The 62,240-nt window shown below is 34.3% G+C and overlaps 2 protein-coding genes, 1 long non-coding RNA gene and 1 pseudogene across 4 annotated transcripts; all 4 read right to left on the minus strand.

Annotated features, from left to right (window-relative positions):
- Positions 1 to 12,912: 12,912 nt before the first annotated feature.
- LOC112696074 (DExH-box ATP-dependent RNA helicase DExH12-like) lies at positions 12,913 to 21,965 on the minus strand. The gene is made up of 4 exons (XM_025748668.2): positions 18,936 to 21,965; positions 17,680 to 18,069; positions 14,012 to 17,193; positions 12,913 to 13,340 (listed from the first exon to the last, which is right to left on the minus strand). The coding sequence occupies exons 1-3, from the start codon at positions 21,903 to 21,905 to the stop codon at positions 14,032 to 14,034; spliced, it is 6,522 nt and encodes a 2,173-aa protein (XP_025604453.1). The 5' UTR covers positions 21,906 to 21,965; the 3' UTR covers positions 12,913 to 13,340; positions 14,012 to 14,031.
- Positions 21,966 to 23,823: 1,858 nt separating this feature from the next.
- Positions 23,824 to 25,556, minus strand: LOC140173334 (uncharacterized). The gene is made up of 5 exons (XR_011861950.1): positions 25,433 to 25,556; positions 25,234 to 25,342; positions 24,526 to 24,787; positions 24,276 to 24,344; positions 23,824 to 24,172 (listed from the first exon to the last, which is right to left on the minus strand). It is a non-coding gene; the product is annotated as an uncharacterized lncRNA (long non-coding RNA).
- Positions 25,557 to 25,769: 213 nt separating this feature from the next.
- LOC140173599 (nicotinamidase 1-like) lies at positions 25,770 to 26,878 on the minus strand (annotated as a pseudogene).
- Positions 26,879 to 40,687: 13,809 nt separating this feature from the next.
- Positions 40,688 to 44,358, minus strand: LOC112696075 (vacuolar-sorting protein BRO1-like). 2 transcript variants are annotated; one of them, XM_029287448.2, is made up of 5 exons: positions 44,109 to 44,358; positions 43,828 to 43,999; positions 42,334 to 43,726; positions 41,227 to 42,252; positions 40,688 to 41,129 (listed from the first exon to the last, which is right to left on the minus strand). In XM_029287448.2, the coding sequence occupies exons 4-5, from the start codon at positions 41,893 to 41,895 to the stop codon at positions 40,791 to 40,793; spliced, it is 1,008 nt and encodes a 335-aa protein (XP_029143281.1). In that variant the 5' UTR covers positions 41,896 to 42,252; positions 42,334 to 43,726; positions 43,828 to 43,999; positions 44,109 to 44,358; the 3' UTR covers positions 40,688 to 40,790. Both variants share the same exon structure in this region, with proteins under 2 accessions (XP_029143281.1, XP_029143282.1).
- Positions 44,359 to 62,240: the final 17,882 nt, after the last annotated feature.

Raw genomic sequence — 62,240 nt, forward strand, 5'->3', positions numbered from 1 at the left:
TATATGTATTAATAACCAATTTAATATTAATAACAATAATTATCGTTATTATTCAATAATAATAATAATAATAATAATAATAATAATAATAATAATAATAATAATAATCTTTTCTTTTATTAAAACACTCATCTAATTGAATTAATATAAATATTTAAAGAAAATAAAGGATGGATTTTTTGGTAAATTTATTAGTTGCTCAACCGATTCATCTTATTTATTGCGATTGAGATTGATATATAATCATAAAGATTTATATTCTCCATTAATTTTAGTAAAGAAATCTATGACGTAAAATAAAATAAAATAAAGTCAGTATCTACTTTTTTCTCAATATTTTTTATATTTACGGTAAATATTAAATGTAAAAAAAATAATATTAATTATTATCACTTTTATTTATTTACATTCATAATTAAATTTAATATAATTATAGTAAGTCTCTATAATTATAACAATTTATATCTGTTACATATATAGCAATTATATTATATATAATTATATATCTCCTCTTTTATATATACTTAGCAAGTATTTCTATTTATATAATCTACTTAATATATTAAAATTAGATTTTTTTCAACTAATGAGTGAGGTGTGAATTCCTCATGAATTCATTTTCCCTCCAAAATGAATGCATTTAATGAATAATGCATAATTATATAAAATTCATATTTAATATATTATTAAACTACTTATCAATTATCAATCGAAAATATAATAATAATAATAATAATAATAATAATAATAATAATAATAATAATAATAATAATAATAATAATAATAATAATAATAATATGCTTCTACTTAATATACTAAAATTGTATTTTTTTCTAACTAATTGAAGTGAGGTGTCAATTTTTCATAAATTCATTTTTCTTCTAAAATGAAAGCACTATTCTCTCTTCTAAATTTATTTTACAAAAATATCTTTATTATATTTATATTACAATTAACATTTAATGAGTAATGTATGATTATACTAATTTAGGAAAATATATTTATTATAATTATATAAAATTAATATTTAATGCATTATCAACTAATGAAAGCGAGGTGTCAATTCTTTATGAATTTATTTTGTCTCCAAAATGAAAGTACTATTCTCTTTTCTAAATTTATTTTAGAAAAATTAAAATTCCATGCTGAATATAGGTGGCAAGTAAAAAAAAATAAGCAAGTTCATGAAATCAAATCATATTTCTATAACATATATAAGAATGTATATTTTTATTATATAAAAATTGAATTTCTGCACTTCATGATGGGCGTGACATACTTCTTAGCGTGTTTCTTAATTTATTTTTTATAACTCATTGAATACAATTTATTATAGCAAATTAATTATATCAACTAATTGATTTGATTATATATTTAAATATCACACGATTTATTATAATTTATATCAATCAAATAATTGTAATTTATTATATCAATTATTTTAATTCATTAATTTATACAGTACATAATAACATAGATGATTTATTACTTATAATGATTAAATACAATAAATACATATTAATTTAGTTAAAAAAACATTGTCTCCTATATTTTCCTATTTATTTTTTCTAATTCATTAAATCCAATCAATTATAATAAATTAATTATATCAACTAATTAATTCAATCAATTATTTTTTAATTTATTTTTTGAATTCAATAAATCAAATAAAATTAATTATACTAATTATTTGTATTGACTAATTGATTTGATTAATTCTTAAAAATATTTTTGTTTAACTTATTTTATTTATTTAAATATAACTAATTAGTTATTTAATTTTATTAGGATAAATATCAAATTCTATTTCTAATATAAAAATACAAAATTTCATTTATTTTATTTTTATTTTACCACTATAAAAAATCATATATGTTAGAAGAAAACATCATTCATTTACCAATTACTCTTTCATTGGATAGCTTTTACAACAATTCTTTTTCTTCCTATGAGGTGTCGTCACAAGAAGGTAACCATCATGGATACAAATCAGCACACACTCTTCAACTCCCATGCTCATCATTCAGAGCAATATATGATATGTTATCCATTAAGCATTTATAGACCATAGTGTTATCATGTTTGCATAAATAAATAAAAAATTCGTAATTAAGTTTAAGTCATTTACCTATTTGTGTGGTATATTGTAGTGTGAAATTACTTTTAATTTGTGTTGTACAATGATATTATGGTTTAATTTAAGCTTTTATTTTAAAATTGTGTTATGATTTTATCTCATTATTTTTCTTAGATATTAAGTTAATGTATTTTTATTTATTATTATTGAAGCGGATGTAATATAAAATTTGTAAAAAGAAAAAAAAATTCATTCAATTTATTTTATTATAGTCTTCTATTCTTCTATTTCTTTTTATTTTTTTATTCATTTTATTTTCTTTTTAAATATCATATAATTTATTATAATTTATACCAATTAATTAATTATAATTCATTATATCAGTTAGTTTAATTCATTAATTCATAATATACATAATAAAATATATCATTTGTTACTTATACGTTTATTTTTTAAAAATCTAAATCTGAATAATTATATTTTCATTTTTTGTTATGAACAAAATATTATTAATAATGAATAATAATTAACCACTCATACTTTTAATCAAAGTGTTTGGATGATTTTTATATTTATTAATATTAATTATTGATTATTTTTTCATAAATAAATTATATTATAATTTGATGTTATTTCATAATTGATTAATGTTCATGAAACTATGTTACTCTAAATTTTATATTTTATAAATATTATATTTAAATATAATTTTTTACCATAAAAATGTATTATTTTTAATAATATCATAATTTTATTTATTTAGTTATTCTAATCGAATATTTTATCAAATACTAATTAAAGTCATTCTTCCATTTGCTTTTACTAATCTATTTTCTAACTATTATATAAAATTAAAATCGTATTAATGAGTTTAATATTAAAGTTAATTTGGCTTTTTATTATTTAGAGTATTTTTTAATCAATAATTTTATACTCTTTACTTTTTTTTTCAGTTTCATTTTGAATTTTAATTTAGTACTTAAAGGTAGTGAAATTTCATTAATACTGAAATAAAGTTACAAAAGGGTCCATAGGGTAGAATAAGTAAAATAATGTGATACCCACATTGCAATATCCAAATGAAACAACTTAGGATTTAAAATTTTTATCTTTCTCTTTCTCGCCGTTTATTATATTATCTATTCTATCTATTCTATTATATAAAAATCGAATTTTTATCTTTAAAGATAGAATCAACGTAGCATGCTTCTGCTTTATTTTGTTTAACTCATTAAAGTCAATTCATTATGATAAATTAATTATATCAACTAATTGATTTGAATAGATATTTAAGTATCACACAATTTAAAATTATGTATATTAATTATTTGAAGAAAATTTTTATTATATATAAATTTAAGGAATAAATTAAAATAAGATAATTTATTACTTATTTAAATTGAATACAACAAATATAAATTAATTTAGTTAAAAATTTAATATTTTCTAATCTTCTATACATAAAAATGACAAAACAAAATTATAAAAATAATCTTTTTATCACTTTTGCTATTTTAATTTTATTTTCTTTGCTTTTTTTATGTATAATTTTATTTTATATTAACTTTGTTTATTTAATAATAAAATATACTCATATTAATTCTATCATATAATAGAAGTTTAACCCAAGTTCAAAATGCTAAAACAAAAAGAAAACAGTGGATATATGATTAGAGAAAAATGTATAATAATGACAAAATATTCTAAAACTGGATTTTTTCTCCAACTAATAAAAGTGAGGTGTTAATTCCTCATGAATTCATTTTTTCTCTAAAATAAAATCACTATTTTCTTTTCTAAATTTATTTTAGAAAAATATATTTATTATAATTATATTACAATTAACATTTAACGAATAATGCATGATTATACTAATTTAGAGAAATATTTTTATTATAATTATATAAAATCAATATTTGATACATTATCAACTAATAAAAGTGAAGTGTCAATTTCTCATGAATTTATTTTTCCTCCAAAATGAAAGTACTATTCTCTCTTCTAAATTTATTTTAGAAAAATATATTTATTATAATTATATTACAATATTACAATTAGCATTTAATGAATAATGCATAATTATAATAATTTAGAAAAGTAAAATAAAGTCCAGTAATTTATCTTCTGACTGCACACGTGTATAGAATAACTTTTAAGAATGAGTCATGTATAGTAAATACGGTCGATAATTGTAAAAATGTATACTAACATTGATATAATATTATTTCACGTATATGTTTTGCAGACATCAAAGAAAAGTGTTGAGTTGTTTTTTAGTAGATTTAGATTATTTATTGTTTATTAGAGAATTTTATGCATTAGAATTCTCTAATAATTTCTTATTTATTTTGAGCTAATTTTAATATGTTCTTATTTGACAGTAAAACAACATATAAAACTTTGTTGGTGGGTCTAAATATTATTAAGTTATTTATGGTCACATTGAGTATATATGTTTGATTTATTGAAGAAAATAGATTACTAAAACCAATTAATAACTATTTTAGAGTTAATATATTTAACACTAGTTTAAGAAAAAACAAATAATACATAATATGTATATTTTTATTAATCAAATTATTATAATTTAAATTAATTTTAACAAAATAATTTAAAATTATAATTTCAATTTTATCACGTGCATGACACGGGTGATTAAACTTGTTAATAAGAATAAGAACCACGTGAACTTCTAATTGAGACAATAATTAGTAGATCTCATTATCAATTTCAACATTCTTCTTATATCATATATCAGCAATTACTGATTTTTTTTTTACCCAAAAAAATGCTTAGTTTAAGAAAACACAGAAAATAAATTTAAAAGAAAAATGGATAACAATAAACTTGGTAAGAAATTCTGACGGATAACAGACAATTTAGAATTTACAAAGAAGTTTGCTTGTAACAAAATTAGATTCCACTTTCCCAGTAAGCAAATCAAAATTATAAGAAAGAAAGAAAGAACATGAAGAAATTTGATGTAATGATTGAGGCGCTTGAGTTCTACAAGAATCCTATGCTTACCCGTGAATTATAGAACCATTTCTGACAACATTTTAAGTTGCAACTCATTTGAAGATGTCTGAAACCCTAAACTGCAAAACAAAAACAAAACAAAAAAAATGAATACTTGAAAAATTCAGCAAAAGAAAAGAACTCAAATATTAAAACCTGAAGACCAATAGTATTAATCCCACTTTGGAATAAATAACTAAAAGTAGAAATAGTATGCATTTGGAGGAAGAAGAAGTATGCAAGAATCTTTTCATGCTTTCAAGCGCGTGACGTGCAGGCAGGGGTGGAAACAGGCCAGGCCAGGCCAGGCTTTGCTCTTAACAGGTCTGGTTTGTCATACAGTTGATTGGTCTGAGCCTGGCCTGCAGCCTGTTATAGGCTCTTTATAAAGTACTAGGCCTGGCCTGTTATTCAGCCTGGCCTGGTCTGAAACATGTTAAAAGGCCTGATGATTTTTTTTTTTACAAAAATAAAAATATTATTTAAAAAATTATCTTTTAATAAAAATAGATATATGTAATATGTCATATATTTAATATTTATAAAAAGTTTTAAACTTTTAACATATTTAAAATATACACAAATATTTATAATAAAATATAATAAATTTAAAATATCTCATAATTTTATTAATAATAAATAATTATTTATATATTTAATTATATTTTAACAGGTTCAGGCAGGCCTGACAGGCCTATAAGGCTAATTAGTGAGCTTGGGCCTGGCCTATTAATGTATTAAGGCTTTTAAAAGAGTCTAGGTCTGTACCTATTTTATAACAGGCCAGGTCAGGCCAGGCTGCAGGCCCCTGGCAGGCCGCCTGGCGTTTTTCCACTCCTACGTGCAGCAGATTCCAACGCTATTCCACTCTTCCGATAGCCACTTCTCCAATCTTTGTGTATTGCTGCGGTGGCACGTTCTTGAATATCATTGTTCTTCTCCATCATGCTTCCTCCATCTCTGGGTCGCCCCTACTTCTCTGGACTTCGAAATCTCCCTTCCTATTTAGTCTGACATTTAAGATAAATTTCAAATCTTCAACTACAATCTCAACCCTGCTGGTTGCTGGGATACCCTCCGCTGCTCTCTTCACCTTGTGCTCATAGTCTCTGTTGCTAAACCTTCTTCTTCATCTAGGTTCACTCAGTTCTTTTTCCTTTGACACACGGCTTTCTCTTGCTGCCATAGACGAAGACATTTGCAACTTCCAGCTCTATTTTGATGAACGGAACTGTTGGTGGGTCCCCAACCAAGTGGGGCCCATAACTTTTAAAACAAAAAAAATAAACTAAAGAATGAAAGAAAGTGGCATATAAGCCATGGAGGGAGAGAGAACGAGAGGCTTGCTCTCTCATCTACAAACAAAAGAAAAAAAGGAACAGTGCGGCGTCGAAGAGAAGAGAAAATTGGGAAAAAAGAGCAACGCTATTTTGATCCGATTAAACCGGTAAACTTGCTCCATTTCTTATGAAATTTTAGTATGTTATTCCTGGTGTAGAGATGAACATTAGGATATAACTTGCTAATTGTATTGCCTTCTCTTTTGCCTGATTTGAGATACCCACTTTTGTGGAGAGTTTATGTTGATTCCATCTGTTTTGATGATGTATTTTGTTGATTGTTGAGATACCCTAGTGTCACTAGGAAGACTGTTTGTGTACCCATTATTCTGATAGTGGAAAATTTTTTCTGGACTAGGTCCCGTGGATTTTTTGTCCCTCTTTTGGGGGGTTTTTCCACGTTAAAATTCTGGTGTCTGATTATTTAATTTCTGTCATTATATTTGCTGCTTGGAGTATCTTTGGTATTACCTATTTAATCGCATAGGTTGTGGGAAAATTATTTTTGGTACTTCCACTGTTAGATAGGTTCTTGTTTAAACATGTGTTGAGTTTTTCCAACAAAGTGGTATCTAGAGCTTTGGTTGTTTATCTCTGTGCTGATTAAATGGAGGAAAATACCCATGGACTGAATATGGTCAAATTGAATTCCCAAAATTATTCAATTTGGAAGACCCTCATGGAAGATATGTTGTATAGCAAGGACTTGTATGATCTTGTGGAGGGGGATAAATCCAAAGGGACTAAATCCGATGTTGAATGGAAGAAGCTGAATCGGAAGGCAGTTGCTTTGATTAGGCAATGGCTTGATCTTAGCGTGTATCCACATGTTGACACTGAAACGAATGTCGAGAAGATGTGGAAGAAATTGAAGGAGTTATATGAGAGGAAGAATGTGCAAAACAAAGCATTCTTGATTAGGAAGCTTGTCAATATAAAGTATGTTGAAGGTAAATCAATGCCGGAGCACTTGAGCATTTTTCAGGAGACGGTGAACCAACTGACAAATAATGAAATCACTTTGAATGATGAGTTGCAAGCCTTATTGTTGTTGAGCTCTTTACCTGATAGTTGGAAAGTTCTGGTTGTGACACTGACTAACTCAGCTCCAAAAGGAAAGTTGACGTTAGTAATGGTTAAAGGGAGCATGTTGAATGAAGAAGTCTGAAGAAGAGAGCGAGGTTTGACTAATGCCTCCTCCCGGTTAGAAGCACTTGTTTTAGAGTCACAGGGGAGAAGTCAAAGTAGAAAACCTCACAGTTCTGACAGGTTAGAGAGTCGAAGCAAGTCAAGAGGAAAGTACAAGCCAAGAAAAAAGTTCATTTGTCACCATTGTGGCAAGCCGGAGCATATCAAGAGGTATTGTAGATTCTTGAAAAGAGAACAATCAAGGGAAAGAAACGAAGACAAAGGTAAAGATAGTGATAAAGAAACTGCTGCTATTGTTTATGAAGATGTTCTTATCACATATGATGAAAATTATGTGAATCTTGTCTGTGATGATTCCACTTGGATTATGGACTCTGGTGCCTCATGTTATGTCACTCCAAGGCGTGAATTTTTCACTTCCTATACTGCTGGAAATTTTGGCAAGATCAAATTGGGAGATAAAGGAGCGTGTGATATCATTGGTATGGGTAATATGTGGCTTGAAACCAATATGGGATGCAAGTTGCAGTTGAAGAATGTTAGGCATGCGCCAAATATACAGTTCAATCTTATTTCAGTGATGGCATTGGATCAAGAGGGGTATTGCACTTTCTTTGGTAATGGAAAATGCAAGATTACCAAAGGGGCTCTCATTGTTGCTAGAGAAGACAATAGTCTCACTACTCTCTACCGGTTGCAAGCAAGTTGTGCAAAGAAGATGTGAATGTAGCTGATGATTCCTCTTCTGATTTGTGGCACATATGTCTTGGTCACTTGAGCGAGAAAGGACTAAGCGTCTTAGCCAAGAAGCACTCACTTCCCGTGAAAGGTGCAACTTTAAATACTTACACTCATTGTTTTGTTGAAAAACATGCTAGAATATCATTTCACAATTCTGGACCTGATAGGAGATCACATGTTCTAGATTTAGTTCACACTGATGTTTGCACTATGGATTCTAGGACACTAGGTGGTGCATCATATTTTGTTACTTTTATTGATGGTTATTCTCGAAATGTGTGGGATTTTGTTTTGAAATCTAAAGACCGGGTGCTTGAAATCTTCAAACACTTTCATGCAAGTGTTGAAAGAGAAACAGGAAGGAAATTGAAATGTGTTCGAGCAGATAATGGTGGTGAATACAGGGATTCATTTGAAGAGTATTGTAAAGGACATGGGATCAAGCTTGAAAAGACCGTTCCTAAGACTCCTCAACATAATGGAGTTGCTGAGAGAATGAATCGCACTATCAATGATAGAGTCAGGTGTATGCTCTCTCATGCAAAGTTGCCTAAATCCTTTTGGGGTGAAGCGATGAGGACTGTAGTAGATTTGATCAACCTTTCTCCTTCAGTTCCACTTAATGGTGATGTTCCAGAGAAAGTTTGGAGAGGGAAAGATGTCTTCTATAGTCACTTGCGAGTGTTTGGCTGCAGGGCTTTTGTTCACATTCCAAGAGATGAAAGGTCCAAACTTGATGGAAAGTCAAAGCAGTGTATCTTCATGGGTTATGGTCACGAAGACTTTGGTTACAGATTATGGGATCCGGTGAGCAAGAAGATAATTAGAAGCTGAGATGTAATTTTTCTTGAAGACCAAACTATTGAAGATCTTGAGAAGATAGATAAGCCAACAGTAACTGTTAGACGTTCTGCTGATGATGAACCTGGTCCTTCCACTAGACCTCCTGTTGATGGGAGAGATGTACAAGTTGATAATGATGGTGATAATTTGCATGATGAACCTATACCTCAACCTGAGGTGCCAGATGTTGAAATTTAACCTAAACCACCAGTTGAGCCTGAATTGAGAAGATCTATTAGAGAGCGTCATCCTTCTCAGAAATACTCTCCTCATGAGTATGTGATGAACACTGAGACTGGGGAGCCAGAAAGCTACCAGGAAGCTATGTCTGATGAGCATAAGGAAGATTGGTTGAAGGCCATGCAAGAAGAAATGAAATCCTTGCATGAGAATAATACTTTTGAATTGGTGAAGTTGCCGAAGGGTAAGAGAGCATTCAAGAATAAATGGGTGTTCAAGTTGAAAGCAGATGAAAATGTCTCACGACCAAGGTACAAAACTTGATTGGTTGTGAAAGGTTTTGAACAAAAGAAAGGTATTGATTTTGAGGAGATTTTCTCTCCAGTTGTGAAGATGTCCTCTATTCGAGTTGTGCTTGGATTGGCAGCTAGTTTGAATTTAGAGGTTGAGCAGCTTGATGTGATGACTGCATTCCTTCATGGTGACATAGATAAAGAAACTTATATGGAGCAACCAGAGGGTTTCGAGGTTAAAGGAAAGGAGCATCTTGTATGCAAGTTGAAGAAGAGCTTATATGGGTTGAAGCAAGCGCCAAGGCAGTGGTACACGAAGTTTGATTCCTTCATGGAAGGTCATGGGTATAGTGAAACCTCTTCTGATCATTCTGTGTATGTTAAGAAATTTTCTGATAGTGATTTTATAATTCTTTTGCTTTATGTTGATGACATGTTGATTGTTGGTCATGACACTAAGAAGATTGGAAGTCTTAAGAAAGACTTAAACAGATCATTTGCTATGAAGGATTTGGGTCCTGCAAAGAAAATCCTTGGCATGAGTATCACTCATGACAGGAAGAATGAAAAACTGTGGTTGTTGCAACAGAAGTACATTGAGAAGGTTTTAGAGAGGTTTAGTATGAGTAATTCTAAACCTGTTAGTACTCCATTTGCTAGTTATTTCAAGCTGAGTTTGCAGCAATGTCCTACAAGTGAGAAAGAGAAAGCAAAAATGAAGAAGATTCCATATGCATCTGCAGTTGGCAGTTTGATGTATGCTATGGTTTGCACCAGGCTGGATATTGCTCATGCAGTTGGAGTTGTTAGTCGGTTTCTCTCTAATCCTGGCAAGGAACATTGGCAAGCAGTGAAGTGGATTCTCAGATACCTTAATGGTACTTCCAGAGTTTGTTTGTGCTTTGGAAGTGGCCAACCTGTGTTGGATGGTTACACAGATGCGGATATGGCTGGGGATATTGATTCAAGAAATTCTACTTCTGCTTATATGATGACTTTTACAGGGAGAGCTGTGTCGTGACAATCTCAACTTCAGAAATGTGTTGCTTTGTCTACTGCAGAGGCAGAATACATTGCTGTTGTTGAAGCTTCTAAGGAACTCTTGTGGATGAAGAAATTTCTACAAGAGTTAGGCATAAATCAAGAGAAGTTTGTGTTATTCTGTGACAGTCATAGTGCTATCCATCTCAGCAAGAATCCGATGTTTCATTTCAAATCGAAGCACATAGAGGTGAGGTATCATTGGATACGTCAAGCGCTTTAGATGAAATCATGCACTTGAGAAGATCCATACTGATGATAATGGTTCAGATATGATGACTAAAAGTTTACCTATAGTAAAGTTTGATTCCTGCAAAGAGAAGGCGGACTTGGTGGAGCAGCCTATCCCCACTTAAGTTGGTGAGAGGGAGATTTGTTGGTGGGTCCCCAACCAAGTGGGGCCCACAACTTTAAAACAAAAAAAAATAAACTAAAGAATGAAAGAAAGTGGCGTATAAGCCACGGAGGGAGAGAGAGCGAGAGGCTTGCTCTCTCATTTACAAACAAAAGGAAAAAAGGAACAGTGCGGTGTTGAAGAGAAGAGAAAATTGGGGGAAAAGAGCAAAGCTATTTTGATCCAATTGAACCTGTAAACTTGCTCAATTTCTTATGAAATTTTAGTATGTTATTCTTGGTGTAGAGATGAACATTAGGATATAACTTGCTAGTTGTATTGCCTTTTCTTTTGCCTGATTTGAGATACCCACTTTTGTGGAGGGTTTATATTGATTCCATCAGTTTTGATTATGTATTTTGTTGATTGTTGAGATGCCCTAGTGTCACTAGGAAGACTGTTTGTGTATCCATTATTCTTATAGTAGAAAATTTTTCTGGACTAGGTCCCGTGATTTTTTGTCCCTCTTTTAGGGGTTTTTCCACGTTAAAATTCTTGTATCTGATTATTTAATTTCTATCATTATATTTGCTGTTTGGAGTATCTTTGGTATTACTTATTTAATTGCATAGGTTGTGGTGAAAGACTCTTATGGTTATAACTTATTGTTTAACCAATTGTCTATTCTCAATATTGAAGCTCTTATGGTTTGAAAAGACTCTTCAATCGGTTGAGTATTAGTGGTTATAGCCTATAGAGTTCTTGGGAATTGGCTGCTATAGGTTGTGATATAAATGAAGAGATCAGAGACGTATTTATATATTACTAAATAGAATTGGTTTTTATATAAACAAAAGCGTCAAAGTACTAATTTATAATCTTGGATTAGTAGTAAAAAACTTTTTACATTGAGAAATCCTTGGATCATTTTCTAGCTGTGACATGTTTTATATAACATAACATATACATATACAGGCATAGGGTACGACTTGGTTGAATACAATTGAAATTCAACTTGCACAAATACGAATTGGATTGGCAACTATACCCAATCGAGTTAGATCGGATTGAATACCTACGAATATAGTATAATGTTGCCACCTCTGCATGTGCAATATAAAACTTAAGTCATCACTCATCAAATTACAAACAGATTTTGTCTTTAACTTTTTCTTCAAGAATTACCTTCTCAAAATACATGAAAAAATAAATTTAAAAGAGATATTAATATCATCATAAAAAATTTCCTAGATACAAAATTGCACATTTTAAATTATAAAAAATATAAGAGAGAATTAATCGTATTTTTTCTCTAAAATTCTACAGAAAAAAAATTAATTATGTCATAATTCATCCTAAAAAGCTCATTTTTTTAGAGATAGATAAATATAGTGTATTACCCACTAATATAAATAGATTAAATATTTTTTATTAATGTGAAGATTAAAAATCTGAAGATCAAATTTTATGATAAAATTTAAGCATGCAAATTTGACCTTTAAATTTTTTATTTTAAAAATATTCTTTTAATTATCCACAATTTTATAATACACCGTTGATCTTCATAATACAGCAAAACACACTCTTATCTAATATTAAAAATAAAAAACGTCATTAAAACCCCAATCAATAAAATTATTTTTTATTCACTTTTTTTTAACAATACTGAAAACAGAAAATAATGACAACAAAAAAAAATAAATAAATCAAACTAATTATACCCTAATTTTCTTTAACCCCAATGTTGGATAAGCTGGTCTGCAAACATTATCATTGATAGACCATACCTGGCGTCAATCTATATATTATGTAGACAAATAAAAGCAAAATAAGAAATTTATTTGGCCACAAAAACAAGTAAAATAAAAGTGAACTCTCCAGTTAAAATTTCGTTGAGTAAGAACAATCATTGATATTCAAATGGCAACACATCTGTACAAACTAGAGTTAAAACATGGAAGATTAACTGACACTAGCAGTTCTCCGAAACGACATGCATGTACAAAAATATAAGAGTTCACCTGCATTATAAAGATGGGGTAAAAATGGTCAAAAATGGAAATTCAGGTCTATCATTCTTTGGATGCAATAGCCCATAATTGACACCTTTCATCCCAAAGTTCAAAAATAATACTAAATAATCAATAAAGGGCTCAGGCGTCCAAATTTTAGCATCCTATCCAAACTTCATTTCCTAGTGTTGCAACTTGTTATGGCCTGCAAAATTGTGTTCCAATAAGCAAGGCTACATCTACTTCACTTCCTACTCCTGAGTCCTGAGAATGATAGTTACTCCTTTGCCAACCATTGTTTTATGCGTGTTCCTTAATCCAAAAAAAAAAAAAAAGTGAGCTTTCACTATTACTACAAATTCCCACCAAACCAACAAGTAAAGATTAATTAAAAAAAAAAAAAAAAGTGTCACTATTACTACCAAAGCAGGGAAGCATTGTCATTCAAATTTGCAGCTTCACAAAACTGTTAAGGATATACAGATTTCACAAGGTTCAGAGCAAGCACGCAAAAGAATATTCAAATAAAAGGGTTCATTGCCTATAAAATATGCCATGACCCAATAACCAAATACTCCCCTTCATTGTCAGGAAACATTGATCTTCTAAATTACCGCTCCAAATCGACAGTATTTTGACACGGTGGTAGTAATATTTTGTACATTCTCAAATAGACAGTTTAATTGCGAAAGAGAGAGAGAAGCAGTTAATACTACTACTTGTAAAACACACGCATGGCATTAGATTATCGTAGAATTTCAACACTATGTGACACATCATGACTGCCACCAAAATTTAATTTAAATAATCCAAGTGACATCCACAAACCTAATTAATCAGAACCTATCAACAAAACAAAACAACACAGACATCGACTCCTGACATCTAGCAAGATATTGTTGAGAAGTGTTCTATAAAATAAGATGATCACATCAAACATTCAATTAGAAGTTTAACGTACGGCAAAGGGAAAAGAAATCTACCCCTTCATTCTCTGCTGCTATCAATCAGCAGCCCCTGCTTCTTTGACATCAATGGCAAAAGCATACTCCTGATCACAGCCCATGAATGAATCACACATGAAGTAAAGGGTATAGGATTTCTTTCCAGCATCAGCAGGAGCAGCAAACTCCAGTTTGGCTTTTAGCTTCCGCTGAAGCGAAACCCGTTTAATGGCAAGTAACAAGTTGTGTTTGGTGTCACCAACAACAAGCCACCATCCCTCCTCCTTGGATTTTGGATACCTGGGAGCATCAACAGGTCCTACTTCTGCCTGATCCCGTTCGAGAGTGACTTGTATTGTGACATCTTCCCCAGCCCGCACGTCACTGTCTATCACCTCATATGACAAATCAATATTGGGGAAACGATTACAAAATCTGGCAATATCAAACAACTGGGAATCTGGCATGCCCAACAACTCCCGCCTTTCATCATCGTCCATCTCTAATAAATCAAACACAGTTTCTATACTCTTCCCTGGGTTCTCCTGGCATTTCTTAGCCAGATCCTTAGTAAAGTGAGGAAGTTGTAATAGCATGGAGTCACGTTCCCACATTCCTTGAGTAACCATTTGACTAACTTCCATGGCAAGAAGAGCCAAGCTTAGCCAACCATTACTTGATATTACATCTACTATTGCCTGAAGCAATCTATTTGCAGAAAGAAGAACCTCCCTCTGGTCCTGTGCAAGATTTCCCCCGACAAATTGCCTAGAGAAGTGGGCCTGCAGCAAAGGATTAGCTTTAATATGTGGGTCTGTGACTCGGGGCTTTTCAAATGAAAACCTTTGGTGATTGATTAATCTGCGAACCACCTCTTCCTCCCCAGGTCGTATTGGAAGCTGAGCATACTCAGAAGCTGAAGATAGAACCTCCAAAAGACCCTTCATTTTTGTCTTTGAAGTCAAAGATGATGAAAACCGCTCAATTGTTGTGTAACTGATGTAATAATATGAAGCAATCATACCAAGATTGAGTGGAGAAAGATCCATGTCATCCTCGATCAGAATACACTTGCTCGCTTCCAAATCACTCAATGTATTTTCCACAAGCTCTGAAAGGTGATCAGAAAGATGTCTGTGACTAACTCCTTGTAGATTGTAATAGTTGGGATTTTGTGTGAGCCGCCTGTACATGAATGTCCATGTGAGATAATCTACAGCATCTTGCTTATTCTCAATAACCCCAGCAACAATTTCAGCATTCAAGTTATCATGCAAGAAGTGATGAAGGTGGCTCTCAACAGGGAGAGCTTCATATAAAAATTTCTTGTAGTATTCTTTACGGGGTGCATGGCACAAGATGACACATTTCCCAGAATTATCTACCAAAGGCCGGCTGGCATGACCCATCATCTGCAGAAGATCAGTAACAGGGTAATCTGACTGTGCATTTTCACGCCCATCGTAATACTGTGTGCCCATCACAACTACCAAGTGAGCTGACAATGTCACTCCCCAACACATAGAACTACTCAAAACACACACCTGAATCCAGCCAGCTTCAAACAGTTGGGTCACGATATCATAATCCAGATTGTTTAAGCCCTCATGCAAGTATCCCACTCCTTTTGGTAAAGTGACTCTCAAAATATCATCACTAATATTGACAAGAAAAGGTGTAAGCTCTTCTGGGGACCGCAATAAGAATGGCTTCTCTGCGCTGTCTGCACCCGAGTATGTAATCAGATCCACAGCTGTCGTGTGCACATGCTTCCTTGTAGGCACAAATACAAGAGCAGGTTTAGCATTCTTGGCATGCTGAACAATTGCAGCGGAAGTTGGTTTCGTCATTGCTTGCATCCTTGCCTCAAAATTGGCAATGTCTACACCTTGAATGTGTATTTCCAAAGGTACAGGACGAACGCCGGGGGGGAAGTTGAAAAGACCATGGGAAGTAGCTCCAATCCATTCTCCTAGATCCTTGGCATTTGCAAGAGAGGTAGACAAAGCCACAATACGAATCTTGTTTTCAACCTGACTAGCAATATATCTCATCCTCGAAACAATGACTTCCAAAACAGGACCACCTTGACCTCCAATTAAGTGGAGTTCATCAATGATGAAAAGACTAACCTGCTGCACATGTTTCCTCTGTTTCCAGCGGCGGGATAAAGCATCCCACTTCTCTGGGGTGCTAATGATAATCTGACCTTTCTCAAGTACCTTCAAGTCAGTTGCAGTTTCTCCAGTCAATTGAACCACCTTCAATTCAAGACCATCTTTACCAAATTTCTTCTCCCAATCATGATACCGTTCCTTGGCAAGAGCTTCAATAGGTGCAATATAAACAACACGCATGACACTATCAGGCCCTTTCTGATGATTCCTCAAAATAGCGAATTCTGCACAGATGGTCTTACCACTTCCTGTTGGTGCAGCAACTAATACATTGTCATCAGAATTATACAGAACTGTGAATACTTGGGTCTGAATAGGATTGAAATGCTTGAAATCCTGATAAAGTGCTTCATACTTTGGATTTCTCAATGCAGTCACAGGCAGTGGTTGCAGGTCCAAGAGTTCAGTTGGGGGAGGGTACTTTTCAGGTAAGATAAGGTGTCTGAAGGAAACAGGTAGAACAGTCTGTGACCCAAGCCATCTATCTGAAACAACATGGATGAAGTATTGAGGAGGAAGAGGTTCGTAGATTGGAACTGTGAAATTCAGCGTATGATCCTCATCAATAAACTGCTTTTTCAGCATAAAATTCTCATGATGAAGGATATATTCACCATCATTGTCCTCAACAATCACCCAAAAGGGCTCAACATAACCATGAATTCTGTCATCCCATGCAAAATCTGGAGTTATTGTGAGTTCAACCCTCAGAACTGTCCGAGTAATAGGCTGCACATGAGCTGCAAGGTTCAGTTTTGGAAATTGATGGATATATTTATGAAGCATCCTTCCCATCTTCGGAGCACGAATGAGTTCACCTATCTCTTGTGATGATAGGTCATAATACCTCTCCCAAGCCAAATCTTTCTTCTCCAACTTCATTAATACATCACCAGGGATAACATTGAACTGACGAAGAGGTGTTTGCACACTCCACATCCTCTTCGTCACCATCTTGCACAAGTTCAGAGCCTTTTCAGCCAACTGTGCCCATCCACGTTTCAGTACAATCTCAAAAAGAGCCCGCAAAAGGCGTCCAGCATTCTGAAAGAACAAATAATAAAAATCAGTACACTACTAGCAAATTACAAAAGTCAACAAGACTGTACCAAGTTATAAAATACAGGCATATTGGGAAAATTAAACATATTCTAATATCACAATTTCAATTTATTTTGAAGTTCATATAAAATATTTTTTAGTTCATAATTTTTGAAAACAATGACACGTAATATGATGCATAATAAAATTAAGTTCCTTTTTTATTTACTTAAAGATATTTCACGTTTAAATTATTTTTAAATTGATATTTACTTATTCTAAAAGTTTTAACAATTTGAAAATTGGCAAATCAAACGGATTTTCAATGTTTTCAAGCTTTTGAAGACAGAAAATATAGTCAAACCAAACATGTTTCCTAGAACTTGAAAATATGAAAATAAAATCTGTTTCAGAAAATGAAAACATGTTTTCTTATTTCTTTAACCAAATTGACCATTAATATCTCAATAGAATAGAACACAGTCTAACCTGAGTTATGAAAACCATATCAGATGTTAGTGAAAGCCCTTCAAGTTTTAACTTTGAAATGTGTGTTTGAAGCAAAACATTGATTTTCACACTTGGCTCTTCCAAACTCTCCTTGATGGGAATGGGAACACGGTCTAAAAGCTTTGCTAGCTCCATCTTCTCATCCTGCCTTACCATCACATACTTGAATTCTTCACTCAGTGAGAACAATCGGCATAGCTCTATGTCTCCCATTGTAGGCTTCAAATGCTCGTTATATGTGGAGATGGTTCCATGTGTTATGTAGTAGTAACTCGCAATGCGACCCAAGTCAGTGACCTGAAAATACCCACTCTTCCTGTCATACTTCACCAAATTATTTCTATCCAAGATGGCTGCAGCTGTATGAATCTGCAAGATTTCAATCAGAGAGATTAAGATTAGCCATTAAACCAGTAAAAGACAGGAATGGGCAATACAAGAATACACATCCAAAACATCTGCATTAACATCACTCAAATTCGTCCACCATATTATCGAAAGAGAAAATCCCAATTCCAGGTAAAGGAAACCAGGTAATTTTTGGTGGTGAAAACAACAAATTTTTCCTCAAGTGAAAAATAGAATGGAAACCATGTGGCGTCTTTGTAATTAATTCTGGACGCACGAAATAAAAATACAAAGCATTTTCTGAGACTAAACAAACCTTAAGTTTCTCAGCTATAATGAACTAGTAACCACTTTAAACAATTCTGCACAAACCATGACTTGACAAGCATAAACATGACTAGAGAGACATTCCATACATTCACACACAAAAAACAGATAAACAGTTAATGGAAAGAAAAAGAAAACCCATAATAAATAAACCAGTGTTGAGTTAAAAGATAAAAATAACTAAATAAAACAAACCAAATAAAGGCAAAGAAATCAGTTTGGTTCAGGTAAATGATGCATAACGACACAATGAAAGCATATATTGCAGTGCAACATCAAGTTTTTCTTGGCCGATGAAGATCTAGTACCCTTTAAATAATTCTACAGAAACCATGACACTGACAAGCATAAACATGACTACAAAGCCGATCCATATATATGTTGCGCGCGCACACAAACAAATGAAAAGGGAAGGGGGAAAAGGTTCTTAATGAATAAACAGAAAAAGAAAGTGTCAAGTAAAAACTTATAAAAAAAAACCAACTAATGACAGACATCTTTTTGGTTCATGTAATAATGCATTATGATACAATTAAAACTTATATTGCAGTGATACTTACCAAATCAGCTCTTCTTTCCTCCAATCTTATATCTCTTGTCAGCACATCAGGTTCTAAACCATAAAGTGAAGGATTACGCCTCATGCGGACATACAAGTAAGTATTGACAAGCCAATCACAGGCTTCTCTAGCATTTTGGACAGTACCAAGAACAATTTCTGCATTCAGCTGATCAGCCAACTTGGACACAAACTGGCTCTCAATAGGAAGTTGCTGATTCATAAGTGAGAGGTAATACTGCAACTCACTATGGCCAGTAACAATTATTCCTTCACCATAAGAGTCGTACTGGGGCCTTCCAGCACGACCCAGCATCTGCATCACATCAAGAGGGCTCAGTTCAGTCCATGCTCCCTTCTCCGGACTGTAAATCTGTGTTCCCTTAATTATCACCGTGTGAGCTGGAAGATTCACACCCCAGGCAAGGGTTGCCGTGGATACCAAAACTTGCACATGCCCATCAGCAAAGAGATCCTCAACAAGCTGACGATCTGTCCTGTTCAAACCGGCATGATGAATTGCAAAACCATATGGCAGAAGATCCTTAAGATCATTGCTCTTCACAAGGTCAGTATGAGTATGAAGAATCTCCCGACTTGCACTATCTTCTTTAAGGAATCTACCAAGAGTATCTTTTGCAAGAGCAGTATCTCTGATGCCTTTAGCTGTTTTAGCAGTTTCTGTCCTTGAATGTACAAATATAAGAACTTGATGTTTTCCTGCCACAGCCATAACTTTCTCATAGCAAATATCATTCATCAACTGGAACCTCTGAAGTGGCTTCTTTACTGTGATTCCAACATACTGTTGAGAAAGGGGAACAGGCCTATAACTATTATCAAAATAGAACAACCCCTTCTCCAGAGGAACTTGTAAAAATTTTGCCACATCTTCATAATTAGGGAGAGTAGCAGACAAACCCACCAACCGAATATGCTCTCCTGTGGTTGCAATCTGCCTTAGTGTTCTAGCAACAATGCTTTCAAGAACAGGACCTCTATTATCATGAAGAAGATGGATCTCATCAATGATAACTAGTTTCACAAGCTGTGTGTAAGTACGATCTCCTGACTTCCGAGTGATAATATCCCACTTCTCAGGTGTTGTCACAATAATTTGAGTCTCCTCTATCTGTTGTCGGGTTAACGATTGATCTCCACTGAGCTCCCTAACTTTAACATCATAACTCTGCAGCCGATTGGATAAATTCCCAACAACCTCAGCTACAAGGGCTTTCATAGGTGCAACATAAACAATTTTGTATGCACTATGATCAGTTGAACCATTATCTGGATTTCTAGGCAGGGCAATCTGGTGGAGAATTGTGAGGACCGCCACATTAGTTTTACCAGCCCCAGTTGGAGCACAAAGAAGAAGATTGTCAGGCGTGAAAAGAGCAGTCTCGTAAACCTGGCTCTGAACCCTATTCAACTGTGTCATTCCTTTAAAGGCTGGTTGTGCCCAGTCCGGCATAGAAGATATCTTAACAAGCTTCTCATTCTCCTTAAGTGGTTTAGCCTTCAAAGCCGGCACATGAATTTCTTCATAACCCTTGCTGAGATGCCTATAGGACCCATCTGGAAGGTCACACTTCTTTTTTGCCATAAACAAACCACCTTGTGCAAAAGCAAGGTTATCTAGATCAAGCATCTGACGCTGACCTTTCAACCATCCACTCTCTGCATCTCTATCAGCAAGCCCCCTCCTGCTCCTCTCCCTGTCCCTGTCCCCATCACGGCCGGTATCGTCCCTCAACCGACGTGCCTCTTCCCTTATACTCTTCTCCAAGTTCTTCTGCCTCTCCTTCGCAGAGGCCCTTGTTGCATGCAACTGCTCCAAAATAGGCTGCAAATCTGTCCCCTTCATTTCCTCCTCAATCTTCTCTCTTTCCTCGTGGTCCTGTGCCCTTGCCAACTTGGTACACCACACTATCTTCAACCTGTTCCTTAAAAGGAACTTAATGAGACTGAACTTATCAAACTCAAGATGGATCAACAGCTTGTTCTCAACTTCTCTGTCGTCACCTTCAGCCAGAATCTTTAGAACCTCTTCGGCGAGTTTCTGGCACTGCTGTGGATCAATCTGCTGCTCAAACGCCTGTGAAATCTTCCTCTGCAGCCAATAAGCATCTATATCCTGTACATTGAGACTCATTCCCTCATTTGCATCCTCCATATCTTCATCGTCAATACCACCACCCATTTGCATACCACCTGTTCCATTAGGTTCGGCAACATCATCCTCGTCCTCTTCCTCCTCCTGCACCTGATCGAGATCACTCTCATCATCATCATCCTCGTTCTCCTCAAATTCCACTGCCACACCAACATCATCATCAAGGCCATCATCTCCATCCATAGCCGAGGTACCATTAACAGCATCAGACCCCTCCTGAAAGTCTGTAATAAGCTTCCCAATAGAAACCAGCTGGTCAAACACTTGATTAGGAATAGGATTCAAAAGCTTCTCAATTTCCTTCTTCTTGTCCGGATTCTTAACAGCATCATTCTTGAGCACTGCAAGAATCTCATCAGCCGCGCCGCTAACAATGCTGAGAGGCTGCCCGCCAAGCTGCTGTTGAATGACACTCAGCATGGCCTCATAGGCAGCCCTAGTCTCTTTGGTCTTGGGCTGATACACGCCTTCCTCAGTGGCAGTGAGGACACTCTCTTCCAGGAGGCGCCGGCGCTTGCCCTGTCGAGACAGGGGCTCGGTCAAAGGGTCACGCTCCTTCTTCTTCTTCTGGTTAGCCTTCTGAAGTTTCTCATCCAGCTCAGCGGGCCTGCCACGGTAGGCCCGGTCGCCAAAGCTCCTTGGGTCGATCTTCCCCCACAGTGACTCGGGTTCACCAGTGGGCTCGTGGGTTTCGCGGGGACGTGAGTCGGTGGTGAGGACCAAGCTCGAGTTGGCACGGTACTCGTACTGCTTGAACCGTGCGTGTGCCTCAGCACCACCACCAAGGTGCGACATTTTTCTCTACTCTCTTCAAATCCAAGTTAAAAGAAGGACAAAACCCCTAACCCTGCAAAATCAAAACTGAAAGCAAAAATGGATCAGAAAAGTATTGGATACAACCAATTGAAACAAAACCAGCAACATAAGAAAGACAATAAGATTGAAGCAATCGAAAGAAGAAAAAGTAATAATAAATGTGTCCGACCATGGAAACGGTAGCCTTGTTGGAGAGACGAAATAGGAGCAATGCTGGAGAAAGAATGGCCGCCGTTCGGATGTTCCTGAGAGAGAGACTGAGGGGACTTTGGAAGATTTAGAGATTTGGAGTAGGGTATTGGCAGGTAAGTGAACTGAGAATGGGTGGTGCGGTAGAACAATCACGAAGAAGATGGAGGTTTATTTAATGGCACGATGCATGGTATGTTGAAACTTGGAACCCACGACAAGTAAGTAAAAAAATCTTCTAAAGTGTGAGAAAAAAAGATTAGACTAATTAAGAATTTTTCGATACTATCTTTTATTTTTTAATAAATTTTAATTACTAAATTAATTTTTAAAATTTTATTTTGTTAGATAAATTAGTCTCACATATCATATTGTTTAATTATAAAAAAATTGGTCTAAAAATTTTAAAAATTGATATATTTCTATTAAATAATAACAGAAACTAATTTACTTTTACATTGAAAAATATTTTATTTATTATGTGTAAAACAAAATTATATTATTAAATATAAATGCAATAGTAAAAGTTTTTGTATTATATAAATTTAATCCATTCCAATTAAAAAAATATATCTACTCAAGTAAAAACACAAATCTTTATTTTTATCTTTATCTTTATTTTTATCTTTATCTTTGTCTTTTCTTTATAGTAATACAAATGGGAAGCTCATATACTGACGTGGCGCTCATACGTTAAGTTTGAAAATTTATTTGCTTAGTGTCGCCACTAGAAATTTTTAGAATTATATTTGTTATGGTTGCAAAAGATATTTTATATTTAAATTTCATTAACTTATCACCATTTAATTTAAGTATAATTTAAATTTAAAAAACAAATTTAAATTTGACTATATAAAAAACAAACAAACTCAGTGAATTTTTAAATTTAAAAAAATTAATAAATAAGATGAATAAATAAAAATGATCTATGTAAAACAAATTGAAATTATCTTTTTTTTTTAATTTTTTCAGTTAAGGATATCATCTGAAAGTAATTAATTGTACTAAATAATAGAGATGTTGTATTATGTATATCTAATTCGTACTTTTATTGTTGACTCATAGCTAGAGTTTTCTAAAACCTAATTGAGTTTGTTTGAATTTGACTTAAATTTATAGATAAAATAAATAAATTTAAATTATAAATTCTAATAACTAACTAATTTAACTAGTTTTTTCGAAAATCAAAGAGAGTAAAACGGAATATTAGGAAACTACAATAATTACGTGAGCTTATTTATTGCTATTAGTTATTAAGTAAACTTAATTTTTTTTAATTAATAATTTATTAGCTTTTTCTTTAAATAAAAGAGTAATATTATTATAATTAAAGTGAAATTTTTAAGCAAATAATTTATAAATAATTTTTTAAATTATCTCAACAATATTAAAACTAATTATCTAACAACTTAAGAAAGTGTATTTAAAAATTCAAAACACAGTCAAATAATTCTTTACAATTCAGAGACACCCCATCCAGATCGGTAATACAGCCCAAGAACAAAAGTATTTGATTCAAACATTCATGATTATATATACATATCATGGAAATTAAACATGAAAATTGCTCCAGTTGTATCAATTATCAAATGAGAGATTTCAAAGAGAATCAATAACCTCTCATTCATCAAGCAGCAAGAAATACGATGTTCCAAGTATAAGGTACAAAATGGAAAATCAAGTACTTTACAAGCCTTCAATTGTGTATTCATTGAAAATTTTGATTTTCTATATGCATACCGTGTGGCCACCTAATGCCGCTACCCAGGCCACTTTCTAAGAAAATAGGGAAGAGGAACGTGGCTGGGAAGGGTGAAAAACAACCATCAATTCTCATGAGTGATTAACTGCTTCTTTATATTAATCTGTCTTCTGTGTCCAATGATGCAGGTTGCAAAATATTCACAATTGTAGTATAATTAAAAATGCTTTAGTGATATAATACCTCTAAAACTTGCAAAGGGTCCAATGATTCTCCATGATTGTGGAGAAGGCGAACAGCAGCATTAAACATGGGCTCCTTACCATCTTGTGGATCCAAATACATTTCAAGCAACCTGAGGCCATCATCACATTTAAGAATGCAAAATTCCATTACAATGTGCAAAAGAACTTCTAAATAGATAAATAAAGTATTGAAAGGGTTCAAGGGAGACATACTGCATGTAAGCATCAGGTCTGCCAATTTTAGCACAATACTCCTCAGCAGCCTCACTGTCTTCCAACTTCCTGTGAGCCAACAGACATAATAATATTTTAAGACATAAATAAAATCAGTGTATATACATACATATAAGCTCAATAAATAAAATTAGTGTATGATAATGATCACAGACAAAGAACTATGTATAATAACCAAAGTCAGATAAATAGAGTTTAAGATAACACAATTAAAAGACTTAAAATTTACCTTTTCTAACCATAACTCTGACCCTTCAATCAAGTCAAGAACTTCTTCTGGATCATACAAGTCAGAGGATTGCAAAAATACCTGCAGTCTTTTTCTTACACTAGTCTGAAAGATTGATATCCCAGAGGTACTCTCAGTATTACCACTATCAAGATTTTCAGACTCAAATGCTTCAATAGCTGATTTAGCAAGTGATACGGCATACAACGTGTGCAACTGAGTGTCATTACAGTCTTGCTCTTCAATCAACCACTGGAGAAACCTACAATGAAAAGCAATCAGGTCAACTGCATATATAGACACAGCATGTATACCAACGAAAAGCAAGGAACTTGAAAACAAGCATTGCATTACAATTTTAGGAAGTTTAACAATACACAAGAGGATTAGGAGCCAATTTTTAGATGTCAATGTGATCTGTGGCAGAAGTCCACTCATGTATATCTGAATCAAAATAATAAGTAAATTTAAGGCAAATATAAAATGATATAAACCCACCAGCAAGGGCAAATTGAATCTCTTTATGAATCTGACACATTCATCATGACCAGTAAAGAAGCATCAAAAGTTTATGTTTTAATCAAGCCAATCCATCAAATAATTGAAAAGGATACTAGCATTTGTACAGATGACCCAACACACAACCCAGCAATAACATAGAACAATGACACTTTCAATAGAAAAGAAAATTTACTGGGAGATATGCACCATCAATAGAGAGATTGAAGCAACCCAGGCAATATCCAACAAGTGAATCAGTTCCACACTGGAGAACTGTTGCACCAGGTTGATATGTTTCCACTACTTTAGAGATGATCTATAGCATAAAAATTTTCAAAGTTTCAGATTAAACGCAATCAAGTAAGAAATAATGCAGAGAGACAAAGTGAGAGGGAGTTGGACTTACAGTCTTGAAAAGTCGAGTAAAGCTAGGGTCATCTATTCCATCCTTGAATGGGACATCTATAGCATAATATAATGCCTTCTTTTTCTCCTATTTCCTTCAATACAGCACGCAGCTTCTTATTCCTTCTCTTAGAAACAAAAAGCATGGCGTAGTTAAGAAGTTTCCTTATAGAAATAATAAAATAATGGATTAATTGATATCATATTTTATGCAATAAATATAACAAAACTTCTTAAGCTTAAATACAATACTTAATAAGGAAATCAAATTAAGGACTTTTTTATTACCCGGTCAGGATTTTCAGTATTCAGAATAAACGGGAATGTCAATTTTGCCTTTAAACCTCTTCAGTGAGTAGAAGCCATGCATATGAAAAGGAAATAGTGAAAATAAGGTAAACCTGAGGATGAGCTAGAGTTCCTTTGGTGTCGTAGGCTACTTCAAGTGGGATATCAAAGGTTGCGCAGCCACGCGAATACACCACCACGCTCTCTAGAGGCTCCAGAAAGCCGCGGTTTTTAGCAGACATGCTTGAGCACACGAAATCCAGCACGCAGATATCTGTGCATACGCCTACAACCACCAGCTTCCCAATCCAAGCAACAAAAGAAAATGCATTACATCAGTGGTTATAACTTTTAATGATATGATATAAAAAATCAGCAGTTTACTTTGCTAGAAACAATCACAAATTACTCACTGTTTTGATCTTATTCTTCTTCACCCAATCTACAAAAACAGTGAGGAGGATAAGGGTCCTCTGACTTGTTAGGGTGGTGAGAATCCAGGAAAGCCATGACTGGCAATTTCTTCTCACAGAACAATCTTGCTAGCCTTTCTGATTTATTGATCATCCTTGATATCTGTCTGTTGGCTTCTCTTGGAGCCTAAAAAGCAAGTAAATTAATCACAAACACACATGCAGGGTCTCAAATCTGATTACTAGTAAATGAAGAGTACCAGATTTCCAAAACCAACAGTACAGAATCCATTTATGATGTCCACAAGAACAAGACCATTGACAGTGGCTTCGGTTAATACCACTGACTCCTGCTCCAGAGGAATCTCATTCTTGAGGAGCTCAACTGTTTGTGACACCATACTCCCTTTCCCGCACTAGTAAGTAATCTGAATTCTTAGTTAAAATCGGTGAGTAACTATTACATGCTCACTTCATAATTCGAAGTGTACCTACATTCACTGAGGCAAATTCACAAACATGTTCTACTCATGGTTCACAATATCTCAAACAAATTATACTGAATTCGAAGACCAATCCTTTTTTTCTCACTTGACCAAAATTAACTACAAAGAATTGCATACTAAATTTCCCACTCTGTGTATTATATGCCAATTTTTCTTCAAATAAGATTCAATACTTTACTCAACAAAATTTATAATTTAATTTACTGTTAGGAAGAACATAACCATATCTTCCATATACATAAATGAATAAATTAATAAACGGTCTGCTACACATACAAGTTTACAAGCTTACAAGTTGGCCCAGCCCAAATAGAACTCACGCGCATGAAAAGACATAACATGGCGCGTCAAAATCACGCGCTCAACACTCAAACGGTTACGTATGGCAGACTCTTCCACTTCTTCCACTTCTTCCACTTCTCAAAGCACTTTGAAAACAAGGAAACCCTCCCATTTTCGAGCGAAAATCAAAGTTCAAAATATACAAATCGCTGTTCGAAACCTCCATCAAAACACCATCAAACTCTCCGTGAAGAATCTGAAGAGAAAACAAAGCAACAATACTCAACGTAAGTTCATTAAGATTCCTGTATATTTTACTTTTCTTCTACGTCGTTCTTCTAGGGTTTACTATTATTCTTGCTTCTTTGTTACACTGTTCTAAGTTCTACATCGTTCTTCTAAGTTCTACGTCGTTCTACGTTGTTGTTCTAACTTCTCCTGCTATTGTTGTTGATTATTGGGGGTTTATTCCGTAGATTGGGGGTGTATACTGCTTAACCTTGTAATGTGGCTTGATATTGAAGCATGGTTGAGTGATATCTGACTAATATCTATATGGATGTATCTGAATAATATCTATGGGTGTATCTCACTGTTATCAATGGGTGTATCTTGCTGATATCTTTGGGTGTATCTGACTCATATATACGGGTGTATCTTACTGTTATCAATGGGTGTATCTTATTGTTATTGATGTGTGTATCTGACTCATATATATGGGTGTATCTTACTGATATCTTTGGGTATATTTTTTGTTTCAGAGAAAATGGCAGCAAGAAACCAAACAAAAGACCTTAAGTGTGCCACACATCTCCTGAGTGATAAGTTCAGAAACATGACTGAGGAGAAGAAGGCGATTGTGAGGGATCTCGGATTCGGTGGGTTGATGCACATCCCACCACTAAGGGTGGATCACCAACTCTTAAGGGAGCTGGCAAACAACTTCAAACTTGGGGAGAACAGACTGAAGACAGGATATGGTTCTTTCCAAATAACACCAAAAAAAATAGGTCATGCGCTTGGCATCAATGCAACAGGTAACTAGCTTAAAATTATAGGTGTATATTAAGTTGATGCTTGGGTGTATTTGAACCGACTTGGATACTTTGTTGTCTTCCTTTTTGTAGGAGATCTATTTTCTGAGAAAGTTGAGTATAAGAAACTTTCTGATGATGACAAAATAATTTATAGAAGATTCCAGGGTAAGACCCTCAAAAGTCTTACCGATGAAATGATGGAAATCGGCATTGGCAACGAAGAGGAACGCCTGATGTTCAAGAGGATATTCATCCTCTACATATAGATGGCGTTCCTTTTGCCAACGACGATAAACAAAATATCGCCCGTGCACCTGGTCCCAATTTTTAAGATGGACGGCATATCGGAGAGAAACTAGGGGGGCATATTTTGACCTTCATGGTCAAGGGCATCACAGACTACCAGGAGAAGAAGAAGAAGGCAATTAATGGCTGCCTCTTCGCCCTGATGATAATCTACTTTCATCTTTCAAAAAACAAAGGCAAGAACAGGACTGAAAGACCACCAAAGCCCTGGATTGCCAACTGGACTAAGGAGCAGTTGGTGGAAAGAATGACTGCAGAAAGAGAGGAAATTTTGGTAAGTAAACATAATAAGTTGGGTGTATTTTATTTACCTGAATGCTGCTAACTAAAATATCTCATGTTTCAGGGGATTGTGAAGATGGCAGAAACAAGAGAAAAAATGAAAAAAAAAAGAAAAAAAAGAAAAAAAACAAGAAATCAAAAAAACAAAAAAAAGGAAGGCGAGTCCAACATCGTCTTCGGAGACAGAAACTACTGACAGTGACACTTCTACCTCTGAGTCTGAGGCTCAAGAAGACTCAGAGGATTCAGAAAGAAAACACCCCAGCAAAAAGGGAAAAAAGTAAGTACCATACTTGGGTGTAATTTCTTTTTCGAGTTGGGTGTATTTTGTTTGATCACGTTGGGTGTATGTAGTTTATTAAGCAGGGTGTGTTTCGTTTGCTGCGTTGGGTGTATATTGTATATTCAGTTGGGTGTATTTTGTGAATTCATTTGGGTGTATTTTTAGTATGTTCTAAATGATGATTGTTTGCCTTCCAGAATGGACTCCAGAAAAAGAAAGCAGAGGCAAGAGGAGTCAGATTCTGATTCAGAATCTGAATTTGAACCAAGTGATGAGTAATGTCCTGAAATTATTACTCCTTTCTTTTGGCTTCATTATAAAGATTTCGTGTATTAACTGAAGTGTCTATTATTAACTTATAGGAGCGAAGAATCATCACCTGCGGAGAAGGAGAAGAAAAAGAAAAAAACAAAAACAACACCAAAAAAGTAAGCACTTCTTTGGATAATATTCTGTGATAAAATTAATTTTTTATTTCTGATTGGTACTCTTTTTTTTTCCACCCAGAACACAACAAAAAAAGAAAAAAGTTGTTGTGGAGGATTCACCTCCTGAAGAAGATCAATACTTTGACGGGTACAGTACCTCGTAAGCTATATTACAGTCTATCATCGTAATTATTTTTGTTAACATCTTATTTTGTGAATGTAGTGAGAGATATGAAATTTCAAGTGACGAACTCGATGAATGGCTAAGGGAAAACGTTGATAAATCTGCTGCAGAGGGGTATGTCTTGCTGGGTTGTGTATTTGAGATTTTGGTGTGTTTTGTTTGCTAATAATTGTATCTTGTTTCGCAGGGAGAACCAAGCTGACCTGCGATCGACAGAAGGTCGCTATGTGTCCTCTGAAACGTAAGAAGCTTTATTATTTAATAAAATCTTGTTATTATTTGAGATTTGGATGTATTTTGTGAACCATTTGGGTGTATTTTGTGGATCAAGTTGGGTGTATGTTGTTTACTAAGTTGGTATATTTCGTTTGTTTTGTTGGGTGTATATTGTCTATTCGGTTGGTTGTATCTCGTGCATTCATTTGGGTGTATTTTATACCTGTATCTTATTTTGTCTGAATAACATGAAATCTGTTTAGATTACCGGCTGTGAACTTGGGAAGTGATGATCCTTCCTCTCAAGGACGCACAGAACAGAGTAGTGTAAACCAGCCGTCACAGAGCATGTAATTTCTCTTTCAAATAACCATTACTTTTGTTCTTCTATTACCTTCTACTTCTAATTCTGTATATATTTTTTTTAGAAAAAAAAGCCCTTTATTATTTTATTCAAGAAAAAAAAGGCAGCAAAAAAAAAAGCAAAAACTGCAAGTATGTAAGTTCTCAAAAAACAAAGTCCGTCTTCTTTTTGAATTGTTCGGGTGTATTTTTTGACCTTCTTTAGGTGTATTTTAGGTTGATTCCGACTGATTCGAATATGATGGTTGTGAGGGAACAAACACCGTCAGAAGCACTTGCAGTGTGAGTTTTCCAAGAATATTTCAACCTTATAACCTTATTATTTTCAAATACGTTGTTAACCTTTCATTTTTCTTCTTGTTTAGAGTCCCGATCCAGGTTTTTGTGCCGGCATCCCAAACAACCACTGACACAGATTTCGAACCAACCCCTATGCTACGGATTGAAGGGACTACAGAAACGTAAGAAATAGTATTGGGTGTATATTTGTTTAGAGTTTGGGTGTATATTTGCTAACAGTTTGGGTGTATATTGTTCCTGATCAATTTTTTTTTACGCCATGATTAATTTTGTGTAACTGCGCAGCACTCCTGAACCCCCCAAACAACTTCAAGAAACCACACCCACGCTTCCCCCAGCTCCAACTAAAATGTAAGTTCATCAGACTAAAATCAATCTTTGCTTATCATCCGTATATTCTTATTCTTACTCTTATTCTTATACATCATGATGCAGTCATCCAGCTGCAGAAGACGCTGCTGCCCTGTTGATGATGGCACGGACAGTAACCTATGTTCCTAAAACAGATCCAGGGATGCCATCATTCAGCCTTGGATTGACTGATTCAAGCCAGGAGGGGGCGTCAACGTAGGAGACAGAAAGGGAAAAATCTCCAGAAACTGCAAGTATGCTAGAACAATTAGACAGTTTGGTCCAAAAATTAGCAAGCAGTGCGGCGAAGGGAAAAGACGAAAGTCCACAAATTCAGAGGGAGACTGGGGGAGAAATTTCTGCAAAGTTTGAAACTCCTGGGGGAATAAATCGAATTCCAGATGATATGAAACAAAAGTGCTACATCTGGGGGACGAGACTGAAGGAAGACGCAGATGGCAATACTAACGAGTATGAGGAGATGTGCATTCTGATTGGCCAAGGAGAATACATTTTGATAAGAATGCACCTTGCATCCCTCCAGGCAAAAAGTGATATAGAATCTCAGGTAATATTAGACTAACATTAATGTTTTTACACCAAAGTCAACTGCAATGTTTATTAATATAAAATTGATTTCGGCATATATTTCTAGATTGTATCTGCCATCTGCCTCATCCTAAACCAGAAAAATGAAAAGAGGTTTCAGGAACAAATATACTGTCTCCCCCCCCCCCCGATATTGTGGTAAGTGTTACTTCTACGAACTTTGGGTGTATTTTCTGTGTTGATTTGGGTGTATTGTTTAGGTTCGATTGGGTGTAAGCTGTGTATTTTCAGTATTTCATTTCTTGTTTCGCAATTCTTGCAGAGCATGGCACTTTCGGATCACCCAAAGGGGGAATTCATATCACCGAAAACGAAAAAGGAATTCAGGGTGGAAGCCTACCCAAGTTTCATTCCCTTCATAGATAGAAAAAAATTAACTTCGCATCCATATGTAAGTTTTCGTTTGCTAAATTTGTTAGTTCGCTTATTTACTTATATGCCAAATAAAATAACACACTGTTGAAATGTGGCAATCCTTCAGATTTTTGCTCCTGTTTGCCACTCGGGGCATTGGTGGTTATGGCTGATAAATAGAACAAAGCGAAAATGTCAAATACTTGACCCGCTACACAAAAAAGCTCCAAGCGATGAGAGAAAGGACATTAATAAATTCACTGTAAGTTGCCTCTGTCTTCTTTACTTTAATAGATAGGTCTATTTCGTTAGTTATGTTGGTTGTATATTGTGCATTCAGTTGGGTGTATCTTGTCCATTCATTCGGGTGTATTACTGATTTGTTTTGGTATTTAAGGGATATGTATTTTCAAGATTGATAACATATGCCGGCGGGGAACCTCTGGAGAAAGGGAAGAACGAGAAGAAAATTAAAGCATCATATGTTAAAATATCAGGCCAAAAAACAAGGTATAAATTTATGACTCTGAACATTAAACTTTCCTAAATGAGATTTGTAATTTATTTTCTTCGTTTTCAGCTATGACTGCGCTATCTACGTAATGAAGTGGCTTGAGTTAATTGAGCCGGAAAACATTAAAAAGGGGAAGTATGAATGGGATAATTGGCCACAGGTAACTGTCTTTAGAACTATATAACTCTATATTACTTTACTGAATTAATATTTCTGTTTAAACATAACATACTTTTTAATTGTAGGAGGAGGTGGACCACTATAGAGTGGAGTATGCTTCCCGGATACTATTCAGTGAGATGAATAAACAGAGAGATCGGGCAATTAGAGAGAGTAGTGCCATAAGGCTGTCGAAGCCATCCTCTGTATTATTGAGTCCGTTTTGTCAGATTAATTCTGCTGATATAGAAACTGGGTAATCCAACTGCTGGGTAGTTTGTAAATTGAACAAATGATGTAAATATTTGCCATTTATCAACAACTTCTATTCCATGTATATTTTTTCCCATAGTTAAACTATCTGTGCTGGTAAAATGCCTGTGATGTGTTCAAAAGCTGTATTACAGGTGGTAAAATATGAAGCAAAAAATCAAGGCATATATAAACGTAAATTATAAACTGTTACACCCAACGCAAGTCTAATAATACACCCAAGATTGAATAAAATATACACCCAACTGTCTGTGCTGTATTCAAAATGTATGAATTACATGTACTAAAATATGAAGAAAAACATCAAATGAAATATACGCCCATAACCTGCGAATTTTTACAGCTTTTGTTCTATATGTATCTATATATGTGTCTATATGTAAATTGTGAATTAACAAAAATACACCCAAAAAGAACAGTGCTTTTACACCCATATTCTATAAAACTATACACCCAAAGAGTTATCCCCTGCTGCTGGTACCCTGAACTGATAATTTATAACGTGTCCTTGATATCGGCTGCAATTTGAATGCGCCGCTGATGCAGCATCAAACAGGTTTATCTGAATATAACACTCACACATTAGCTAAACTATTAACGAGAAAAATAAACTCAATCGCCACAAATTTAAAGAACATTACTTTTACCTCGCTTAAAACTTTCGTCTTCTTCTTCTTTGTGGCATTTGCAATCTGTTTCTCCAGCTTTGAACCTAGCTTATTTTTTGGACGTCCTCTTGTTCGAATCCTTGGCGGGCTTTGAAGCTCGTTAACGGATTCCAAGTTGGCGTCTTCGTAGGATAAAGAAGATGTCCCCTTCTTTTTGGCTTTTAATGCTTCCATCTCAGCCATGGCGTTATCGTACGCACGGTGCAGAATTGCAGTCAGCTCCTCCGATTCGGAGGTAAATTCGCAAATATTTTGCGAACGAAAAACCAATTGGTCAAACCTCTTGCTTCTTGGCTCCATTAGTGGCTCGTCGTGGCTGCTCTTGATGTGTGTGTGTCGCCTCTTTACCTTCTTGCTCCATCGTTCCAGTATATATCTAAGGGACACTTGGCTTACTTGTTCGAAGCTTAACACGCTTAGTGCGTGACGGCACAGTATCCCTCTCGACTCGAATAATAAGCATTGGCATTTTACCTCGGCTGCAACTGAGTCGTAGGTAACCGCGAACTTGTTGAATATTGAGCTGGAAACTTGTTCTCCGACTTCGTATATTGAATAGCCTAGAGCGGAATTCTTTAATCTGGTGATGCAATTCGCCTTTCCTCTGAATTGCGCTTGGACTTCCCTAAACTTTGCGTGAGTGTACGCATCTTGAAACTGAGCTTCAATGGAGGATTTGGTTGAACACGGTATGACCGTATGAAAATCTGCAGCATCTGATTCTCTCTCTGCTTGCTCCCTGCTTCCGAGGCAATTATCGTATTGTTTGACGAACTGAATAAGCGAGCTGTTTCGGGTGATGTACTTGTTAAAAAATGAATGCATGCTCTCGCTCCTTTGTGTGCTTCTCATCCCTGCCCAGAAGTGGTGATCCAGATAGATAGGAACCCATATGTGACGGTCTTTGTACAGATCTGCATAATACACCCAAACACAGACTGTAAAATACACCCGAGAGAACATACAATTTACACCTCTGCTGCAGATTTTAAAAACACATTACCTGAAAGCCACTTGTTGTCCGCAAGACCAAAATTCAGCAGAAAATCGTTCCAATTCCTATCGAATGAGTCTTTGCTATGAGAGTTCCAAACAACATGGCTCATTTCTTGTTCGATATCGGCATGTCCCTTGTACCCGTTTAATTTGCTTGGAATCTTCTTCATGATGTGCCAAATACACCAGTGGTGAACTGTTGTTGGCATACAGGCCTCTAAAGCCCTTTTCATTGATGCGCACTGATCGGTGAGAAACCCTTTCGGAGCGTTTCCTCCCATGCAACGAAGCCAGCATTGAAATAACCATTTGAATGATTCAATTTCTTCGTTCTTCATCAAAGAGCATCCGAGAAGTGTTGACTGACCATGGTGATTCACCCCGACAAAAGAATCACAGACCAAATTATACCTGAAACAAATTACCATGGTCCAGAATGCAAAATCATTAGGTACACCCCAACAAATGCTTTGAATACACCCAATGAAACAGCCAATATACACCTCTGCCGCGGATTCATAAAAATAAATTAATTTAGCATCATAAACAGGGACAGTTTGTTACCTGTTTGTATTGTAGGTGGTGTCGAATGAAATGACGTCTCCGAAATACTCAAAGGCGGCTCTGCTTCTTGCATCGGCCCAAAAAGCCAGCTTAATCGATTGATCCTCCTCGAGTTCGAGCTCAAAAAAGAAATTCAGATTCTTCTCTTTCATTCTTAAGAAATATTTCCCGAATTCCTTTGCATCTTCTTGTTCGGAAATATTCCGCACTTCCCTGGTAATGTAATTTCTCACGTCCTTTTCGATAAAATTTAACTCGCGGTGACCCCCGGCACCCGCAACAAATGATTGGTAGGTTTTGCTTGGTCTGATACCGGCCTCATCGTTATTCTCTATCGTACGACGAATGGACATGCTTAGTTCCCTGTGTTGTTTGAGCATCTCTGCTTTGCTTGGACAGCAGGGGTGTGAATGATCCAGCACAACCTTTGAAATGATCCAAGCACCGACATCCTTCAATGTATGTATATAAATTCTTGCATGACAGTTTACACCGGCTGTCGGATTGGTCTTCTCGGTTGGAGATATTTTAGATTTCCATTTTCCCTCTCTGCTACATGTAATCAGTTGATTCTTATTCTCGTTTCCCTTCCTATTTGTGCACCGAACTCTTGTAGAGAAACCTGCAGCCTTGGCGTAGTTCCTGTAAAATTTTCTAGCATCTTCAAGGGTGGTAAAGGTCATTCCGACCTTCGGAACAAGCTCGTCATCAACAACCGAGAGAGGCTGCACAATACACCGTGTCAGAACTGTGAATACACCCATAGATATGATTCAAATACACCCAATCATGTCTAATATGATACACCCGAACCGCAACAACTCAACTACAGAATGACCTTTAAAGCCATAAACTGTCAATACACATGCTGCAGAATACACCATGTCAAAAACTAAAAACACACCCAATCATGTCTGATATAATACACCTGAACAACAACAACTCAATTAAAAATAACAAAAAACCAGTAAAGTGTAGATACACCCACACTTCTAGCTAAAATACACCCAAAGAAGAATTGATCTACACCCGAGCGTCTGCTATAAATTTCAGGTAATTAATCACAACTAATACATTGAATCGACAGATTCATGTTAACGTGTTACTTTCACAGTCAATGTTCAGCAATTTTTAAACTACACAATGCTATACAAATTACTGAAAGAAAATTCATACTAATCCTATGTAAATCAAACCTCAGGAACTTCGTTAGATTCAAATTCATAATCCACTTCGCTTGGATTCAGCTGACAATCTGAGGTTGAATGATCCATTATCTTCAAAACGAGTTCAAACTTTGATTTCAGAAAACAACAAATCAAAATAAAAAATGAAGCTCGAGTTGCAGAGAGAGAAAAAGGTAACGTAAACGAAGAACATACCAGTGAGAAAAGGAGAGGAAAAGAACGATGGAGAAAAATGAGGGAAGACGCGCGAGAAGAGGAACAACCAAATCTCAAAATAACGAAAACGAAGAAGGAAACAAATATTTTAAATTTGGTAGTTAGATATACGCGGGATGTTATATAGCGCGTGTAATCAACGTACGTGGAGCAGCGCGTATTTTGATTTTATTGTTTAATAAACTTGTAAAGCATACAAGCCCTAATGGCTTGTATGCAGAGCTTTTCCCATTAATAAAAAGGTTTCCCTAACGAGAGGAGCTGCCGAATTAGCTTAAGCACGAAGATATCACCTACCACTGCCAATTTCAAACATAGTATATAGATTCAATTTCTCAAGTTTGGCTACTAGACGAAAATAAACAACGCTAAAAGCGAAGAACAACGAAAAATAGTGAGACCAGAGGAGGCGGCAAGCAGAGGAGGCAACGGTGAGAAAAGAGCCACACGATGATGAGCAACGACAGATATAGATGGCAATGCGATGATCTGCGACAAAGGACTGAGCAGAGGAGGCGATGGTGAGAAAAGAATGACACGACGACGAGCAACGGCAGAATCAGAGGAAGACGACGAGCAACGACATTGACATAGAAGCTTTATGGCGGCAACGACGAGGACATGAACGGCGACAGTGGCGAGCTTACTCTCCCTCTGATCACGAACACTACAACGAGCTTAATGGTGATAATGGCGTAGATGAATCTGGTGGCGGCGAATAGATCTAGGGTTCAGATCTCAAATTTTTTTTTAATTCTAAATTTTAGACAAGTTTTTATTTAGATAGAAATTTATTTGGGTTTAATTATAATAATTGAGAAATTCTCCAAAAGTGTTTTTTTATACAAGTCTTTACAAGTGCACTTCCTTCTTCTTCTTGCGCACGTTCTTCTTCTTCTTCCTCTTCTTCTTTTCTTTTGTTTCTTGCCTTTTCTTTCTCCTTCTTCTTCTTCTTCTTGCTGCACGTTCTTCTTCCTCTTCCTCTTCTTCTTCTTCTTTTCTTTCGATTCTTTCTTTCTCTTTCTAGTTCTTCTTCTTATTGCACGTTCTTCTTCCTCTTCCTCCTCTTCTTCTTCTTCTTTTCTTTTGTTTCTTGCCTTCTCTTTCTCCTTCTTCTTCTTGCTGCACGTTCTTCTTCCTCTTTCTGTTCTTCTTCTTCATTTATGTGCTTTTCTCTCTGTTTTCTTTCTTCGTTATTCTCGATTTCCATTGTTTTTTGACATCAAGCTCTGAAATCGTTTTTGAAGAAGAAGAAGCAACAGAAGATGAGGAGGAGAAAGAGAAAGAATTCTGAAATATGCATAAGGTGTACTTCAACGAATTTTGGGTGTATTTTTGTAATCCTTTTGGTGTATTTCTATAATCGTTTGGGTGAATTCTTGTAACCGTTTGGGTATATTTCTGTAATCCTTTAGATGTATTTCTGTAATCATTGAGGTGTATTTCTGTAATCGTTTGGGTGTATTTTTGAAGTTCCATTATCTTCAAATTTGGTAAGAAAATTGTTTTCATGGAGGAAGAAGAAAAAGAGTCGTTCATAATGCATGGTGAGTAGCGCGCTTTGGAAACATGAAGTTGTTGAATAACGTGCGTTTTATTTACTCTTGAATGTGGAAGTGTGTAATGCGTTAATTAAGTGTAATGCATGTGTTTTATTGGACTTGTAAGACTTGTAAGCCAAAAAGACTTATATGTATAGCAGGCCTCATAATAATTTAGAGTATAAACATCTGTCTGGATGATTGGACTTAGAGATTTTTGAATTTTAACTAGTAGTAATTAATGGGAGTTTTATATTATGCCACAAATAAAAAATGTTGGGGAGGTTTTAAAAAATCTCCATAAAAAAATTTCATAAATAAATAAAAATTTTGTAGTGTGAGTATGGTAATGGAAAATTTTCATAATTCAGTAGTATCTATAACTTTATCTGTACACACAAAATTTTAAAAGGAATAATTACTTGTACTAAGTAAGAGAGGTGTGATGTTATACATCTCTAATTCATAATTTTATAGTTGGCTCATAGCTAAGATTTTGTGAAACCTAATTGACTTTGATTTGAATTTAAAATAAAAATCCTAGCAACTAACTAAAAGATGATATAATATAAACAAAATTATTATTATTACATGAAAACTAATTGAATAAATTTGAATTAATTCGAGTTGACTTGTACAATAATTACGTGAATTTATTAGCTTAGTAATAAATTTAAATTAGTTTTTTTAAAAATTTTAATTTATGAACAAATAACTTAAAATTAAAAAGTACAACTTAAGCAAATAATAATAATTTATAATTTAAAAGTGTAATATGCAAATAACTTAAAATTTAAAAAGTAACTACCTAAGCAAAATAACTTAAAATTTAAAAAATAATCACCTAAACAAAACAACTTAAATTTAAAAAGTAGCAACTTAAGCAAATAATAAATTATGATTTATAAATAAAATTTTAAAATTCAAAAGAATAATATGCAAATAACTTAAAATTAAAAAGTAACAACCTAAGCAAATAACTTAAAATTTAAAAAATAACAATCTAAACAAATAATAATTTATAATTTTTAAAAATTTCTAGAGACGATACCAAAGTAAATAATTAGTTCAACAATATTAAAAACTAAATACCTAACAACCTAAGAAAATGTAATTTAAAATTTAAAAAGTAACGACCTAAACAAATAATAATTTATAATTTATAAATAAAATTTTAAAAATTTCTAACGACGACACCTAAACAAATAAACTTTTAAGCCATTTTTCTATTATTTTTAAGAGGTTAATTTTTATATTTTTATTTTTAAGATTATAAATTTGATGAAATAATTTAAAATTTTAAAAATAAAAAATATTTAAAATTAAAAAAATTAATATTTGTTTATTTTTAGAATATATAAAATTTATAAATTTAAATTAAATAAGATATTAAAAAATTATGTATAACAAATCAAGATAAATATTTACAGAAGTTATTAGTTATAAATTTATAAACATTATTAAGTTTATTTATTTTTTAATAATATTTAATTTAAAACAAAAATAAAAATTTATATTCAAATCACTCTTTATTTTTCTGCATAATTTTAATGAAAAAAAATAATTTTTTTTAGTTTTATATTTAATTTCTTAAATTATCTTTAATTTTGTTATATTTTCAAAACTAGCATTTGACCCATGCAAATTTCACAAGACCACAAAATTCTTTTTATCATGAAAATTTGTATTCTCTAAACAAATTTACTAGTTAGTTTAGTTGTATAGATTAGTATTTTTTTCATTTTCTCTATTTTTATTTGCTTGTTTAAAATAATTAGGCTTTGATGGACATTAGAAACCGTCTTTATAGCATTGTTACTTTTATAATTATATTTTGTTATTATAAAATATGAACCGTCTTTAAAATATCTAATTTATAAATTAAAATATTAAAATAATAATTTAAATAATAGTATATAATTTAAAATTTTACTTTTTAAGTTTCATATAAAATATATTTGTTGTTTTTAAAGTTTGTTAAAAATTTAAAAAATATCCTTAAATTTTAGTTTGTCTCAAATTTATCTTAAAAATTTTTGAATACAAATCTATCTTTAACAACTAATTTTTCAAAAAATTTTATAACTAATTTAGTAATAATTTCATAAAAATAATTTTCAAACACAAATAAGTTAGACATAATTATTAGGGTAAAAAACTCAAATAAGCCAGGCTGAGAAACATATTACCCAAATCAGCCAAAATGATATTTTTTTTCAACATTCAACCAAAGATCACTTTAATGTAATTCGAATCAGTATAATTCAAACTATAATTGCAAGTAATTCGAATCAACTAGCTTCGAATTAAGAGCATAGAAATTTGCATGTAATTCGAATTAACTAGCATATAATTTCCCCTACTAATTCGAGAGAACTTGATTCGAATTACATGCAAATTTCTATGCTCTTAATTCGAAACTAGTTGATTCGAATTACTTGCAATAGTAGTTCGAATTATATTGATTCGAATTACATTAAAGTGATCTTTGGTTAAATGCTGAAAAAAATTTTATTTTGACTGATTTGGGTAATATATTTCTCAGCCTGACTTATTTATTTAGGTTTTTTACCCTAATTATTATATATTATTATTGGATTGGTCCTAATTTTTTAAAAAAACTTCTATAACAAAATTGAGATAAATTAAAACTTAAGGAGATTTTTAAAATTTTTTATAAATTTCAAGATAAAAAATATACTTTAATTTTTTATAAAAATTAAGTAATATTTTTCTTGACAATACAATCGAAATGTCTATTTTTCTATATATACCATTAAATAATTATTTAAAAATCCACATCTCATACAATTAGAACTTAGAAGTCAATTCTTACTCGTATTTATAGTTGGAAAAATTTTTTTAATTAATGCAATTATTAGTTGTTAGGAAAACAACTAAAACTAATTTCAAAAAAATATAAATAATACTCTGAGTTGATTTTTAAAAAAACATACCAATCTTATTTAAATTTTGAACTAATCATCCTAATGGGCATCATGTATTAATAAAAAAAATCTCAATTTATAGTAGGTGCAGCTACCCTACACCAATATACATGTATCCGTCGCTGGTCTCCTGCAAGCTCATGTTCTCCAATGCCAAACGTGGTGCCTCTAAGGTTGCATTGGCCACAAGATTTCCATCCTTAATCTTGACAGGGCTAACCTCAGAGAGAAGGTCCAAACATAGTGGTTGACATACCGCTTGAAGCAGGAAGTGAGACTTACAATACCCTAAAAGAAATTGTTCAGTTACATCACTCGGACCCATTTCAACATGGCAGGTTTTCCTCTTCGACAGTCGATATTGAGGTATCCAGGATTTTACAAGATACTCAGCTAAAGGCCCAAATTTCGACGGATCATAAGCTGAAGCCTGCATCATTTCAATCAAAAAATTTAACAAAACAAGATTGACATCAATCAATTGTACTAAAGAAAGATCAACTGAAAAGCTAGATGATTATACATACAGGATATCCAGATAACGATGATACATCAGCTTGGGGACGAGGCCAAAACTTTAATTTCAAGCTAACAATCTCATTGTTTATCATAGTGGTGTATTGTTCTGACAAGTCAATCGTGCCAGATGCCCTCTTAGATGCAAAAATCAGTAGAGACAACCAATTTAAAGCACCACTTAAGGCGCCCAAGGCCAGGAGATGGCCTTGGATGTTGGTGAGATCGCAGGAGAGAGCAATGTGGGTGCAGAGGGCTGCCAGGTTGAAGAGAACAGAGGCCTTCTCCAAATGGATTTTATGTTGAAAAGAGTCCTGTTGCGGGTTGATGGCATTGTACCAAACGAAGATAGGAGGGTTGGGTGAGGTATTCATAGGGAAGAAAGGCTCAATCATGCAAAGGCATTTGAAATAACGGATGAGGCAGTCACGGCGAGAGGGTAGAGAAAGGTCATCACGCAGCATCTGATTGCGCAATTTGTGTAGCATTTCGAGAAGGCCTTCTACTCTCTTTGCCACGCTCTCAGAGTATTTGAGGACAAAATAATTGCGCAGGGGATCATAGAGATTCAAGGGCTCAGTCTTCTTCAAAGGAAGGAATGCAAGAATATGTGAAAACGGCGAAGAAGACATCGAAGATGAGAGGATTATTGCCGAATTTGTTGGATAAGGAGGAGGCATGTCCCATGGGTAAGCCACCAGCTTTCCATCCTTGACAATCTTGAAAGGATTGTACTCGGAGAGGAGGAGGTCAACGTATATTTGTTGTAGGTTGGGTTTCCTGCAAATCCCTCTCACTAATATCTCAGTGACATATTCTACATCATGATCAAGAGCACAAGATGTGACCCGTGAGTATACAGCAGGTCGCTCGGATTCGGGTAGGATGGATGATTGCCTCTAACGAGCCTCCGCCTGAAAGAATGTCACCTTCTGGTAAAGATGAGTTACCCAGGTTTGGTCAAAAGAGTAGACATGTTTCCGTGCAGCCGAATCAGGAGGTATCAGTCCATATGCTCTATCATAAAGCTTATAAACCTACATCATCATCATCATCATCATCACTAGAATGAAAAAATAACTGTAAAATCAATCAAGAATTCAAGAGTGAAGACTGACCGATGAAAATGCTAGGGCACATCGGTGTTGTTGGAGAGCGTAACTGGCGCCGTTCTTGTTGAGCTGTTGCTGTAGTTCGAGCTCGGAAGCCTGAGCGGAGAAGAGGTGGTGCAGAAACTCCGCGAAGAGGACAGTCAAATCGAGGGTGGCGGAGACCACACGCTTGGCAAAAACCTTCCGGAGGTTGGAGAAGAAATTGGCGGCAACTTTGAAGGATTCCATTACAAGATGACGGCCAAGGGCGGTGGTACGGTCGCAAGAGGCACCAATCTGGCTGTAGATGGCTCCAAGGTTGAAGAGAACAGCGGCCTTCTCCAATCGGATGGCGTTGTGCTGTGAGGAGACCCCATCCTCATGCTCAGGGTTGAAGGCGTCGTACCAGACAAAGACGATAGGGTCGGCGTCGGAGGAGAGAGAGGTGAAGAGTGGCTCAACCATGCAAAGACATTTGAAGTAGTGGATGAGGCAGTCACATTGCATGGGAAGGGAGAGGTCCCCTCTACGCTCCACCATGTCCCTGCGGCATTTGTTTAGGGTTTCCAGAACGCTTTCAACTTTTTCTGCATCGCTCTCCGAGTATTTTGCGACTACCAACTTACGTAACGGCAGGTACAGCTCCACCGGATCAGTCTTCTTCAGTGGGATTGACAGCACTGTTTCCGGGTTCAACAACTCCCGATCATCGTTGCTCATGGCGGCGTCGAATGAGGATATAGGATATGATATCATACAATTCGGGGAGAATCAGAGAATCAGAGAATTGGAATAGAAAAAGTTAACCAGCTATTTAATTTTGAAATTCAAAAAATTAGGATAGTGGGCTTTTTTTTTTAGCAAATTTATTTTTTAAATCGAATCAAATTATACCGCAAAACTTTTTTTGTATTATAATGGGGAAAAAACTTTGGTTATACAAATACAACAGCTTCCACCTAAGTTGTTTGGAAGAGCAATACCTCAGCTTAAATGACTCTAATACAACACCTTGTCTCAAGCAAGATTGCTGCGTGTGTTTGGTACTATTTTTGTAATTAACTAATTATGGCAGAACTGATATAATTAGAATTTTATGTTAATATAAAGTTGATTTACATTAAGTAGTTCCTATAGAAAGCAATTCTGATAGAAAGTGAAAAATTTTTCACTTCTCCCAAATCAATTGGAGAACCATTCCAAACTAAAGGCAAGAATTATAACAGTAAAGATAAAATTTTCTCCTCTGAAATCAATTTCTACCTACCTTAAATGTGCTCCAAAACACACTTGCCTTTGGTCACTACAAGCCTAACCCATCCTCTATCCCAAACTGGGTTCAAATGTCAGATCTTAGGCCTCCATTCAATCGATGCAACCATAAAGAGGATTCCCTCATTGGTAAATTGTAAGGCAAAATCTACATTAGCAAACAAAATAATCAACAACATATAAGGCAGTTAATACAACTAATGCAGCACACTAATTAGTTTGGGGTTGTAAAGACATGTATGTACTCACAGATTGGCGTGATAACAAGCAAGAGGAAGTGTGAGCAAGAACATGATCCAATGACCTGTTTGGAGGCAAAGAGCACAGAGTAATCCCTGCCCAATAAACTCGGGAACCACGAAGTAATTGACTCGAGACACGCACCAAAAAGGGTTCATATAATATCAAAACCTTGGGCACCCTACCATAAAAACAACAATTTTTCTGATTCATGGAAGCTAAGAAAGTACAAAAGAATGACGAAAGGAACCAACTTTGGGAAAGAAAATAGAAATAAAGAAGAACCCCACCTGGTAAAAAGAAGAGGCAAAAAAGGCAATGTTGAGAAGAAAACAAAGAAGCAGCCAGAAGAGCAATTCCCAACCCATTAAAACGGAGGAATCAGAGACGTGGCGCAGTGTTTTCGGAGAAAGAGTGTGTTTTTCACAAGTTGGCAAGTTTTTGAGAGTTTAGAATCAGTGATATGCTTGGACTTTGGACATGGGAGATTGGGAGAGTTGGTGAAGACTCTGTACATTGCAAATTTGCAATTACTTTTTGGCGGGTATGATGATGGTTGATAAGGTGCAGGACAAACCAACATTGACATTTGACATAAAACAGAATAGAGAAACTAAAAAACAAATAATTTTTTATAATAAAATAAGTAATCTATCTATCTATTTATCTATTTTATTATATAAAAATTGGATTTCTACACTTAACGATGGAACTGACTAATATGTTTCTGAGAGTGTTTTCCGAATCAATTATAACTAATTAATGATATCACTTAATTAATTTGATTAGACATTCAAATTTCACAATTAATTATACTAATTAATTAATTTAGTTAATTATATTAATTATTTGATTAGAGTAAATATCAAATTATTTTAGTAAATAATAAATATGATAACTGATGGTTCTAGTTGAACTTGAGAAGGGGGTTGAATCAAGTTGGTTAAAAACTCAACAATTTCTTGTTCTGTTTTTATTGTTGCACGAGTTGCAGGAGATTATTTAAAATAGTCTCATACGCAGAACTTTAAAAGATGAGAGAAGAGGAGAAAGGGGCCAGCATGTATCTTGGTTTCGGATTCTTAGTGCCATGAATCCTACATCCAGTCTCCACCACAAACCATCGTGGAATTTCCACTATAATACTCAGATTACATACACCAATACTATTGAATTAATTCCTAATCCAACTAGTATCTACCGCTAAGCTTTTTTCACCAAAGCTTAGCTACCCAAAGTGCTATCCCAACTTGGAAGGGAAATCTACACAAATTCAATTCTCACCAAGTGCTAACCCAACTTGGCAAGGGGAACTAATCCTAGTTCATTCACCCAAATTACATCAGAAAAACAGTGGCTATTTTGCATCACTCTTGCCTTTTCTCTCTTGACTTTTGATCCTCACATATTTGCCTTTTTTCAAAACAGAAAATAACACAAGACAGCCATAACAAAAAATAAGAATTAAGCTTGAGTAGAAGAAAGAGATTCCAGCTCTATGTTAGAGAAGGTGCTCTGAATGTGTGTGCTCTCTTTCTTGCCTTCAGAAGATGAAATGAAGCTTCTTTTATATCTTCAGCTTGGCTTCATTGTAGCCTCTTCCTTTTTTCTTTTCCTTGCTGCCCGTTGGAGTGGTCTTTGATGGCATGCAGTCCTTTCTTCATCCTGCTCCACTTTCCCTGCTGTCCGAGGAGCTCCACCACTACCTCTGCTGTCCTTGGAGTTTCTTTCTTCCTTGGGATGCTCTTCTTTTGCATCCTGCTTCATTTCCTTCCTGCTGCTGCTGCTGTGTGCTCTTGCTCATTGGTGTTTTGCTCAACCACGATCCTTAGCAGTGCTCAGTTAATGTCCTTGAGTTAGTGGTTGTTCCCTTGTGTCCTTGGAGTGTTGTTTACTCCAATTTCTTCCAGCTGTCCTTGATGTTGACAGATGTCCGTGTCTTTCATTTCTTTTTGCCAAATGTATACCCTTTTATTATTGCTAAACGGTGCAATGAGGTTTGGCTCTTTTGCAATGCTGAGGCACTAGCTGGTCTTGGACTGAATTGGTGTGGACTTGGTCATATGGGTCTGCTACAATAAAGCACACATTAAATAATATTGGGCTTTTAACCCAAAGCAATGTTTGTCATCATAATATAACCCAAAATCAAACTAGGCTCAACAATAACGAAATACATGAATTAATTTAATTAGTTTATTTTTTTCAATGTCATCTGTTTATACAAAATCATAATATGTTTTTTACTCATTCCTTCTCTTTTCTCTCTTTCTTTCTCTCTCTTGTGTTTATGGTACAATTTTTGTAATTTATTTAATTTTTATTTCTTTTATCACTACTTATACATTTTATTTTATTTTTATATTTTTTAAATATTTTTATCTATTTTAGTTGTTCATTATTAGGCACATATTTTTTTCTTTCTAACTTTTGATTAATAAAAGATATGTGTTTTTTTTACGATATTTTTAAATAATCTTACTATAATTTTGTTTTGTAATATTCTCTTTTATCATGTGTACTTTATGTGTTTAAGGAGCTGATTTAAAGTTATAATATGATATATAAAATTATAATATGATTTACAATATGCTAAAATATTAGGACATTATCGTATAAATATTTTTGAATTTATCCATTAAATTCAATCATATAGGATCTTGAAAATTATACAATTATGTAATTATTTATTTTTCATATAATTATTGTATCGGTCATTTACATTAGTGAGACTATTTTTATTATTAATATTTATAAATATACTATTATCTGTATAATTAATTAAATCATCTTATTCATTTAAGTTTAATTCTATTGAATTCATTATTCGAAGTGTCATCGTTATTTCTATTTTTAAAATTTTTTTTTAATATTATTTAACAATTATAATAACATGATAATAGTTAAAAAATGACAGAACAAAAATTTTTTAATATAAAAATAGGGTAAAAAGAATAAATTTATTTAATAAATTTTTCAGAATATATATATTTCTTCTTTATAGATAATTATTGTAAAAGTATCAAAAACTCTAACAATTATTAAGAATAAATGATCGTTATAAAAATAATGCCAATTTTAACGATATACAAATAAACCATACCAAACATAACCTACAACTTAAAAGGGTTACTTATGAAAGAATATAGTTTATAACATTTATTTTTTTTATTATTATTTATTTCAAAAAAAATCTTAATTACTTAACGATCTTTATTTTTTAAATTCACTATATATATATATATATATATATATATATATATATATATATAATTATAAAATTTTAGTTGTGATGCTAATTCTTCTCAGATAATTATATTTTTACTTTTTGATATAATCGATATATTATTAATAATGAATAATAATTAACCCCTCATATTTTTAATCAAAGTATTTTGATGATAGGTTTTATTTATTGATGTTAATGGTTGATTGTTTTTTAAAATAAAATGCATTATAATTTTAGGTTATTCCATAATTAACAATAATGCTTGATTAATTTTTTAAAAATAAAGTACATTATGATTTTAAGTTATTTTACGATACATAATTAATGTTCATAATACTAAATTATTCTAAATTATCTATTTTCTATGGTTAGTAGTTAATTTTAAATTGAAAAAATTTTGTTTAATTGTTAACTAGTCCAAGTATAATTGAGGTAGTCAATTTAGTTTATTTGTTTATTAATATATTTGATCGAAAGCATGAATAATAAATAAGACAAAAAAAATAATTAAAAAATAAAATGTTAGTAATTACTTAAAATAAATAAAAAAATAAATTATAGTTTAATATTTTATTTAAATTATTAATAATAGAAGAATAAAAGGTCAGTAATTATTTTAAATAGACATTGAATTTATTTTTATGGTACTAATTTATTTGAATTGTAAATAAAATTTTATAATTTTTAGATTTATATCTATTCAATTTATGTATTTTATTTTATTTTACTTTAACAAAAAATTAAAACGTGCCTTTTTAATTATTTTTTTAGAAAGTATAGTAAAATGAGTTATATCAATTATAATTAATTATCTATAATTAAACTAATTGATTGTGTTAATTTGTAAGATGAATAACACATAATAAATGATGTGAAATTAATTATAATAAGTTAATAATTAATAAATAAAAAATAAAAAGACTTTTTTTATTGTCTTTTGATAACTACACATTTTTATTCGTTTACTTTTTCTTTATCTCTTTCTTTCACATTTATTTCTTTTAATTTATTGAACCAAATCAAGTATACTAATTATTTGTATTAACTAATTAAGTATTTTTTTTATAGGCTCTGCTAACTGTGCCCTTAGAGCATAGGCTAAAAACATTATAAAAAGAAATATTTTATAAAAATTATTAAAAAATAAATATTTTTAAAATATGTCCTTAAGAGACAACTTAGCTAAATTATTTTTTAATTTAATATATTTGATTCATTTAACTGTATGTATTAATTATAACTAATTAATTATATTTAATTTTATTTTATTAAAATAAATAATATTTTATCATTTAATATTTTATTTGATTGATTAAATTACATCAATCATAACTAATCAAATATTTAATTTAATTAGAATAGATATTAAATTATTTAAAATTTTGTTTGATTCATTAAATCACATAAATATTAAATTATTTAATAAATAATATATAAGATGATGAAATAAATGAATTTATTTAATTTAATTTATTATCTTATTATTATTATTATTATTATTATTATTATTATTATTATAAAACGAGTATTAATTAATTGATGCTTAAATAAAATGAATATTAATTATTGAGAAGGTAACGAGTTTATACTTTGTATTAATTAATAGATACTTAAATAAATTATTTAAACTGGTCACATATATTTTTTAATTGCTCCCTTATTAGTACGGTCTAGTAAATAAAACGGATATTAATCATTGTAGTAAATGAATATTTATTATTTTTAAATAAATTCATTTAATTCATTTAAAAATATTGAAGGATTCCAATTCTATATGCTACGATTTTATTTTGTTATTAATGTATATATACTCCTATATTATATATTCTATAATTCTTATATTTTCAGATAATATTTTCAAATTTTTTTTAGTTTAATTTATTATTTTTAGTCATCATACTTTATTATTTTTAGTAATTATTTTAGACATCAATTCAATTTCTTTAATTTAATAATTCAATAATATATTTTAATTATATATAATTAGAATGTACTTTCTATCTCTTTTTCCTTTTTATTTTGTGCTTCAAATGTAATGTTTGTATTTTTTATTTTTATTTTTTCTATCTTAATTTTACTAAATATTTTTATACTTTTGTTTTATATCAATTATTTTTTTTCTGTATTTTCACTAATAGAATTATTTTTTAAAGACGTTTTAAATTTGTTATAATATTTTTATAAAAGTTGATTAATAGGTTTTTCTTCAAAAAATTTTTCTTAAAATTTGTTTAATGAGATCGTATTTTAATTTTTCTCCTTTATCTGTTATATTCATTGATTATATTAATCTTCTATTACAATATATTTTTTATTTATTTCACACATTATTTATTTTACCTTCTTTTACTTCCTTTAATTGTTCTCTTTATTTAATTTTTAATTTTTTATTTTATTTTTACTCCTCATATATAAATTTATTATAATTCATCACATGCATGTTCTTTTTGAATTTAAGTAATTTTTTTAGGTTATATTTTATCATTGATGCTCTATATTGTTTAACGTGTTTGTTTTTAATTTTTTAGTTATATGTAAATATATTTATAAAGATATGATTTTATTTTGTCCTGTATTTACTACCGCATTTAGTAGATAAATAACAAAATTTTCAACATTGATTGAGTATGAAGATTTTATTTTTACTTTTATACATTTGTTTATATTGTATGATTTGTATTTGTGTTAGTGACATCACGACGGTTCATACATTTTAATATTTGTGTAACAAATCTTATAAATTGTTTTTACAAGTTATAATTTATTTTTGTTTTATTTGAATATTCCATTTTTAATAATAATTTTTATTTATTTATAAATATATTATTTCTTATTTTTATTTAAAAAAATTATAAAATAGTAAATATAATTTTTTTAATTTTATTCTTAATATTTAGTTTTAGTTTTATTCTTGATATTTTAATATGTTTCAGTTATACTACTACTAAATAAATAACATTAAGTATAAATAATTAATTATACTTATTATTTGATTTGACTAAAATAAATATTAAATTATTTAATAAATAATAAATAAGAAAATGAAATAAATGAATTTAATTTAGATTTTTTACCTATTATATATATATAATTAGAATTTATTTTATATTTTTTTTTCTTTTTTTTGTACTTCCGTTATAATCTTTGTAATTTTTTATTTTGCCAAAATTTTCTATGATTTTGTTTTATATTTTTTTTATGTATTTTGATTAATAGTTTTTAAGGGTGTTACTATTTTATGAGAATGATATAGGTTGAACTTTCGTTATTTAGGAATTTACTAAGTGGCTAGAGTAGTTTCACGCCACGAACCAACAAATGCTAGCAATTGGAATGATAACAAAGACTAGCCAATCGGGGACTAAATGGGAATCGGTAAATTTTTTACAGGTGAAGACCTGTCCGCGTGAAATAGACTGGGATGGGGACATAGATACCTCTTCAAGGGATCGATAAATTCACGTGAATATAAATTACTGATTTATCCTTATATATATATATAATTTTTTTTTAAATTTGGTAATCCTAATTTCTGTCTCCAATTTAAACTCTTTTTTTTCTTTCTAGACTCATCCTTAGCCTTGATTTTGTATCTACTCTTCCTCTAACTCATTTTCTCTGCCTCTTAAGTTCGTCGTTATGTCGCTCAGTCTCGCTCTAAAATATTATATTATGTTATTATGTTGTAAGATGTTTTTATATTTTTTTTAAATGTTATTTTTTATAATGAATATATTATGAGTTGTATTCAATTATATTGAATTGATTATTTTATTATTATATTATAGTTTTTTTTGTTATTTTTTTCAAAAACTTTCAAAGAATATCCATAAATAATCGTGGTATCTGCATTCACTAAGGAGATAATTAAATAAGGGAACTTGCGACGAAAATGGAGAGCGAACGAGGGATTTTTTTTTAAATGGGAGCGAAGGACGAGAAAAGGGATCCGTTGCTGTGCCCACACGAGTATCTATTACTATTACTATATCTAACTGTTCGATTGTCGGTTTCTGGACTGGTCGGGTGATGGTTACTAGGAGCGAGGATTCCTCAATCGCGGTTGTGTCGGACTCCGGTTTGCCGGGAAGTCGAGCACTTGCTGTGAGAGGAAAAAGGGGGGGTGCCACCTGCAAAGACACTCCGACGGTCTAGTCAGTCCGTGCGCAGGTGGAGGGGTGTTAGGTGAAAAGGTGACGTACCTCGAGGGAAGGACCTGCCCTTCCCTATTTATATCGTGTCAGAGGTGGGCCCTACGAGGACAGGCCCACCTTCCTCGAAGCTTCCTCACAGCTGTAGCGAGGAGCTGCCAGGGACGCGTGTCCGGGTCGCGCTGTGACCCGTTCGCATCCGGTTGTCCGGGTCGGGTTGTCATCGGGTCGAGTTGACCCGCGAGCTGTTTGGGCTGGGCCGTAACAGTGCCCCCACGCGCCAGTGGTAGTCGTGGGGACTATTAGTGGCGTGTCGTCTCCTGTTTCGTTTGTTCTCGTCAACTCGGCCGCACGTGGGGAGAAAGTGCCTTTAACGCGCGTGTCCCTTGGTTTGCATAAGCAACCGTTTCGCCGTATCGTTCCTTGTGCGAAGCATTAAATGCTCATAATGGGGTGGAAAAAACCCCGTTTGCAAAGACCATTCTGCCCCCAGGTGTTTCGCGCTTCTTGGGAGGCAGCTTTTTAAACAATTGGTTTTGTGCTTCTGCATTTCTTCGTACTTTCCATCTCCCTCCTTCCTTTGCCTTGTTACAAGATTTCAGAGCGTTGTTGCGATGCTTTCGTACATCCTCCTTGCATCTTCCCAGACTTGCAATTTCATCCTCTTTACATCAATTCAGGTAATTCTTCAAATTATTTTCTTTTGTGCTTCATGCTTCGTTCTTGCATGCTTGCTGTCTGGTTTTTTATTGTTGTTGTGTAGCCTTTCAATGGTGGTTATACGCGTTAGGGGGGATATCATTCCAGGGTAGGTTTTTCCCTGTCCACTTATAGTGTTTCACCCTTAGTTGGGGAGTAGTGGGGGTAGCGTCTGTGCTCGGCCCGAGCAACCGATCTCTTAGACTGACTGGATGGTCCCCCCATGTAGGTAAGGCTCGCACGGTCTCCCGGGCTTCTCCTTCTCCCGCTGCGTACGATCCCTATGCTTGGGTCATTTTCGACGTGAAGGATTCGCCCAACCAAATGGGTGAGGAGGAACTCACCGAGTTCCGACAAGCCGAGTACTTCAGTAGGGGCTGGTTGAGCCCTTTCCTAAACAGCTGTCCTTGGATGACGGCGTATTTAGCCGCTTCCCTTCTCAATTTCGCCGCGTCCTTTTCGTCGTTAGGGAGTTTGCCGTGTTCTAGGAAGCTGGTGATAGGGTCTAGCCATGAAGAACCTAGGCTTGTCATGTGCAGTGTGATCGCTGGTTCTCTCGTCATGCCTTGAATGAGAGACCGGTTGCCTTCTCCCGGCTTCGTGCTGGCCAACTTTGATAGGAGGTCTGTCCGTGTGTTCCTTTCTCTAGGTACGTGGTGGATTGTGACCTCTTCAAACTTTTGGCTCAAGCTTTTAACTTTTTCCAAGTACTTTTGTAACAATGGGTCTTTGGCTTGGTAGCTACCGTTTACTTGGGAGGTGACGACTTGGGAATCGCTGCATATTTCCAGTCTTCTTGCTCCGACTTCCGCTGCTAGGGTTAAGCCTCCTATAAGGGCTTCATATTCTGCCTGGTTGTTCGAGATGGGAAATTCGAATCTGACCGACTGTTCGTATACAACCCCAGTCGGGCTTTCCAGGATGATCCCGGCACCTCCGAAGGTCTGGTTGGAGGCTCCGTCCACATGGAGCTTCCACCGTGTACTCACTTCTTCGCTTGGATCCCCTGTTACTTCTACTAGAAAATCTGCCATCGCCTGCGCCTTGATGGCTTGCCGGGGTTCGTATCGTATATCATACTGGGAGAGTTCGATGGACCAAGTCATCATTCTTCCCACCAGATCGGGTTTTTGAAGTACTTGCCGGATCCCTTGGTCCGTTCTGACGACAACTTGGTGACTTTGGAAGTACTGCTTTAGCCTTCGTGAGGAAGTCAGAAGTGCTAGGGCTAGCTTTTCCAACTTGCTGTACCTTAATTCTGCCCCTTGCAAGGCCCTGCTTATGAAATAGACTGGCTGTTGAGCTTTTCCGTCCTCCCGCACCAGAATTGCCGCCAGGGCTTCACCCGTTATAGCGAGGTATAGGTATAGTGGTTCCCCGTCCTTTGGCTTCCCGAGGACGGGTGGTGCCGCCAGGATTTCCTTGAAGTGCCGAAAGGCCTCTTCACATGTGGGTGTCCACTCAAACGCCATCCCTTTCTTCATGAGGTTAAAGAATGGCAGGGCCTTTGTTGCCGAGGCTCCGAGAAACCGGGATAATGAGGTCAACCGCCCTGCCAACCTTTGGACGTCCTTGATGCAACCCGGGCTCTTCATCTGGAGTATTGCCTGACATTTTTCCGGATTAGTTTCTACCCCTCTCTGAGTTATCATGAATCCCAGGAACTTGCCGGCTTTCATGGCGAAGGCGCACTTGAGGGGATTCAGCCTCATACCGTGTTGACGGAGGGACGCGAATACATTCGCCAGGTCATTCAAAAGGTCGTCAGGTCGTGTTGTTTTTGCCAGGATGTCGTCCACGTAGACTTCAACTGTTTTTCCTATGAGGTCGTAGAATATCCTGTTCATCAGCCTCTGATATGTTGCCCCCGCATTTTTTAGGCCGAATGGCATTACCTTATAGCAGAAGGTTCCTCCTGGCGTTATGAACGCCGTCTTGTCTTCGTCTGGACGGTGCATCGGTATCTGATTGTAACCGGAGTAGGCGTCCATGAAACTTAGATACCGGTATCCCGCCGCAGCGTCGACGAGTGCATCAATGTTAGGGAGGGGGAAGCAATCTTTGGGACATGCTTTGTTAAGGTCAGAATAGTCTACGCACATTCTCCACTTGCCGTTGTGCTTTCTCACCAATACTACATTCGAGAGCCATGTCGAGTAGTCCACTTCCCGTATGAAGCCTGCTTCTAGGAGGCTGGCCGTCTGCCTGGCCACCTCCTCTGCTCTTTCCGCCGACATCTTTCTCCTCCGCTGGGCCACCGGGCGTGCTTCCGCCTTGACGGCTAGATGATGCGAAATGATTTTTGGGTCTATGCCCGGCATGTCGGCTGGAGTCCAGGCAAACAAGTCCCTGTTGGCTCTTATCATTTCGACCAAAGGCTCCTTCAACTCATGTGGGAGGTTCTTGTTAACGAATGTGAACTTTTCCTCTTCGTCACCGATTCTGAACTTCTCCAGATCCCCTTCTGGTTCTGGTCTCGGCTTGTCGTCCACTCTGGCATCAAGGTCGGCTAGGAAAACACCGGATGCTTCCTTGGACTTCTTTCTAAGGGAGAGGCTGGCGTTGTCACAAGCGACCGCCGTCTCAAGGTCTCCCCTTATGGACCCTATGGATCCGTCGTCGGTAACGAACTTCATGACTAGCAGCTTTGTGTTGATTATGGCTTCGAAATCGTTGATTGTTTTTCTTCCCAAGATGATGTTGTAGGCAGTGGAATCTCAGAGGATTACGAACTCGGCCATCGCCGATCTTCGACCTTGGGCTTGTCCTACCGAAATCGGTAGGGATATTACTCCGTCCGGTTTGATGAAGTGGTCGCCCAACCCAATAACCCCATGCTGGTGAGTCGTCAGGTCGGCATCCTTTAGCGCTAGTTCGTCAAACACGTTGCGGAACATGATATTTGAATCGGCTCCTGTGTCGACAAGGATCCGTTTGACGAGGCCGGTTCCCACTCTGGCCGTAATGACCATGGGGGGGTTTTCCGGGGCGTCGTTGAACCATTGATCTTCCGGGCCGAAAGAAATGGAGGGAGGCTTCTTATAGCTTTGCGAGGAGACCGTCAGGACCTTAGCATCTTTCCTGTGTGCCGACCGGGATTTTGGCGCGGCGTTTTTGGCCGTCACCACGTTTATCACGGTGAGGCCGTGGTCCCTTTCTTCAGGCCTTTGTCGCCGTTTCGCCGAGTGGGTCTTGCCTTCCTCGTCTTGGTCGCGGTAGCGCCTCCTCGGTTCTCTGATAAGGTGGGAGAATGCTGCTAGGTTACCTTCTCTTATCGCTTGTTCGAGTGCATCTTTCAGATCGAAACAGTCCTGCGTTTGATGGCCATAACCCTTGTGATAATCACAATAGAGTTCTTGTTTCCTCCGTACGGTCCTTAAGTGGTCGGGCTTCGCAGATTCCTTCTCAGCTATTTGCTGATAGACTTCCACGATGGGGAGAGTGAGTGGGGTGTAATTAGTGAATTTCCCGACCCGAGCGAACGGCCTGGGTGCCTTGCTTGATGCCTCTTCCCTGGCTTGTTCCTTTGCTCTTTCTCCGTTACCCGGCTGCCGAGCTTGGTTGTAACCGGACTGCCGTTTATTGGTAGCCACGACTCGGCTGACTTCCTCGTCGTTTATATACTCCTTGGCTACCGTCTGGATCTCGTGCATCGTCCAAACTGGTTTCGTAGTAAGGTGCTTTCGAAAGTTTTCGTTGAGGAGGCCGTTCGTCAGGCAAAGGCTGGCCACCGAGTCGGTTAAGCCGTCGATTTCCAAGCATTCGTCGTTGAACCGATCCAGGTACTTTCGGGTCGGCTCTCCTTGTCTTTGTGTTATCCCCAAAAGGTTGATTGGGTGCTTTGCCTTTGCTATTCGCGTCGTGAACTGGGCCAGGAACGCACGACTGATGTCCGAGAAGCTGTAGATGGATCCCTGCGGGAGGCCGTTAAACCACCTGATCGCAGGTCCCGCCAGGGTCACCGGAAAAGCTCGGCATCTTACCTCGTCCCCTACCCCCTCTAGGTTCATCCTTGCCTCGAAAGCTGTGAGATGTTCTAGGGGGTCTTGAGTTCCGTCGTACCTCATGTCCGTTGGTTTGTCGAAGTGTTTCGGCAACCGGACTTCGAGGATGGAACGGTGGAACGGGGTGACGCCCATTATCACTGGTTGTCGAGTCCTCCCGGACCTTCCTTCGCTGTTCTCGCGTTCACGTGCCGTGCGGCGCGTCTCTCTGCCACGGGAGTAGATGATGGTGTCGTTTCGTCTTCTCGGGATTGGGGACTCTTCCCGGGTGCTCTCCGCGTCCGTTCGGGATGCGGAAGTGTGTCGCTGGCGGCTCCGGTGGGAGTCTCTCTCTTGGCCTTCGAGGGACGGGGTGTAGCTGGGGTCGGTGCTTCGTCCATCGCACTCTTGGTCGGCTAACTGTCGCTCCAAATTTTGGACCCTATGCCGTAACTCCTGCATTATTATGGCGCTGTCGCCGCCCGTTCCCCGAAGGGTCGTGCCCTTGTGTGCTGTTCAGTGAGTTGTCGGGGGATCTTCGCCGACCTCTCAACGAGGCGACAGAGGCTGCCCCCTCCGCTCCGGCTCCCCGACCCTGATCGCCAGGACCCTGCAGAACGTCCATCAAGGAAGAATCCCCACAGACGGCGCCAATGTTCGATTGTCGGTTTCCGGACTGGTCGGGTGATGGTTACTAGGAGCGAGGATTCCTCAATCGCAGTTGTGTCGGGCTCCGGTTTGCCGGGAAGTCGAGCACTTGCTGTGAGAGGAAAAAGGGGGGGTGCCACCTGCAAAGACACTCCGACGGTCTAGTCAGTCCGTGCGCAGGTGGAGGGGTGTTAGGTGAAAAGGTGACGTACCTCGAGGGAAGGACCTGCCCTTCCCTATTTATATCGTGTCAGAGGTGGGCCCTACGAGGACAGGCCCACCTTCCTCGAAGCTTCCTCACAGCTGTAGCGAGGAGCTGCCAGGGACGCGTGTCCGGGTCGCGCTGTGACCCGTTCGCATCCGGTTGTCCGGGTCGGGTTGTCATCGGGTCGAGTTGACCCGCAAGCCGTTTGGGCTGGGCCGTAACACTAACTAACAACGAAAATTCAATTTGAGCCGTTTGAGATAGGACACATGAACTTTATCTGCATCGGGTTTTAAGACAATGAACCTAATTCGAATTTAGGATCCTAACAATAGACCTAGATTGATCTTACTCACTTGACTTAATATTTTGAGTCATTACTGTAATAAATATTATACTATTAAATATAATTATATTTAGTATGTCTAAAAGTTAAGTATACTTATAATAGATTTTATTATAATCAAACTAAAAAATTCTAATTATCTTTTTTTAATTTTAAATATTATTATTATCTTATTGAAAAAGTGAATAATAATAATCACTTACATAATTAAAATAGATCATCCTAATATACACAAGACACTATATATATCAAAGATTATTATATGTGATAAATTATTTTTTTATTTTTTCAAAGATAATTTATATGTAAATTAACTAATCTTTATATCATACGATTTATTACATAATTTTTCTCCTCTTAATATGGATAAATTCATGATTTAATATATAAAATATAATTTATATTATTTAACATACGAAATAAGTAACTTAAGCCAATTATCTAATAAATATAATAGTACAAATACTTATATATTTATTAGTATTAAAAAATATATAAATAATATAGACATAATTTTGTTTGTAGAAAAATACTAATAAAGGTTATTAATTAAGTTAATTACATAATAAAAAATTATAAATAATTTTTAAATAATAATAAAAAATAAGATCACTATTTTCACATACTATAAAGTTTTTTAAAAAATTTAGACAATAAATCAATTCTCAATAAATTATACATTAGTTCTGTTAAAAAAAATTAAATGATATATTAGATATTACTATTTGTGTACTAATATATATATATATATATATATATATATATATATATATATATGTATTATCGATTATTAAGTTATAATTAATTTCTAACTCAATTTTTGGTAATTAAAATTTAAATGATTAAAATTATTAAATGCTAAATATTTTGTAGTTAACTAATTTTGTTTTGTTATTAAAATTTTAAAAAGGTGAGTTGTTAATCAATTCTGAATTCAAATTTAAATTTAAATTTGTGTAAGAAAATATTTTGAATTCTTTTCACTAACCAGAATTAATTTTGAAATAAAAAATTATTTTGTACATCATATTATAAAATAGTATAGTCATTCATTTTTTAATGGCAATTACATATCAAATAAAATGATATAAAAATGGAAAAAAAATATACTCCAATCTAGGAATAATAATTTATTTTTCAATAGAATAAATTATATATTAAATAATAAAATTATTATAGTTTCTTTTTAAACAATTTAATATACTCGACTACGGTGTTTTGGTAATATTACCAAAAAATATTAATCAATCTAATAGTTTTTTTATTGACATAAGTTTATAAATTTAGAAGTTTGAAAATTATGTCATAAAATATAAAAATTTTAACCGGTAATAACGTTGATCATATTGGTTGACTTCCTGAATGAATATGATACCAATAAATAAAACCGCACAATTAAATTTTAACAAAGGAAAATCTCCATAAGTATTGCTATCATCAATGAGAATTGTTCTACTTTCAAGACAAATACTATTTCTTTCACGGTATTTTCCAACTCGGCAGGTCGAGAACTAATTCTCGACGGATTGAAGCTCCATTTATTAAGGGTCTGCGCTAACCAATGAGTTGTTACATACACAAGGCGGAATTGAAACTTTAATACTTAGGTAGACGAGTGAGATGACCACTCAATCAATCCAAATCAGTTAAGACAAATAGTAATTATTTTTAATATTTTTACATTAAAAATAATTAAATTTTAATTTTAATTATAACTTTATAAAATATTATAGTAATAATTATTATATATATCTTTTGTTTAATTTCTTTTAATAAAAAAGTTATATATTTTTATTAATGATCACGTACAGTGTACGAGAACATACACTAATTTTTTATAAAATTGGATATTTAAATTAATTAAATAATATTATTTAAATTAAAAGATTGACTAAAGATTAAAAATTTAAAGGGCAAGTAACATTCTCAATCTATAATATATTTTAGGGTTTGACAACTTTTTAAATTTTTATGAAATAAATACATTAGAAATTCAAGTTTGTTAGTCAACTCACCTAAAAGGTTTGTTAGCCATCTCCTTTACATTTTTTTATATATAGTGATTAGATATATAGTGTATGGTTTTTACAAATTTTAAATTATATGCATAACTAATATTAAAGTCAATATTTGATATAATGAAAAAAAATACTATTCATATATTAAAATTAGCTATTAAAATCAGCTATCAATATATTTATGTATAAATACATGTGTAGTTTAATTTATTTTAATGTATATTTTATATTTAAACATGTATTTTATACTAGAAGTTATTTTTTATGACTGATTTTAGTGTATATGTAGTATAGGCAAAAAAAAAAATCAAAATTCTAAAAAAGACAAATATTTAAATTAATAAAAAAATATCTAAAATTCAAACTCAATAAAAATTTAATTTTAATAAACTTCATATTAGATTTATTTAACAACTTGTTACAATATTGATTGAAACTCGTTGTTAGAGTGTTGCTTCCTTAGATATTAATTTATCCGATCCTATTGTACTCAAGTAAAAGCCAAACATGGAAACAAAATCTTAGTATAAATGTCTTAGTATCTAATTATGTACAAAAAAGTGAATTTAGTGGTTATCACTGTGATGCTAAAATGCCTTCTACACTGTTAATTTTTCAATCACTACATAAAAGCAATAACAAGCTTCATGCAAAGTCATCATTCTACTAATGTTGACAATTAAATATAATAAATTAAAAAAAGAAAAAAAGAAAACTGGTTGGCAAACTAGAAATTAAAATAACATAATCCACAAGATCATCATCAACATTTTTTATTTATTGACATGATATTATTGTATGATGCAGTATACTTTATTAACAAAACAAACAACTTAAGCTCAAAATCAGAAACTCAGAAGAACAACTATGCATTATCTTTGCTAAAACCAAATTTAACACAATATTAACGTAACAAATGTTCTGTGCTTTGAATTTGAAGGAGCTTGTTAAATGGCTTCTGTGTGACATATTCTCTACATTTACTCATTAGTGGAAAACGTGTAGTATGTATATAACTATATATTCCTTACTTCGTTACCTTGAGTTTATTTATTCTCACTCCACAGTTCGCTTTTCTCCGCCACAATGTACTCATCATCTTCCTCCTTCACGCATTGCATTTTTAATTTTTCTTGAACATTCCTTCTTCACGTTTCAATTGACTGATCAACCTTTAGGTTGTTTTCGTACCATTCTTCCAGAATTTTCTGTTTTATTGTCATATATTTTGTGTGTGAGGTATTCCTTTATTCAACTCATCCCCTGTTAGTTTGTCACCTATGTTATATTATGATATTTAAAATGTTTTGCTAAAATCAACACTTTCACAGCAGTATAATCAAATTCTTTTATGAAATTTATTCCTGTTCTCAATAAAAAATGACATGATGGTGTGTGGTTCTTGTCTCAGGCAATAAGAGATGAGTGTTTGCTCTTCATCAATGAGCTTATACTCAATAAATGCTGTTATGCTCAAAGGCCATGCTCATCAGATTCTTATGAGTAGCAGCATCTGTGGAGTTAGGCCTCAAGAAACAGGAACATCAAATTCATGTTCCTTCAACTTTCCCCTGAGAAACACAGATAAACCATGCAGCTGCTCAGTCTATTTCCACAACAACATTGTCTAGTTCACTTCATGGAAACATAATCATTATGTATTCTTGGCATCCAAAGTATGAACATGAGCTTTTGTATCTAAACCAAAAGCACTACTCCCTAAAGTTAAGAGTACTATGGATCTATGACTTGGCCAAGTGGCTTTCTTCTTGAATTTCTTATATGCAATTCAAATTCTAAACCTACAAATTCTGATGAGTGCAATGAGTCAACTATCAAATTCTCACATGGCAAGAAAGTTTACACAGATTATTATGTTATAGGTATAAGCTGCACATTATTCTACCCTATAAACAAATAATTAGTAGACTAATAATTAAGAACATAAGCATATACACATTGTGATGTGTCAGTGCATTGGTGAATGAGCAGGAATACCTGGAGATGGAAGGTGTCTGTTTCGTTCTGTTGCTCATGGAGCTTGTTTGAGATCTGGAAAACTGGCTTCCAGTGAAACACTGGAGAGACAGCTAGCAGAGTGAGTTGCGGGGGTCAGGTATTAAGTTTCAGTATCTTCATGCATGAACATGATTGAATCTTGCATCAGGACATAATTGAAGCCATAATTCTTGTTTGGCAGGCTTGCTGATGAGTTATCAAAAGAAGGAAGAGACAGAATGGTGAGTTTATCAAATTGTTTTGTCCTTGTATAAATGCGTGACAGACACAAACGTTTCATCACATGTTTAGGTTTGTAGAAGGAGATTTTGAAACATATGTTTCACAAATAAGGAAGCTCATATGTGGGTGTGAGCCTGAATTTTTCATTGCTTTCTTTTTTGCTAAGTATTTTTTCGTTTTTTTTGAGAATTGAAGTACTAATTTAATCAAATCTTGGATGTTAATGATTTATTATATGCAGGGTGCCAATCACAGTGTACATGTATGATAGGATGCAGGTGGATGATAACAATTGCCGAGTAACAAGAATATGCAAGAAAATCCAATTACAGTTCTTTACCATGGCTATGGTCATTATGACGCATTGAAATCCTACACAAAGGGTCATAGACAAGATTCTAGCATTTCATTTCATATTTCTAAAGCTGTGACTTTCTCGAAAGTCAAAAACTCAGTTCATATTAGGCTAGTGTATATTATTGGTGATTTAGTCAGTTTGGTGAGGTAGCTTTTGCAACGTTAGTTTGGTTATACAAAAATATAAGGAAAAAAAAAGCATTACATGAAATTATTATGGAGAAATGATTTCGTAAAGTAAAATGAACAATTTATCATAAAAATGATGTAAAGAATTACTTTAGCCAATTATGAATTTTTTTTTTTTTTTTGTTAATGGGTAACATGTACCATGTCTTTTTTGTTTTTGTTTCAAACAAGCACTCTTCACGTGTTTAGACTTAAACAATTAGGAGTATATACTCAAAAATGTCTCTAAAAAATTTTAATGGGACTTTAGCTTCCTCAAAAATTATATACGCTATGTACATGAATTTTACGAAAATAGACAATAAATTCAGATCTTATCATCTGTTATTTTAATTTTGATAAATAGATCATCGAAA

This window comes from Arachis hypogaea, chromosome 6 (assembly GCF_003086295.3).
Source record: "Arachis hypogaea cultivar Tifrunner chromosome 6, arahy.Tifrunner.gnm2.J5K5, whole genome shotgun sequence".
Taxonomy (NCBI): domain Eukaryota; kingdom Viridiplantae; phylum Streptophyta; class Magnoliopsida; order Fabales; family Fabaceae; genus Arachis; species Arachis hypogaea.

Coding starts and splice junctions, on each gene's coding strand:
- LOC112696074 (XM_025748668.2), bottom strand. CDS start 21,905: ATGTCGCACCTTGGTGGTGGTGCTGAGGCACACGCACGGTTCAAGCAG. Junction 18,070..18,935: donor AGGAAAGAAGAGCTGATTTG/GTAAGTATCACT, acceptor GAAATCTTGCAG/ATTCATACAGCTGCAGCCAT. Junction 17,194..17,679: donor ATATGGTTTTCATAACTCAG/GTTAGACTGTGT, acceptor TTGTTCTTTCAG/AATGCTGGACGCCTTTTGCG.
- LOC112696075 (XM_029287448.2), bottom strand. CDS start 41,895: ATGCCTCCTCCTTATCCAACAAATTCGGCAATAATCCTCTCATCTTCG. Junction 41,130..41,226: donor CATCGTTATCTGGATATCCT/GTATGTATAATC, acceptor GAAATGATGCAG/GCTTCAGCTTATGATCCGTC.